At 37.7% G+C, this 61,194-nt stretch overlaps 3 protein-coding genes across 5 annotated transcripts; all 3 read left to right on the top strand.

Moving 5' to 3' along the window:
- Window positions 1-4,115: 4,115 nt before the first annotated feature.
- On the top strand, window positions 4,116-5,846 carry snapin (SNAP associated protein). The gene is made up of 4 exons (XM_026240928.1): window positions 4,116-4,277; window positions 4,569-4,615; window positions 5,333-5,451; window positions 5,533-5,846. The coding sequence occupies exons 1-4, from the start codon at window positions 4,162-4,164 to the stop codon at window positions 5,638-5,640; spliced, it is 390 nt and encodes a 129-aa protein (XP_026096713.1). The 5' UTR covers window positions 4,116-4,161; the 3' UTR covers window positions 5,641-5,846.
- Window positions 5,847-7,351: 1,505 nt separating this feature from the next.
- On the top strand, window positions 7,352-31,051 carry smad10a (SMAD family member 10a). 3 transcript variants are annotated; one of them, XM_026240927.1, is made up of 12 exons: window positions 7,352-7,779; window positions 9,892-10,137; window positions 14,306-14,480; window positions 14,647-14,670; window positions 15,772-15,990; window positions 16,874-17,080; window positions 18,623-18,715; window positions 18,813-18,866; window positions 19,099-19,282; window positions 20,688-20,856; window positions 21,872-22,010; window positions 23,985-31,051. In XM_026240927.1, exons 2-12 carry the CDS (start codon window positions 9,901-9,903, stop codon window positions 24,194-24,196), a joined length of 1,713 nt encoding a protein of 570 aa, XP_026096712.1. In that variant the 5' UTR covers window positions 7,352-7,779; window positions 9,892-9,900; the 3' UTR covers window positions 24,197-31,051. The 3 variants fall into 3 exon arrangements, with proteins under 3 accessions (XP_026096712.1, XP_026096711.1, XP_026096710.1); XM_026240926.1 differs by having other exon boundaries at window positions 7,353-7,779; window positions 9,897-10,137; window positions 18,620-18,715; XM_026240925.1 differs by having other exon boundaries at window positions 7,354-7,779; window positions 18,620-18,715.
- Window positions 31,052-32,731: 1,680 nt separating this feature from the next.
- On the top strand, window positions 32,732-59,695 carry syt11a (synaptotagmin XIa). Its single transcript, XM_026240924.1, has 4 exons — window positions 32,732-32,983; window positions 48,472-49,361; window positions 56,120-56,240; window positions 56,348-59,695. The coding sequence occupies exons 1-4, from the start codon at window positions 32,950-32,952 to the stop codon at window positions 56,656-56,658; spliced, it is 1,356 nt and encodes a 451-aa protein (XP_026096709.1). The 5' UTR covers window positions 32,732-32,949; the 3' UTR covers window positions 56,659-59,695.
- The last annotated feature ends 1,499 nt before the right edge of the window (window positions 59,696-61,194 follow it).

Raw genomic sequence — 61,194 nt, 5'->3', positions numbered from 1 at the left:
CTTTCGGTTTGAACATTTTAAATAGTCCTTGTTTATGAAAATTGGTCATTCAAGTTTTATTAAACTGTATTTCACTACAACATTCATAAGTGGGATGTAGAGTGTTTGCCCATTTCTGTAAGATCAGTTGCAGTCTATTTTTTAAATAAATTCTTCAATTTGAACTTTATTTTGTTGTAAATAAAAAATAAAAATAAAAACCTTCAAAGTTGTGACATCTATCTTTAAATACAACTTTTAAGAAGTCATCTATCCATTCTATTATCCGAACCTCTTTATTCTTGTAAGGGTCATGGGGAGCGTCTTGAGTATGAAGGTATTTTTGATTCAAATTAACTGAGCACCTGTGGCAGTGCGATTTGTAGTTGTAGAGAAAAGCCACACATGTGTATCAGTAAATTTGAAGTCACAGAGTGAAATGTTTTAAGAGTTGCAAACCTGTAGCCTTTTTTTCTCTCCCACAAACACAACACAACAGTTACACCTTCTCAAATTCTTCATTGCAGGTGCACAAATCCTATTCTACAAATCACACATTTAGAAACTCGTACGCTCACATTTTTGAAACAATTGCTGCAGTGAATGTGGTGCAAAACGCATTTACACACCCGCATCAAGAAATGTGCAGTCGTGGAGAAATGTTGAACATCCGCAAATCAGTACTTGAATTTATCAAATGAGAGTTGCACACTTGTAGAATATTTTCTCAGAATGTCTTGTATATTTTTCTAACACAAACACAAAGTACATAACTACAGCTTCTTGAATCTGCTGCGATGAAGCTCAAACACTGTTTTTTCGCTTTCAAGCGACAAGTTTCGCGCTCTCCCTTTTGCACCGAGATATTTGGTTCAAAAGTGATTTGTGCATCTGTAGAGTTAGTGGGCGGGACTGTTTAGAGATTACAGAATTTCAGCCAATCAGAAGAGCTACTGAGCCGGTAGATATACGCCCCACGCAGTTTTACGCCCCTGTTGTTCCTCATGCGTCCAGTAGGGGGAGGCTGCAGACCTATGACCTACTGTAAAATGTATTATTTATATATATTTATAAACTGTTTTTATATACAGAGATTGACTGATATATGATGTTGTGAATTTATATTAAGTTATATTTAGATATTAACCATATTCAGGCCATTAGACATACAGTACTGTGTAATCATATGGATCCTAAATGAAATATTTGCTTTACAATTCACAATTGCTCGTTATACAGCAACAGAACATGTTCTACATAGCATTTTATGAAGACCAACAAAATTTAACAATTTTCTAAAGTTCCAAGGGTCATTTAAAAGAAAGACAATATTGTTGTTCACAAAAAAAAATTTATTAACACCATGACTTGGTTATTTCTTAACAGCATGACTCCTGTAGATGACTCTCCAATGGTTTGCCACTCTTCTTTAATTGTTTCTTTATCCTGCGGTCAAAGTGATCCCACTCACTGATAAAAATAAATAAAAAAGCAAAAGTTGCATAGTGGTAGAAAACAATGGTTATTTATAAATAATGGCAGGATGTCATGTTTCAATTTTTTTTGTCCTTTATAGGATCCTTACAGTACCTTGCGTCAATGACAGGTCCTCGAAGGAATTTCTCCTCAGCCTCCAAGATGGACACATCTTTCACAACAGCAAGAGCACAGATGATGGACTACCAGAAAAAGATTTATCACAGCCCAAATAAGCCAAGCATCATTTTGCTTTTTTTTTTTTTTTTTACAACAAAATCCAAAGTTCCTTTTCTATATTAAGCACAAAACTATTATTTTATAGAAATTATCTAACATTATGGATAAACTATTTGACATTAAAAACAATGTGAATATGACACCATGCAGAGCACAACTAACACACAAGACCATACCTCTGGAAAAGGGACATCCATAATGAATCTGATCTGGTCACTGTGGGTGTGTGTAGGTGTGCCATCCAAAATTGAAGTCATCTGAGTGTAGATAACATCAATTCGCTCCTGATCTTCAATGAACAATATTGATGGAACACTTGGAAAAAGTGTCAAGTCACTTTGATTGTTTTTTTTTTTTTTTTTTTTTTTTTTGTCCATTGATGATAGACTGTGGTTAGTTAAGTTTGAGTCAGACAGAACATCTGACTCAATCAAGTACTTTTGCCTCTCGAAATAAACTGATCCATCTTTTGAATTGATATCGCTATTCTTTCTTATTTAATTGATCAATCTTTTATAAATAATAAATGTTGCATCATTACACAATACAATCAACAACAAGTACTTTAGCAGATTATTTAACATACCTCATCCGTATCGCTTCAAGAAGGTCTGCTGCTATCATACATATAGATATGGTCTGCTGTTCTTATAAATGACTGGGCTCATATACTAATATACTGCCTCCCCCTACTGGACGCATGAGGAACAACAGGGGCGTAAAACTGCTTGGGGCGTGTATCTACTGGCTCAGTAAGCTCTTCTGATTGGCTGAAATTCTGTAATCTCTAAACAGGCCCGCCCACTACCTCTACAGATGCACAAATCACTTTTGAACCAAATATCTCGGTGCAAAAGGGAGAGCGCGAAACTTGTCGCTTGAAAGCGAAAAAACAGTGTTTGAGCTTCATCGCAGCAGATTCAAGAAGCTGTAGTTATGTACTTTGTGTTTGTGTTAGAAAAATATACAAGACATTCTGAGAAAATATTCTACAAGTGTGCAACTCTCATTTGATAAATTCAAGTACTGATTTGCGGATGTTCAACATTTCTCCACGACTGCACATTTCTTGATGCGGGTGTGTAAATGCGTTTTGCACCACATTCACTGCAGCAATTGTTTCAAAAATGTGAGCGTACGAGTTTCTAAATGTGTGATTTGTAGAATAGGATTTGTGCACCTGCAATGAAGAATTTGAGAAGGTGTAACTGTTGTGTTGTGTTTGTGGGAGAGAAAAAAAGGCTACAGGTTTGCAACTCTTAAAACATTTCACTCTGTGACTTCAAATTTACTGATACACATGTGTGGCTTTTCTCTACAACTACAAATCGCACTGCCACAGGTGCTCAGTTAATTTGAATCAAAAATACCTTCATACCTTGAGTCACAAGTAGAGAAAAACACAGGACTCGCACATAGATTTTAAGAGGTCATTTTTATTGAATTTCTCTTCTTTTGAGGTGTTAATTTGTTTTAATTCAGCATAATCAGTGGCACAGTTTAATTCCATGTGGCTCAACTTACCCTCTCCCTAGGCTCAATTTACCACTCAGTGGGGGCAAGTTGAGCCAAGAGACAACTTTTTTCTTTCTTTCTTTTTTTTTCTTTTCAGAAAGCCATATTTTGAAGGCAGTTTATCCAAAGTGATTATTCCCAAGAATGCACCACAATTTATGTACGTATTTAAGTTGGACCCATTACTGTCATGTGCTCACTTTAAACATGGCATGAATAAAAACAGGCTCAACTCAGCCTATATTATATTATATTATATTATATTATATTATATTATATTATATTATATTATATTATATTATATTATATTATATTATATTATATTATATTATATTTTTAAATTAAAATGGTAATATGCCATGGACCATCAAATATGATCATCCTCATTTGAGGATCCTTTGAATTTAAAAAGACAGCCACTCTATCTATTTTCATGCATAAATCACAAATTTATACTGCGAAAAATGTATATTATAATAATGTTGAAAATATTTAGTTTCTATTACAGTAAATTACACATTTTTACTCGCAAATATACTTGATGCATTGTTTGTTTCTTTTAATCTTTTATTATTTATTTTAATTAATTTCTTCAACCCTTTTTAAATTGATTTATTTTAATTTAACATTATTACATTGGTTTTATTTAATTTTATTTTTACATTTTTTTCTACACTTAGTGTAAGCACTCACTATTTCTACGGTCTGCATTATGCATACTGTACACAGTAAAAATTAGATATTTTCACACGCTAGTTTCACATTCAATGTATACTGCATCGGAGACGGTATGCAGTACGCTAGCATTGCTCGAACACAGCCGTATGTGTGACGCAGAACATGCGCGCGTTTGGAGATTCGCTGATGTATAAATCATCGCACATCGCTCGTCCTAATATCTGCAGCGCGCAGTGACTAACGCTAGTGTTGTTAAATCAGCGCTCAGTGAAGATGGCCGCGCTAGCAGTGGTGGAAACCCCATCAGGGAAAGATGCTCTCGCCGAGGGTTTGCTGGACCTCCTGAGACCCGCTGTACAGCAGCTCGACGTACATGTGCACTCAGTCAGGTAGTGCATTTTGAGAAACGTTTTCTCTCTTCTTTTTTTTTACCCGAGAAACGTGCAAAACGAGCAGTTCTGTTTGCTAAAATGCTAATGATTGTCAACATGACAGGTCTCGTGACTCCGAGATGCGGCGTCATGTCAAACGATAACTATTTATCTATTTATTTATTTTCTTACCATTTTGCAGTGTTGCACGACTCTTGCGTTTGAGATATGATAAACTGTCATGGATTTTAAAGCGTGCATGAATACGGACTGCTACATAGTTTATAAACCGCATATTTGTCTTCACAGAGAAAGCCAAGTGGAACTTCGGGAGCACATTGATAATTTGGCGTCTGGTAAGTTGGTCTGACGTGATTAACTTATTCATTTATAGTTTTTTAAAGTCGCAAATAGCTTAATTCGGAAGATTTGTGATGTTTACTAAATTGGCAAATGACATGCCATAGTAATAAAATAGGAATCACAATTATACCAATCAACAAAGCATATATATGGATATATGGACTTTTGTGGTGGAACCCGAAAAATTTTGATCAGTACAGCTCACGCAATGAGAAAAACATTATTTAGGTGGCACTGGCCAAATTACTGACACAACTAGGATTTGAGGCACAGATTGCATGTTTTGGATGATGCAATAGTCTCAGATCATTACAACTCTTTAAAAAACAAGACCATACATCCTCTTTCTACAAGATTTGTCCTGGCTGGGATTTATAAATTGCCAATTGTTTTAATACTTGCAGAAGATAATATCTGAAAAGAAGCTTGACCAATAGTGTGCATGCATTGTACATAATCAACCAATCACTGCATGCAAAGGCAAATTAGAAAACCCAGCCAATAGAAAAATAGAACATATTGTCATCCTAGATTGAAAAAAGTAACATGTTATGACTGTAACTTCTTTTGGTATAGAATATAAAAGGTGACTGTATGTCTGTTTGCAGTGTTAGTAAGTATTTAGTAATCTGTCGACATTGCAAACTATATATAATGCAACTCTCAGAATTCATGAATACTGTTATCTCACGTGAGCACTTTTTCTGCAGAGCTGAGTAGGATCAACGAACACCAGAAGGTGGCACAAGACTTGGACCCATATGTTAAAAAACTGCTTAATGCCAGGCGAAGAGTGGTGCTTGTCAACAACATACTCCAGAACGCACAGGTAAGAGAATATTAAGCATCAGTCAATGTGCACTGTACTGCTTGGTGTTTTCCTCTTCATCTTCTACAATCTTTGTGTCAGGAGCGTTTGCGAAGGCTGAACCATAATGTTGCTAAGGAGACGGCACGCAGGAAGACCATGCTTGAGGCATCTGGAGCATTTCCCCCACGCTCCCCCAGCAAACCATGATGTCTGAAATCTCACATGGAATGGGGATGCACCATTACACCGTGCTCGATGCCAAGGACCAGACTCTTCCTCACATCGTTAAAGCACTGCTAGCAGAACACTGCAGCGTTCATGTCTGTTCACAGGGGGACAGAAGTCTAAATACACACTCATTTCTTTTCTGAACATGTGACTTTTTAATAAAATATTTGTCTGTATGAATTTAACTGTTGCTGAAAAATGCAACGCTGTGGATTTGCTAATTGATTGGAAATGGATATGTATTATTATTATTATTTATCAGAACTGTCAAAGAAAATATCTAGTCTAATGTACCTGGCCAATAATAATCAGCTTTCAGTCTTGATCTAATTAGTGAAAGATTATTGTTGTAATTGTTTTTGTTTTTTGCTGAGCTGTGGAAATTAACCACTTAACAGTACAGACAGAGTATTATTTTCTTACCAGATTTAAGGCTTAGGCTCTATAGACATTTTTGTCTAATTATTTTCTTTTACAAATATACTTATAAAGTATTTAAACGAATCATTCACCAAAAAATTTACATTTCCTCGCCCAAGATGCAGACAAGTTTGTTTCTTTGTGGGAACAAATCTGGAGAAATGTAGCATTACATCATTTGCTCAGCAGAGGATCCTCTGCAGTGAATGGGTGCCGTCAGAATGAGAGTCCAAATATCTGATTAAAAATCCACACCACTCCAGTCCTTCAGTTAATTTCTTCACAAGGTATTAACTGATGGTATGGAGTGATGTAGATTACTTGAAGATTATTGTGATGATTTTATCAGCTGTTTGGACTCTCATTCTGACGGCACCCATTCACTGCAGAGGACAACTGGTGAACAAGTGATGTCGCAAGGTCTTTTCTGCTTAAAATGCCATACAGAGGGTAGCTAGACAGAATTTTCATTTTTTTGTGTGCACTATCCATTTAAAGACATACATTTTACTTTTCACATATAGATATTTAGCCTTGAAAGACAGAATACTATTCATTAACAAAACTTTTCATTAACATTGTTAATTTAAGAGTGAAAGAATTATATATAAAAGTCACAGATCAAGCCAATACAGGTTTGTGGACATAAATGACAATTTTAGGGGGGAGGTGAAGTTCCCCTGGCATCTGCGGCATGGCTTTGCATTATAATTGAATCAGCAGTAAAATCTTAGGTATGCACATGTCTTATGTAAATAATGGATGCTTTGTAAGAGGATAGGAGAAAGGGCAGATGAAGGTGACCTCTGGTTTCAGCTGAAAGGGAGAGGGTTAGAAAACGTTTTCAGGACCGGTGAAAGGTCAAGGGAGGGAATCTATCAAGGAGGAAGTTGGAATCATATGACCGGCCTCTTAAAAGTCCATCCATTGATGATTAAAGACTGCTTTTGGAGTCTGTTCATATTTGATGCTCACTACATATGCAAACTTGGCTGAAATATGCATGCTACTGTATGTTGTTCCTGTCAAATATATCTATCTTGTGTCCAAAAATGCTAGAACCTCTGATCTTTTTTTTAAATTCACTTCTATGTTTTTATAACCGTACACCTTTTGTTTATTTCAAGGTTCAAATGAACGAAACCATAGATTTTCAACCTGCTTTTCAGACTTTTGGGCACCATTTGAGTCCTCTATTAATAAGAGCATGATGCATGTTTCTCCTGTGCGAGTCTAAAAGTAGCCATCACTGGCTGTTGTAGATTTCAATCATCGATGGAAACTGAGGAGGGATGAACGGGGCGGGGTGAGCCGATACGAGGCGGAGCAATCTCAGCGGCGCCACCTTAAAAAAACAGTCGCGCCGATATGTCAGTCCAGACGCGACCCAGACAGACCTCGGCCCGGGGGCCCAGCCGTGAGAGCCGCGTCCTGATTGGCTGAGCGCCGCCGTTCTTTTGAGACTCGCTCTCCTATTGGCTGGAGCCGGGCGAGACGCTCAGCGCACAATGTCTCCCCGCTTTTGTTATTGTAGCGAGCGGTCAGGATGCGCGGACGGAGACGAAGAGCCTGATAGTCCGCTATCGACTCCCATACACTCAGATTAGATGTTGGAGGGGGAAGGGGGCGCGGATTCCTACCTCTCCGTCCTTGTCCAGAAGACAGCTTTTCGCTATTCTGCAACAATACGACCGATGTGTGAGTATTTTTTTTGTGTGTGTTTTTTTCTTATAAAATTTTAAATGCAACGGTGCACCATTCGTGTAAGAAACCGAGCGGATTCAGCGATACATTTCGCTCGCCAAAAAGCATGTTACGCCGAAGGTGTGCCTGGCCGTGTCGTAATAGCTCATCTTTACCCTTGTCTGAGCTTTGAAATATTCCGTAACTGTATAGCGAGCCTCGAAAACCTGGCATGTCCCCCCTCTTGTGTTCATTCATCACTTCGCCTTGATTTAGTCGGAATGCGTGCTCGGTTTGCATCTCTCGTGTCCAGCGGGAGCTCGTGAAGTCTTTAGACGACGGACTCGATGACGTCATGTGACCGATTATGCGTTTGTTTGCCTGCAGAGCAGTCAACAGTTTGTCTGTAACTTTGCATGGCATTATATGAGCTGCAGTATTATCCTATTGGGTAAGGTATTAGGGCTTTCTTCTAAATTAGGCCTAATATCATTGTTATTTCATGCAATAGTGCGTGTTAAACCTGTTAATGACCTTAAAGCTTGTGGCTTCGTCGTACTGTGAGATGTCTAAAGCTGGGGTTGGATCTGAATGTCCTTTTGAATCAGGCTGCCATGCTTTAGTCAAATACACTGTACTATATATGATGAAATAACCGAGTAATACACCCCAGATAACAAGGGAGGAATAATGCATGAGTGTGTCACTGAGAAAAAAACCAAAAAGAACCCTCTTTCTCAAATATTATCAGATACTCCTTCTGATGGCATTGCATATGTATATTGTCTTAATGTACAGTTGTTTCTCTGGTGCTCTGCCTCAAGGGCCACTTGTGCACACATGGAGGGCATCGCTGAGTCTCAGAGACGCTCCTCACAGATTAGAGCTGATGATGCTCAGAGATCTGAAGTGTCAGGATCCGTCGCCAGCTCTCAGTTACCACTGCGCTCTAGAAATCCTGCTCTTTCGCACCTGCAGCATCTCATGCAAAGATCACAGGGGTTTTCATCACAGCAGCGAGAAGTTCTGCTTCTTCTAGAACACAAATACTAATTCATCACAGCTGTTCAAACCAACTCAGTCACTTACAGCTTATGAAGTTAAATTTTTTTTCTCCCTATATCAGTTCATTGTGCATGGAAAACTGTGAGTATGTGGCCTTCAGGTTAAGTCAGAAATGTTCATCATCGTAAGCCATATTTATGAGGGCAGAAAATCGAATTCTGCAGTGACTACTGAAAAATGTAGCAAGTCTCTTAAATTTGACATGCTGTATTTTAATTGTGTTATCATTGTGAATTCGGATGTACTTATTGGACCTTATGTTGTTCACATCTGTTTTGTTTTGTTCAGGCTTTGTGACATAAATGCAAATTCATAATAACGTGTCCCTGACTTGGGAGCACGAGACGAGTTTCCCAGGTGCACTTGAAGGCAGAATAAAGCCATTTGTTTGCCGTCCTTTTCCTGTCTGTTTTATTGCTTTTTGGCTTTTTTTAAAAACAATTTGCAATTGCATACCAATCTACAACCATTTACTATTTCTGCAGTATTAGTGCTGTGCAAACAAGCAGTTTTTCTGTATACATGAAGAAGATGGTCTATTACAATGTCCTGTAATTTTACAAAAGCACACGCCAATGCACTCCACTTCCATTCCCATTTTTTTCCTCATTATTTGATCGAACGACGAAAGACTTACATTTTTTTTAAATAACCAAACAGTCTATTTGCAATCTAAAAACTGGATGCCATCAGGTTTGCCTACTGTTTGTGAAATCCATATTAAGCAAACAGTAGGCAGTGTAAATTGTATAGCTACTGCTCCATATTCAACTGGTCTACCATCTAAATGTATCTGCTCCAAAATAACACCCTCGCCTTAATCAATGAAACCTGTTTGACCAAACCATGTCCGACAGAGCTGGTGAGTGCTTGGGAAACCAGTTTGGAAATATGAATTATTTGTAGCACACATCTCCTTTAATGCCAGTAAATATACACTATTAGGAAACTACCACTGATGTCCATGAAGCATTACTACAGCCCTGACAGTGTGTTGGCACACTAGATGCAGCGTGTAAGAGTCGTGTGTTGATGCTGCTGTTCTGTTTTCCCATCTGTCAGAGCAGCAGGATGTCCGTGAACCCTCCCAACAGTAATGACGCCTGCCTCAGCATCGTGCACAGCCTCATGTGCCACAGGCAGGGTGGCGAAAACGAGGGCTTCGCCAAGCGTGCCATCGAGAGCCTGGTCAAGAAACTGAAGGAGAAGAAGGACGAGCTGGACTCCCTCATCACCGCCATCACCACCAACGGAGTCCATCCCAGCAAGTGCGTGACCATCCAGAGGACGCTGGACGGACGCCTGCAGGTGAACCACGCTTACAGTAACTCACGTTCATTTGCTTTAATGCAGTGAATTACAGGAATCCCTCCAATTTTTTTAATGCTGAATGGATGAGTCATTTCTGGTTGGCTTTTTTCTTGTCTGCTTTACTTTGTGTTAGATGGCTTCTTCAGACAGGCACCGGATTGCTGTTTTAGGGTGTCATTCTGTCAATGTGAAGGTTTGATTGGACATGACGCAACGGTAAATGTGTTTAAAGGGTTTCATGGGACCTGTTCGGTGAGGATGTCGACTGATAGATTGGTCAAAGTCGATTATTTGGTTTTGGGATTATTGTGCAGTAACCATGTCCAGTATTGTACGAGAGAGAATAGGTAGTGTCAGATCTACCAAGAGTGCTCTCAATGCATAATGCACGATTGTTTTTGTTTTCAGAGATTTGAGTAAATATAGCATTAATATAAACAAACCCTTGGATTGTTTCAGACTTTAAAGAAATCCAATATTTTGTGGCGATAGCAACATTTAGGTCGTGATTCCTTTTCGAAAGATGTTACATGAATGAAACTTTCATGCAAACAAATAAATACGATTTAGAATTTGTTGCAAGCTGTGGCAGATTGATTCTGTTTTCTGAGTAAACAATGTGTAAAATAAACCCTTTAATTCCCATCTAATTTAGTGTTAAGAAATTGCATTATATATACAGTACATTAATATCTTCAAAAGGTTGGGGTTGGTAGAATATTTGTATATTTTTGAAAGACGTTTCTCAACAAGGCTGCATTTATTTGAGCAAAAGACAACATAAAGAGTAATATTCTGAAATATTATTACCGTTTAAAATAATAATGTTCTATTTGAACTATGGACCAATAGTTTGTTTCATTAACAGTATTTTATTTTGATAATGCACAGGTGCAAGATGTCACTCATTTGATGCGTCAACATCACATTTGAATTCATGATTGGTTGATTGCAAAATTAACAAAACGATTAACTAGTTAATGGCCGTTTCAAATAACCGTCTCTGTTCGGAAATATTCATTTTGATTTCGTTTCTGTTTCTGGTTATGTTCCTGTCAAAATGTTGTTTTCGTTCCTTGAACTGACTTCAAAGCCTTGTTTTTAGTTTTCTTTGATGAATAGAAGGTTGAAAAGAACAGCGTTTATTTGAAATATAAATCAGTATTTTATATTCTATTAATTTCTTTCAAAAACGTCTTACTGACCCCAAACGTTTTAAACGATAGTGTATTTTATTATATTGTTCATCAGCAGCACACCGACCTCCATAAAACCACTCAAATAACTTATATCGATGGCTAATGCAAGTTATAATTAATAGATTAAGTAGTAACCACATCTACCATGTTTTAATCCAAACCACAGATTTTCCCCAAGCCTAGAAAATACAAAAAAGATTGTAGAAATTCACCGTCTGTCCTGCTCTCTAGATATCGGCTTTGGCATCTCCCTTTTAAAAACTCATATCGGTCAGCCACTCTATAAACTCCCTTTCCCCAGTCTAAAATAACCTTGGAAAGTGTGTTTTCCTGCATTGTTCACACAATTGTGTTTCCTCTAATCTATTTGGGAATCCTGCGATAAATAAAGCTAGACAATGTAAATAATCAAGGCATTGTCCGTTGAATAAACGTAGTGATTGGGTGTTTCTTTGAGGCCCGGCGCTCATCGCATCCACACCACACACATCTGAACCTACGGCTTTCAGATGGAGACCAATCTAGCCGCAGCTTCAGCCAATCCTGACAGCTTCCCTCCTGGAGCATCGGTCTGCATGGACACGAGATGATTGACAGCCAAGGCCTTTGACTGTAAACCTCAACAACCTCAAAGTAAAAGTGGTGGTTTATATGGAGAAGGACGGCGTCTGCACAGTTTCTCCACCCTCTGGTACAAGCAGATTTAGAGGGAGGGGTGGAGGACAGGCTGGGAAGGTTGTTTTGTCTAAAACACAGGAAAGGGGCCGGGTTAACTTAAGGCCGTCTATTTTTTCCTCTGTGTAGATGGGCTGCTGGTAGATGGTACATGCTATTCTTTACACACGAGATGTGATGATATCCAGGCAACACAAGTGAAAAAAGCCATGAATGTGCAGTAACAGAGGATCTGGTGCAGTAAAGCTGAAATACTGAGTGAAGACATGATGTGTCACCTTTACTGAGCTTATCATAGACAGAGAGAGCATGGAGAAACAGAGACATGACGTTACTATTGTAAAATACACCTGGCACCAAGTATGTATCTTTACTATCTTTAAGTGTACTTCAAATATTAAGGATATTAAAAAAATGTAGATGCAGATGATATAAAACGCCTGTTGTGATGTGTTGACTAACATACTAAAGCACACGGAAAGTACTTGATTATAATTTTAACTGTGGCATGTTATTCAATTTTTAACAGTATTTCAAAGCCAATAGAAGTAATTATGAAATTTCATATAAAGATCCTAATTAACTAATATTCAGCTAATTGCATTTAATGTAAAGTAAAACTATGTTTTCATTTAATTGCAATTAACATGCAACAAAGTATCTGAAAATGTTACATTATTCAATATTTTACAAATACTATATTATATGATACTGTATTTTATTTTACAGTGTACTACTTTTTTACACTGCACTAAATTTTAAGGGCATGTTTTACACAGATTTTCCCACATTAAGGCCTTTTTCTGGGCTCTTTCTGGTTTTGATTTTAATATTTATTAAGATGTTTCATACTATTAATGGATAAGGAATACTGTGGATTTTCCCTCCCGATACATATCTCTAAGTTAAGCCGCTCTGTAAAGCAACAACATCCCAAAACCACAGTAAAATCACTAGTTCATGGTTTTTGAGTTAGATGTTTGATATATTATTCATCCAGCGTTTGTCAGATGTGTTTTAATATGTAGGTTTTATAAAGACAAAGAAAAGCTCAAAGACAACAACTTCAGCGTTATTTTCTGCAGTTGTATAATGTAAAGGAGATGTCCACCTGATTTGAGTGGGTTTGAACCCTGGGACTTTAGGTTAGCAGCCCCAGCACATTAGTGTCTGTGTGTGCATAAATGACACTGACAGCTGGATGTATCCCTGTGCCTCTAGTGTTAATCTACAGAGGATTATCATATCACACACACGTCCTGCAGCTGTGATGCCCTCTCAAACTCAACGCAAGACCTTGTGCTCCGCGTGCGTTCAGGATCATGTGACGCTCTTTTGTCATACTACTGCAGTCCTGTCACTACCTGCTGTGTTCAAACGTTTGGGTCATTTTGTGCGTCTTTAGCAGGACTTTGATCTCAGTTCCCATCCGTTAATAGACATACAGGCCAAAAGTTACATTTAAAACTACGCCTTTGCTGAGGAGTGTGAGGAATCGATGGACAACCAGAATGGCATTATATAAAACTGTTTTTTATTTTTTATTTGTGATTTTTAAAATGCATATACAAAGTTTAAATATTCTAATATGATTAAAATATCTAAATGCATAATTACAATACATTAAATGGAATATTATTGTTAACTAAAACTAGCTTTGAAATTTAGCTTTGTAAGTTATTGAAAGAAGGCTGAAATAAAATATAAATATTTGATGGGAAATGTAAGAAAAGTAGAAATAAATGTAATAATAGCTGAAATTCATTCATATAAATATATACAACAATAAAATATATAAACGGAAAAAAAAAATAATAATAAGACATAAGCCCAAAAATATAAATATAAAATACTATAATTTATTATAGTTTATTATTAATTTAATAAACTATAATTAGTAGTATATAAATAATAGTAAAATAACACTGTTGTGATCTAATAATTTAGTAATAGATTATAATTATATATATATATATATATATATATATATATGTGTATATATATGTATATATATATATATATATATATATATATATATATATATATATATATATATATATATATATAATGTACCAAAATAATCAAATCAAACCAAATTATGACCCACTATCAAGGTGTAGGGCTGCATCGTTTTGTCAGTAATTTAGAAAATTACCTGAATTGAACTGTGTTTAGCTGTGAGAAATATTTAAACCACTAATAAAGTTTTAATATTAATGCTTGGCACATGATTATTTTTCCTTCAGTATGAGTCATCCTCTTTCTTCTCTTGTCATGTGTTCTTCCCGCAGGTTGCCGGTCGGAAAGGTTTTCCTCATGTAATCTATGCGCGGTTGTGGCGCTGGCCCGACCTTCACAAGAACGAGCTCAAGCATGTGAAGTTCTGCCAGTACGCATTTGACCTCAAATACGATAATGTCTGTGTGAACCCTTACCATTATGAGAGAGTGGTGTCACCAGGCATCGGTGAGTCTGCTGTCCTTTCATTCAACAGCATGAACCGAGACATTACTGAGCTGTGTGCAGCACTTCCTGTGTCTGGAAGAATAGTGTCTCTTGCTTTCTTATCAGTGCAGCAAAACATATTGTGAAATGTTTTTCTATTTGTCTTTTTTTCCCCTCTCATCTCAAGTTGGTCTCAGTCTTCAAAACACAGGTAAGAAAAGAATCATATATATATATATATATATATAAATATATATATATATATATATATATATATATATATACACACACACACACACACACACACACACACACACACACACTCTACGGTTCAAATGTTTGGAATAATATGATTTTAGTTTTAATTAAGTCTCTTATGCTCACCAAGGCTGCATTTATTTAATCATAAACACAGTAAAACAGTAATTTTTTTAAATATTATCACAATTTTAAAGGAGCACTCCGTAGGTTCTGAAATTTTTAACCGTTACTGACACCATTGGCCGTTAGAGGAACTTCAGCCAGTCTCATGCTCGTTCTCAGTGCACAGAGGAGCATGCTCTTTTTTTTACTTCGAGGAGTGTCCATGGGTGTCTGAATTGTGCTGGAGGCTGGTCGCTTCTTTCCATCCGCAGAGTCCATCTGAAAACACTATTGCCGCTGCTTAATATAATGGCTGGCGTGCCGTACGGTTGTAAGCCCAAGTAGATGAGAACGCGCATGACGTCACATTTTGTGAATTTTCGCGCCAATTCGGGCCCGACTCCTCCACACACAATTGAGCCTACAGACTGATAGAGGCAAGTTTTTTTACATCATGGTTGGCTCATACATGTACATTTTTTAAGTAAACACCTCCACATAGCTCCTTTAAATAACTGTTACTGTTAAATAAATATTTTAAAATGAAATTCATTTCTGTGATACAAAGCTGGATGAAATACTTCAGAAATCATTTTAATATGCTGATCTCGTTTCCTGCTTTTCAAGAAATATGATGATTAAAAATGTAATTATTTCAAACTCTTTTTTGCATTAATTTTTTCATACGTTCTCTCATCTACATCTCATTTATTGAAATCTTTATTAATGAACAGATAAAGTTACGAAATTGTGATTAAATGAAGATAAACAGTGTTATTTTAAGTTTTTTTATACAAAAGACTGCCATTCCTCCCAGGTTCAAAAATGATTCTCTGATTCGACTTTTTTTTTTTTGTATAATATTTTTACGATGTATTTTTTATTTATCTATTTTTAAATGAACGGATTCAGTAAAATGATTAAAGTTGGTCTTCTGGCTGGTATCTAGGTCCCACTGGCAGACTGATAAAGGAAGAGTACAGCCACGACTGCATCCAGATGGACGTCCCCCCGGGACTGCCTCCTCAGCAGGACCACCAGGGGGCGATGAAACTCCCTCCTCCGGACCACTACGGCCAGCCACTGCCTCCTCTACAGCTGCCTTCAGAGCCCAGCCGAGCGCCCCCAGCGGTCACCCTTTACTCCAACATACCCCTCTCCCCCACCGGTAAGAGCTGACCGCTGGACACACACCACTCATAGCTGATGTAATTAATTGTAATCGAGTAATCAGTCGATTATTCTTTCCTGGTAATCGGATAATTATACTAACATTTTTTGTGGTATAAAAAAGACCTAAGCGAAAAATACGTTCAAAATTACTTTAAATACATATAGCATTAAGATCTTATTCTTGTTTAATATTGACTATACAAAATTTCTTTCAATTTTCCACTTAATATTTAATATTTTTCCATTACTTTTAGGAAGAAATGCTACAACCACTGTAATTACTTGAATATGTGGACATCAAAACGTGAGGGTTTTATTTTAGAAATTGCGATGAACAGTTAACATTTTGATTAAGATATTGATGTGTTCTCCTGTTTGCGTAGGTTTATAAATGATTAACCATACTAATCTGATGAAATGGTGCACATTGTTTTTCAGATAAACTTTATAATAACTCACACTCTCAGATATATGTAGAGATGGAGTTTGAGATGCTCTACGCATGTAAATTAATAATTAGAAGTTTGTGTGGAGTAGCATTTACTGTGAACGGAGCCGCTCTGAGACACACGTATATAATCTACGCGCATGTAAATGATTAAAGCGCATATATCGAACCCGGCCTCACATGTTTATTTAATTGAATCGCAGCGTTTGTGAATTGATGTGTGATTTTAAAATGGGTTTAATATAACATGGAGCCCTGGAATAATAATGATTTCCATGGATTCTCGTCTGTGAAATGCGCTACTTCAGGTTATTTGCAGATTACGCGACGCGATGCAAAATGCAATCGAGGATTTTTTTTTTAATCGAGCACTTGAATTTAATCAAGCAGTTGTGACAGGCTTAGTTGTAATTCCAATGTCGTCTTTCAGCTTCTGGCTCTATGATGCCGATGCAGGGAGGTCATGGTGAAGGCTTACTTCAGATTGCGTCTCCTCAGGGTCAAGTCATGACCCCTACACCTCCCCCCTCCACCCCCACACATGGACCCCCACAGACCCCCGGCCCACCCCAGCCTCCACCCAACCAGAACGGCTACAACAGCTCCAAACACTCCCAGACGCAAGGCTCCTTTCACAGTGAGTATTCACCATCACCTAAACAATCACAACACGATTAGTGATAAATCCTGTGACTAAATCAATGTCTACGGCAGTTATCGCCCTGATCAGACATATGCTGTGGCACTATCATGCAGTCTGTAATGATATGACGTTAGCAAATATAAGCGAGTAACATGACCGTTAATATGAACACACAATTGAATGTAACATAAAACAAATGATTACTTTACGTTCAAATCTTTATTTATGCCAAAAAAGCTTACATTTATGTGTCTTTTTGTTTGCTGTAGCAGCCATGTTTCCATTCATACCCCTTCGTTTGAAGTGTGGTCCCGAACAATCATTTGAAGAGCTATCAGGCCCTTCCCCTTTCCCCTACCCCTCCAACCAAAAGAGAATCGAGACACCCCTACCCCTTCACGTGAATGCGCGAAACGGAGGGGTAGGGGAAAGTAATGCCCTGCACCCCTAAAAAGAACACACTTCAATGGCCCTGCCCTTCAAAGGGAGGAGGGCACTGGGATGCTCACAAATTCAGCTGCTGTGCTGCTGCTGTATTTCTGTGGTTCAGAAAGAATGTGCATTTTTAATAAGCCCTTCTGCTGTTTTTGTTCAGACCAATGTGAAAATCAAAACACTCGAACTGGTGGATCGACAATAAGCTAATCCTAAATCATTATACAAATCTAAATAATTAAGACACTAAGATATTTTTATGTTTTTTAATAAAATAATTAATTAATTTATAATTGTTTTTATATTAATATTATAAATGATAATTTTGACTCATCTCTTTTCTTAAAATTTTTTCAATGTGAAGTTTATCATTTAATAAAACTTTTGTATTTTGCAAAAAACTGTAGTAGTAACCCTGAAGTAATCAGTTATTTAAGAGTTTTTTTTTATGCTATTGTATTATTTGATAAATAAAACCTGTTTCTGTCAGTTATTATTATTGTTGTTATCATGATTATTTTATTTTAATGTATCATTAAAGTATATTTTTATAACTTTGATTTTTTTTAAATGTAGGCTACAGTTTTCATATTTAAATTTAGTTTACATTTTAGTAATTTTGTTTTGTGTTTTTGAAAAAATTGTTATTTTATTATTACTTAATATTTTTCTTTAGCTCGATTTTTTTGTTTTTTTTTGTTCTAGTGTTAGTAATTTTAGTACGTCAGCATTTATTTAGTTTCAGTTAGTTGCCAAGGATAGTTTCATCGACATTTATGATTTTACTTCAGCTTTATTTAAATTAATGAAAACTTTTAATAATACTAAATAATTTTAGTATTAGTTAATAATAACATCTTGGTTTCTGTTTCTGTAGCCCCGCCCACAGTGAAATCTCATTGACTGCACTCCTCAAAGCTGTATATCTAACATGACATTTATTGGCCATGGTTTGGGCATGTTTGGCATGCATTTCCTCTTTCAGTGTTGAAAGATAAAATACTTGTCACTGGAAACCTGTCATGTCATGCCTGTTTAGCTGTTATGATACTTTCATTGCTTCATACACTAAACATTTCTAATCTTAAATTGCTGCAGCAGCCTGGACAGGCAGCAGCACAGCCTCCTACACTCCTGTAGGACCCCAGCAAAACGGACGCGGTCACCAGCCTCCTCTCCATCACCCACACTTCTGTATGTTCGCCTTAAACATTGCTACAAACATGTATGCAAATATACCATTATTCTTAATAGAACTGAATTAATCCATTATTATTTCTTTCTCTGTCAGGGTCTCAACATCACAGTTCAGCGTCTTTCCCCCCTCCAGTCTCCAACCATCCAGGTCTATAAAAAATTCAACTTTACACTGCAGGAATAAATTGCATTTTAAAATAGATAACAATCGAAAACAGCTACTTTAAATTGTGATAAAATGTCACAATAGTACTGTTTTTAAATAAACGCAGCTTTTGTGAAGATGAGAGACTTCCAACAAAAAAATGAAATAGTCACATAATATGGTAAATATGTATTTTAGTGTCTGCTCATGCTCTCAGTGTGCGCTGCATCCACAGGTCCCGAGTTTTGGTGCTCCATCTCATACTTCGAGATGGATGTGCAGGTGGGGGAGATGTTTAAAGTGCTGTCCAGCTGTCCGGTGGTGACGATTGACGGGTATGTGGACCCCTCAGGAGGCGACCGCTTCTGCCTGGGTCAGCTCAGTAACGTGCACCGCACAGACGCCAGCGAGCGCGCCAGGTATGTGTGTGTGTGTGTGCCGCAGTCACACAACTGTTCCTGCCAAATACACCTCTGTGTGCTTATCAGAGCCATCCACCATTTACTCAGTAGATGTAAAACCAACATTGTGTGTATGACAATGATTGTAATCTTGTTTTTATTCAGCTGTTAAGTTTTAAATACCAATGCCAGTAGACTTGTTTCATATTTCTTCTTTTATCACAGCTTGAATGAAGGCGCTAAAATGAGAGTTTTAAGGGCATCAGACAAAAATGATTCTTGGTGCAGATGTAGAAAGTTTCAAACTGTTGAAGAAAGACATTTTTAGAGCAAGGAGGAGAAATAAGTGTTATTTCAGTGTTATTTTATACACAATTATAGTATTTTATTAATTTAATGATGTTTTGAATCAGCTTATATTTTTACATTTTTGACGTTTTTCTAGTTTACGTTTTAGTAATTTTAAGTACTTTTGTCATTTGTATTAATTTTCGTTATTTTGGTTATTTAACATTTCAGTTACATCCAAAGCAACATTTCTTATTTTCATTCAATGTTTTAAGCTTTATTTTTTTCATTTAATATTGAGATTTTATTTCAGCTTTATTGAAATCAATTAAATAAATAGTTTTAGTTTTACCTGACAATAACAACACTGGATAATTTAGAATATGTTAAATTACTAACAGTTTTTTTTTATACAGCTAAAATAAAATAAAATATGAATATAAGATTTAAAACCTAAAAATTAGAATTGTTACATTCGCAACTAATTGAAAATAATAACGTTATTGAAGCTAATAGAAATGACTTCACAAAATCACAAAATGACTAGAACCTAAATTGTTTTTAAATTACATAAAAAAAAGCTGAAGCAAAAGCTCATTCAAAATATTAATAAGTGAATCATGCTAAAATGATACTGACTACTAAAATCTGTAAAGATTAAAAAGTATATATATATATATATATATATATATATATATATATATATATATATATATATATATATACTTTTTACCATTAAATATTGCGATGATGAAAATCATCAAAAGGCTGAAATATATCAAGCTATATTTTCCAGGCCCTATAGAGGCGTTATATTTGTTATATTTGTTTATTTGTGTTTAAATGAATTTCACAGGTTTTATGTTTGCTTTAACACACGTTACTGTGCCAGATTGACACTGTGATGAACAATAATAAACAACAGATTATGTGAGAATAACAGCCAGGAAAAGCTGGCTTTAACAAACTGATGAAGTGGACTGTAAGACATTAAAGGCACATCTGGCTTTGGTTATGACACTTGGTGGCATGTGTTTATTTGTGTTACATTACTATCTGACGGAAGGAGAAATGTTGTAAAGGCAGTGCAGATTCAGTCACTGATTCTCCAGTTGTGTTGTGTCTCTGTCTGCAGGTTGCACATTGGTAAAGGAGTGCAGCTGGAGTGTCGAGGAGAGGGGGACGTATGGATGCGCTGCATGAGCGATCATGCCGTCTTTGTGCAGAGTTATTACCTGGACAGAGAAGCAGGACGAGCGCCAGGTGATGCGGTGCATAAAATCTACCCAGGGGCCTACATAAAGGTAAAAGATACCAGCTTTGCTTTAAACCCATGCAGATTGTAGACTTCAGAAATAATGCATTTAAGGGGTTCATCATATTTAAAAAAATTATTTATGGGAGGAAATTATGCAACGTTTATAGTGCCAGTCAAATAGCATCGACTTCTGTAGAAAACTAGGCTAGGAATTAGATGAAGGCTATATTTTTGAAAAAGTCTTTTATCTTTGATAAAAGTTAAAATGTGCGTATTTTATTGTATTTTATCTACATTTTACTTGTTATAAAAAAAACTTATTGTTAATAAATCACAAAAAAAAAGTATATAAAAAAAATTAAATACACACATTTAAAAACGCTTGTTTAAATCACTTTCCAAATGAAGAATAAATAAATATATTTAATTTATGGTTAATAGTAATTTATAGAAATGCACCGATAGATCGGCCAATAATCATCACAAACCCAAGAAGTAACTTGTTGTAGTCCCTACCAGCCGTTTTTGTACAAGACGATATCTCCGTTTGCACTGAACTTCCAGCTTCGTAACTTTGCAGATACTGTTTATGCTCAAAAAGCAACAGCACACACTAGCTAATGTTAAAAAAGTGAAATCGCAATCAACCACCCCTTTAAAACTTTTAATAAATCATAGATATATTTAAACTAAATTCCTTATTTTCCTTTTGAAATGCCGCTTTGTGCTGCAGTGTTTAATGAATTCACCCTAGTATGTTTTCATAGTACATGATAGTGCAGTCATGCTATTATAATTACTTATATCTAAAAAAAAAAAAAAATCAAGGAAAAGTTATCCTATTATGACCCTTATAATATCAACCTCGATGAGCAGTGAAGACCTTTACGCACTTGAAAGCTCTGTGTGTATTTTTGCTTCCTGTCACATTAGATTTGCTTGATCCAGAGCTTGACTTGTTTTTAAGCCTGTCCAAATGACTTCTTGTCAGCCGTTGTTTTAGGACACGGCAGCGAGGTCTGTGTTTGTCATTGTCTGTGAGTGTTGTTTGGTTTCTGCAGGTCTTTGACCTCAGGCAGTGCCACAGGCAGATGCAGCAGCAGGCGGCCACGGCGCAGGCGGCAGCGGCAGCACAGGCCGCAGCGGTGGCTGGGAATATCCCAGGACCAGGAAGTGTTGGTGGAATCGCTCCTGCAGTCAGTGAGTGTCTGCTGTATTCACTGTGAAGTCAGAACGAGGGTTTTGGGACTCACACATACACATTGCAGTTAAATTTGGTTGTAATTTCACCTTTAAGTGCTTAATTCTGTTCAGTACACACATAATACTGTTCTGTACTGGTTCAGTAATTTATAAGAGTGACAACTGCATTCTACAACTGATATTACTTCTGAAAACTGAACCAAACTGGACAACTAGGTGTTCATGATGTATTTAAACACATATCTGTGTTGTGTTGTTCGTTCCGTGCCGTGGTACATTTCAGCTTATTAGTGTTTGCAGATCTCCGTCGAACCAAACGAGCAAATAAGAACAAGCTCATGATAAACTTGAATCCAAATCTTGGAAATACGCCACATACCAAAATATCTCAACCTGCACATCTGTTAACTCGATAAACTGGGTCGCTTTATACTTGAGCCCAAACAACAATCCCGAAGATGTTAAATAATCATTGCTTATAATAAGTAAACATCCTTCAAGAACGTGCTCTGTGAAGAAGTTTGCCAAACATACAATCAATGCATTAGCAAGAAAATGGTTGTCTCTTTTGAAATAATTATTTAAAGAACAATTAGCATATTATTATTGAAGTGAAAGCATTAAAACAAAAATTTAAGTGTAAATAAGTTTACTGTAAAGAAAATATACTGTACATATATAAAATATATATTTCACAAAATATTTTAGAATCTAAAATGGCTATAAAATCAAAGCCATGTGTCTAAATAAATTATGTTCCAAATTTGAAGTTGACATTAAAACAATTGATGTTCCTGTGAGATTTTGTTCAGACATTTTACCAAAAATAGCCACCGGGTGACACCCAAAATCTATTAAACTTTTTAATGCTTTTTCCTGGCACAAATTAATACATTTCTGTCACAATATTAAAATCTGTTACAAAATAACTACCAAATATGGAACCTGGAGACGTTTCTAACCATGCGTTTTTTCAAGATTAGAAAAAGTTTTGATCAAAACATGTAGCATATTTTGTAAAATGAACAGATTTCAAAGCGTTTTTCTCAGGATGAATGTTTAAGCTTTCATATTTAATTTTGCTGATTACTAAAATGTGTGATAAGGAAACGAGGCAATAAAGAGTCCAAGGTAACTGATAGTTTTTTTTCTGAAACTTTATAGTGTACATGGCCTTTGTTTGTTAGCTTTGAGGTCATCAAATCCATCTGACTTCCTGTTTCAACAGGAAATAAGTCAATACTGGAAAGTAGTGTTGTCCTAAGACCCGGTACTTCGGTAACAAGTCGGTACTAAAAAAAGTTACGAGCGTGACGCTTGCAGTAATTTCAGCATCTGCCATCTGAACGAGGACATAAATACATAAACAACATCACCAGAACTGTTCTGAGTCACTTCACAAGCATTTTACCATTTCATTTGAGTAAAACCAGTGTCAATTTAAAGGTATTCAAGGCAACCCGTCAAAATAAAAGTTCGTTTTTACATAAAGGCATTATGCTAGAAATACTATTATTTACTAGAATGTATGTGATACTGCTACTACTGTTGAAAAAAATTCATAAAACTTTATTTTTTAAAGAAATAAATCACACAATATTTCTTCCATGTTTAAATTTTAATAGCAAATCCCCTTTATATACCAAAAAATAAAATGTTTAAATTTCATTAATTAAAAGACTTGTTTACTGTTTTTCATAATTATATTACTTGTAGAAAAACTTTAAAAACAATTGTTAAGAAAAATAAAGAATGGCATTGGTTTTATTTTTATTATTAATTATTTTTAATTAGCATATTTTTGTGTTTTGCTTGGATTTTCACTGGTATCAGTACCGAATACCGAAATTTTGGTACCGTGACAACACTACTGGAAAGAATACTACTTTTGTCAAGTTTTATAAGATTTACTTAGTTCTTTAATAGACTTTTTCAGTCCTGTATGCTGACTTTGGGAGTGTTTGATTCCAGGCCTCTCGGCAGCAGCAGGGATTGGTGTGGATGATCTCCGGAGGCTGTGCATCCTGCGCCTGAGCTTCGTGAAGGGCTGGGGTCCTGACTACCCCCGGCAGAGCATCAAGCACACCCCCTGCTGGGTGGAGGTGCATTTGCACCGGGCGCTGCAGCTGCTGGACGAGGTGCTGCACACTATGCCACTGGCAGATCCTGGACCAGCTAACTGAGAGCCAACAATACACAGCCAACACTCACCACACAGATACTGGACTCACGACAGTAAGCGTGCGAGGCGCATTACCTGCTACAGTGTGCAGTCATTAGAATCCCAGTGAAAACACCACAGAAAACACTACTCTAAAATTCATGTTTCTGAAAGATATTCAGTGCTTTTTATTGTTCTGTAGTGAAATGTTGCATTTCTTTTTGGGTGAATCTCGCAAAAACATGTCTAGGTCATATCTTGCTCTAAAAAAAAAAAAAAAGGCTTAAAGAGAATGGAAAAAACAACATCTTTTTAAAAGTATTTTTTGCATTATGACTAGGGTTGCAAAGCGGCCAAAATTTCACAAAATGTCTGGAAAGTTTCTCGAAATTTAATTAACATTTTCTGTTCGTTTGCAGCCCTAATTATGACTTTTTTTTTAATTAATGAAGCATATTTTCCTGCAAAATTCAGAATAATTCCAGCCACAATAACTGAATTGTTTCCAGATGTTTTGAGTTTGTTTATGCAAAGGTGATTCTTATCAGATTACTACAGAAGTGGATCAAGCAAAAATACAAAAAAATTAAACCATCTTTTGATGAAAGTCATTGTAATGCATAATTAAACTCGTAAATGTATTTTTTAAAGGTTGAGAATACAATCATTAGATTTTGAGAATAAAGTGTTTGTGTTTGAGAAAAAAACTTTGAGAAAATTCTTTTGAAATAAAATATTGAGAATAAACAGTAGATTTTGAGAAGTTAAGGGATTAGTTTCTGAGTTTGAGTCCGTGTTTGTGAAGTAAAAAGCTTTTACTTTAGGATCTTTGCAATAAGTGTAAATAGTAATTAGATGATATTTATACTTAGTGACGGATACTTCTGCACCTTAGTATTGTTGTACATTAACAGGGTGCAAAAATAACACTGTCCAACGAGATCAAATGAACATTACACAAGTGTGTTTATTCTCAACATTTTATTTGGACTCTTTTTCCTTGAAATGTTTAATTTCAGTGTTTTCTTTTTTGTTAGTTTTTTTTTCTTCAGGAAACAATGACTTTATTCTCAACATTTTATTTAGGCTTTTTTCCCTATTTTTCTATATCTTTAATATTGCATAATAATGAATTTAATCTCAAGATGGTTTTGTTTTTTTATGATTAGCCCTAATCATCTTTCATAGATTACTGTATATTTTTATTAAAAAAAAAAATATATTTGTTTTGATAAATTGAGCATAAATGAAAGGAGGTCCAACATATATCATAATTATTAATAAGAATTAATAAGAATAATAAAAAAAAACTTAAGGTTAGATATATTATGTACAATTTAAAAAAGCTTTTTTGTTTATACGGAATTTCATTTTCTATTTCTTTCTTTTCTTGTTTTTATGGTGAAATATGACCTGGAAATGTTGCTGATGGGATTTGTGAGATTCATCCGTTCAGATTAGATGTAAATACCTTAGCGCTACAGGTCTACTAATGAATGCAAGTTTACAACAGGGTTGATTGCAGATTAAGTTCAGGGAAATAGCTTTATCGTTCATATGCCTTTCTAGCTTTGCACATCATGCAGTTATACTAAGAATATTAGGGCCTAATAGTTTTGCAATACTGGTAGAAAAAGCTTAAAATTTGTCCTTGCAAGAATTTATGGGTCAATGTCTGAACATAACACAAAAGGCAACAATAACTAATGGTTCCAGAAGTATTTTTCCATTCATTCAAGAGTTCTGAGCTACAAGATCGGCATTAGAAAAAATATGCATTTTGAATTAAATGAGTTTGTATACTCTATATTTGAAGTTTATTGCAAAAGATTTGTTCAAATACTGGGTAGAGAGACTGACTCAAATCTCTGTGGAGAAAATTAATGTTATTTTTACTCCTGGAACCATATGGTTGTGCTCTATTACGCTCTGGTGTTACACATACACACAACACGCTCAAGTGAGGAAGAGACTGTTCAATCTCCAACCAAGTTTTTTTTGGTAGCACTAAATGCCTCGGAGCAAATGTACATCTCTATTTTGCCGCTGGTCACTTCAGGAAGCGTTGGAAAGAAGCAACTGATGTAGATGCAAATCTGACTCTGAGAGACATACTGAACCGTACAGATAACATGACACACTGTCAAAACAAAACGCTCATCATCTCTGTGCTTGTGCTGTGTTCCTCGACATGTGGACCTCAACTCAGCTATGATGCAGCTTACTATCCAGGCATCTTATTAGTTAGACTTGCAATAGCCTTCCAGCTCTTTTATTTTCATACCAAAAAAAAGAAGAAAAAAAATTGTTCAGCTTTAAAATGGTGGTATTAGTATTGTGAAGCAGTTCGGTGTTTGTAACCAAATCATTTGCCATGTGGTGTAACTCACCGAAGCCAGATTACCTCATGATAATCAAGCATGAACCCAGTGGATTTTTCTTTATGCCAAAATGTGTCTGGAATCTTCTACTTTCTGGACGTCATGCTCACCTCATACTTTAACCAAATCAAAACAGGGCCTGTCTTGAACCGAATGTAGACTCTTGATGCACCGACTGACCGATTTCAAACAACGGGTTTTTGCCAACACCACTAACTCAGCTTTAGCTTTTATCTCATCCAGAAACTCATGTCTGGATTGTGACCAAAATTCAGCCCCATACCACTATGACCTTTTGCAAACGGGTAGAACATCTAAACATCAGGCTTCGAACAATGAACATTAATGTTTTGCTGGCTTCCCAAATTGAAATGTCTATATTTTACTGTAGACTTACAGGAAATTATGCATTATTGAAAGACCCTTCATTTTTTTTTCATATGTACATCCAGTACAAATGCAAATATTTAGTAAATCTAATAGTAAAAGTGGAACCTCATTATAGAATGTTAAAGTCAACATGAAATCAAGAATTATCCTGTTTACTTTCTTAACACGTCTTGCTGATCTTATTGTGCATGAAGACTGAAAATTCAGCTTTGACACCACAGGAATAATTTACATTTTCAAATATATTTTAATGGAAAACAGTTATTTTAAATTGTAAAAATATTTAATTTTTATTTTTGTTTTATGGAGCCACAGGGCATATGGAAGAAAATATGAAGATGGGAGGAAAAATTATATTTTTGCAAAAGAATTGCGTTCCATCAAGAAACCATGCATTCTTTCACAAAACATTTGCAATCTCTAATAAAACTATTTTGATCTTGTAAAAAAATAGCAATTTCTTGCACAAAATTTGCCTTTTAAAAACAACAACAGCCTTTCGCAAAAATGTGCAACCTTGAAAAAACATTTGTGGTCAACATTTGTGTTCTCTCGTAAAACTCGTAAAATGTGCAACCTCACAAAATATTTGTGATCTTGTAAAACATTTGCAATCTCTCGTAAAACAATTGTAATTTCTTGCAAAGATTTGCAATGTCACAATATTTGCCATCTCTTGTAAAATGTGCAATCCCTTGCAAAATATTTGTGATGACACCCAAAATTTGCCATCTCTCGTAACACATGCAATCTCTTGCACAACATTTTCAATCTCGTAAAACATTTGTGATCTCTTAAAAAGTTTGCAATCTGTCACACAACATTTGCAGTCTCTTGCACAATATTTGCCATTTATTGTAAAATATTTGCAATCTCATAGAGCAATTGCAATGTCTCATTAAACATTGCATTCCCCTGAGAAACTTTGCTTTTGCGCGCAACACATTTGCTTTATATCCCCAAACTATTGTGTTCCCCTGAAAAACTTTGCTTTCACTCAGAAACATTTGCATTATATTCCCAAACTATTGCGTTCCCCTGAGAAACCTTGCTTTCGCTCGCAAAACATTTGCGTTATATCCCCGAACTATTGCGTTCCCCTGAGAAACCTTGCTTTCGCTCACAAAACATTGGGTTATATCCCCGAACTATTGCACTCCCCTGAGAAACCTTGCATTCGCTCGCAAAACATTTGCGTTATATCCCCGAACTATTGCGTTCCCCTGAGAAACTTTGCTTTCGCTCGCAAAACATTTGCGTTACATCCCCGAACTATTGCGTTCCCCTGAGAAACCTTGCTTACGCTCGCAAAACATTGGGTTATATCCCCGAACTATTGCGCTCCCCTGAGAAACTTTGCTTTCGCTCGCAAAACATTTGCGTTACATCCCCGAACTATTGCGTTCCCCTGAGAAACCTTGCTTACGCTCGCAAAACATTGGGTTATATCCCCGAACTATTGCGCTCCCCTGAGAAACCTTGCATTCGCTCGCAAAACATTTGCGTTATATCCCCGAACTATTGCGTTCCCCTGAGAAACCTTGCTTTCGCTCGCAAACCATTGGGTTATATCCCCGAACTATTGCGTTCCCCTGAGAAACCTTGCTTTCGCTCGCGAAACATTTTGTTATATCACCAAACTATTGAGTTCCCCTGAAAAACTTTGCTTTCGCTCGCGAAACATTTTGTTATATCACCAAACTATTGAGTTCCCCTGAAAAACTTTGCTTTCACTCAGAAACATTTGCATTATATTCCCGAACTATTGCGTTCCCCTGAGAAACCTTGCTTTCGCTCGCAAACCATTGGGTTATATCCCCGAACTATTGCGTTCCCCTGAGAAACCTTGCTTTCGCTCGCGAAACATTTTGTTATATCACCAAACTATTGAGTTCCCCTGAAAAACTTTGCTTTCGCTCGCGAAACATTTTGTTATATCACCAAACTATTGAGTTCCCCTGAAAAACTTTGCTTTCACTCAGAAACATTTGCATTATATTCCCGAACTATTGCGTTTCCCTGATAAACTTTGCTTTTGCTCTCAAAACATTTGCGTTATATCCCCAAACTATTGCGTTCCCCTGAAAAACTTCGCTTTCGCTGGCAAAACATTTGCGTTATATCCCCGAACTATTGCGTTCCCCTGAGAAACCTTGCTTTCGCTCACAAAACATTTGCGTTATATCCCTGAACTATTGCGTTCCCCTGAGAAACCTTGCTTTCGCTCGCAAAACATTTGCGATATATCTCCGAACTATTGCGTTCCCCTGAGAAACTTTGCTTTCGCTCGCAAAACATATGCGTTACATCCCCGAACTATTGCGTTCCCCTGAGAAACTTTGCTTTCGCCCCGCAAAACATTTGCATTGTACCGCCAAACTATTATGTTCCCCTGATAAATTTAGCTTTTGCTCGCAAAACATTTGCAGAAATTTAGCAAGAGAAATTTAAAAAAGCATTGAAATCTTTTTTTTCCTCCCATCAGCAATTCAGCATGTCTCTATAGGGGCTCCGTAGTTTTACGGAAATTTTTTTAAAGAAATGCAGACTTATTTTAAATACATTACAAAATATTACCATCCCCCAAACTTCTGAACACACACTTACTACAGCATTTGGCTGTGAAATATGTTATGTTGAAATATGACGGGAGTAAATGCTTTGCAAATGCCATTTCATGTTGACTTTAATCACATCCTCTCTATTTTCAGTGTTTGAGTGTTATCTGTGATTAGTCACAACTTAAGTTCATTTATTTAGTAGAGGCTTGTATGATGTTCTGCGTCCCAAATAGTGTTTCCATGGTAATAATCTTTGTGCCTTTCCTTTGTGCTCCTTTGTTCATAGATAGATTCTGCAATTACTAAAAAGCCCTTCCCAGTGATTCTCACGTTGATTATGAACATTGCAAACCTTCTATTGGTCTGAAATGTTCCTGTAGTTTTAAGCAATGAAGTATGTCAGGGATGTTTCAGTCGTCTTACAGTCATAGAGTGTTTTCAGGCTTCGTTTTGACCCCACATGATGTTTGTAAATTGGGAGATGCAAAAGATGCAAACTCTTCATCTGCAGGGTTGTTCATATCGGCTCAGGTCACGTTGAGATTTATGAGCCTTTCGGGTAAAGAATAATGCCTTGTTTTCTTTAGTTTTCTTGACTGACGGTTGCTATAAAACATTCAGTTGAGATGTCAGGTTTACTCATTGTTTCGATGAGTGCCTTTGTGCTGTATTTCATCGGATACATGCTACATATACATACATAATGCTAATTAAAGTAAAGCTGTAGTTTTAATACAGATTTCAAAGGCACTTTGCAATGTACGCAATCAGTGTTGAGTTATCGTTAAACCTGTATGCTATCATGAGGTTATTTTGGGTGAAATGGATTTAAGCTCTCGCATTACACATCCCATACACACCTTAGTGGTGTTAAAACATATTTGTTGTATTTAAAGATAGAAACATTCATAACATAGATATATAGGCAGGTGACTAATTGTCATTAGCAACTTCAGTGGATAGACTTACAGGTATGATTCAAAACATTTTACTGGTTTAAACCGATCACCAATTATATAACATGGTTCTCTGTCATTTTGCAGCTTATTTTGCTTTAAAAATGAAAATATATTACAATGAAGCCCATGTGTCATCGTGACAGACGTACAGTTACTATTTCCATTGTAGAGTAACTTTATTTCTCTGTATTCTGCACTGTAATTTAGATTTTCATTTAGAAAATACTTTTTGTTCAACTCCAAAGGATGACTTCATTTCTCAAAAATACGTGGCCTAGAATGTGTTTTTTTTTTCACTGATGGGCGCATACTGTATTGTGTGAGGATAATGTGTGTCAGTCACATGACAATCACCCAACTGGAATTCAGATCAACAGCATTCCATATATGAAAACTATTTCTTACAAGTATTTATCAGTATGTTATCCAGTGTGAATATATTTGAATTGACTATTTTATTGATATTGTCACTTCAATTCTTGTTGTTATTATAATTATTCTATTGTTAAAGGACGTTCTGCTCCTGTATGTTGACTGTACACCAAAGTAAAAAAAAGAAAAGAAGAAAAAATCATTTTGATACAGATATGTTTTGTGATGTATTTCTTTGTGTCAAATTATGCTTTTACATGGTATTTATTCATGTAAATAAAAACAGGGTTATGCAGTCACGGAAAACCTAGAAATATCAAAACAGTGCTTTAGATGCCTTGAATTAATAGAATATTAAATCAAGGAATTCTAAGCAAATGCAGTCTCTATAAAACGAGTTTTAAAAAAAATCTTATCCAGTAATCATGAACACCTGGAAACGCTGGAAATTTATTAATTTATAAAATGTTCATATTCATATAAATAAAACATGATATATAAAAACAAAACAATAATTATGTAGCCTTGTTTTTTTATAATAACAATAATTCACTTAATCAAACAGTTGGAGAAGACATGGAAATTAATAATTTCATATTTATATAAAAATATGATTTATAAAGAAATGAAAACAATTAGTAAATTATTAAATTTTTCAATTTAATTATTAAAAATTTACTTATAAATAAAAATAATCTAAAACAGCTGTAAAAGACATGGAAATGCATTAATTAGTAAAAAAAAAAAATATTTATATAAATAAAACATGATATATAAAAATAAAACTATCATATCATTTTCTTTTTCAGTCTTAATAATAAAAATAAATTCACTTGTAAATAAAAGTCATCAAAAAGCTGGAAAAGACATGGAAATTAATTAATATTTTATTAAGTATATAAAAATAAAACAATTAGAATATATATATTTTTTATAGTAATAATAATAATAATAATAATAATTCACTTTTAAATAAGAGTAATCAAACTGCTGGAGAAGATATGGAAATGCATTAATTAGTAAATATTTATATATGAAAATAAAACAATATAGTATATCATTTATTTTTCAATTTTAATAATAATAATAATATTGATTCACTTATAATTAAAAGCAATCAAACAGCTGGAGAAGACATGTAAATTAATTAAAAAAGTGATTTACATAAATGAAATATTATATATATATTATATATATATATATATATATATATATATATATATATATAATATTATATATATATTATATATTATGTATATATATATATATATATATATATATATATATATATATATATATATATATATAATATTTCATTTATGTAAATCACTTTTTTAATTAATTTACATGTCTTCTCCAGCTGTTTGATTGCTTTTAATTATAAGTGAATCAATATTATTATTATTATTAAAATTGGAAAATAAATGATATTTAATATTTCAATATATATATATATATATATATTATATATATATATATATATATATTAAATATTTTAATATTTCAATTTAATTACGAATCATTTACTTATAAATAAAAGTCATCAAAAGCAGCTGGAAAAGACCTGGAAATTTATTCATTAGTGAAAGTTCGCATTTATATAAATTTATATTCGTGGAAAAAATTATATAAATATCCAAGTAATATTTAGTTTTATACAATGAAAAAACTAGTATGGTATATTTTAAACGTGCTTATTATTCTAAAATAAATAATTAAATTATTCACAAAAATATTATCCATTTTAAATAATGTACATTTAAATATGACATAATGTTAGGCTATAATGTAAGAATAGAGTAGGACTGTAGGTGGAGCTGAAGGGTTTGTATATGATTTTAGGTTGAGTAGGCGCTGCATCCGCCCTGAGCATCTTCATCATCACACGCGCATCTGGAGCGGAGGAGGAGGAGGAGGAGGCGGGAGCGCGGGCGCGTCACCGAGCGCATCCTTAAGGAGCGCGCAGGCACAGAAGAAAACATCCACAGCTCGGCCACCCATTTCAGCTGGAGGATCGCTCTGGAGAAATTCATGGAAATAAAATAGAAATTCATTCCCTTGGCTTTTTAATTTTTTTGTTTTCTGATCACAGCCAAGCCACCGGACTTCAAAATGGCTGAGATGACTAATATAAAACCAAGCTATGGTGAGTGAACATCTTTGATCCTACATTAAGCGAGATCACTAGCATACATGATTCGATACTTGTTTATTTGGACTTTATTAATATTGGAATCATATTTTAGATTAATGGGATTATTATTTATTTTCACTTAATGTTCCGAGCAATATTTTATTCGCATTATGTTTACAGTATTAACTATTTAAATCAGTTTATGATATATTCTATTATAGTTAGGAATAGGACATGGGAAATGGAAATGGCTTAGTATAAAATAGATAAGCAGAACATCTTAATATTCACCAGTGAAGTGTAAAAAGCGCAGATGAAGCCTCCACGATTGACCTGACAGACCATGAAGTGTGTTCATCTACACACGAGCAGTGTCAGCTGGTGACTGGTCTCATCTAAAATAGATTCCCAAAGCAGGAATAAATGCATTTGTTATAGAAAAGGCATGTTTAGATCAACTAAACTCTAGCTCTGCTGTGGCACCGCGTGCATGACGTCATGTCTGTTGAGTGCACGAGCACCAGCTGCTGCTTTATTCAGTGTATTCCTCACCATTGGCACATAGATAACACTTTACGTGAAACATCAAAATATCATGCATTATAATAAGCATTGCATTCTAATGCCATATAACATGCATTATTGTTATTAGTGCGATATCTTTTTAAAAATAAAGTCAAACTAGGCTATTCAGTTGTAAATAGCATAATGAACACGTTTTGATCATATATTAGCTACTATATTCCGTATATTACTATATAAGTAGCCTGTTACATGCTAATATATAATAAGTGTGGTGATAATAGGGTGTATTATAAGACATTATCTATGCATAATACACTTTATATGAATTTATGACAATCTCATATCACTGTTTTATTATTGGTCCTATTTTTTTACACCACAGAGCATAGATGATTTTTACAGAAATGAATGGGTATGATGTGATAGATCAAATACACCACTCATTTTTGGATAGCAAAAATTGTCAATGATTATTACTGAGTAGCCAACTCAATATAATATAGGAATTATATATATCTATATAAATACTGTAAATAGTGGACTGGCTATTTGGGCTATCTCATCAAGTTCCTAATTATAACCAATATAAGTTGTTCATCAACGGTCGGATATATTCACTGTTTTCTGTTCGTCTTTATGGGGATTATGTCATGCGCAGGGGGAGGTGTGCGGTTTTGACGCGTTTCCTGGTGAATGCGTGTGATGTAGTTTGGGTCAGGTATTTTAGGAACACGTCTGAGGCATCTTGGATCACAATTCAGTGCGTAGGAGCAGAATCAGCAGCAAGATGTGCGCTCGAGAGGAAAATAACCAGGACCAGTCAGCCAGATAAACACAGATTTGGGATTTCAGAAGCCGTGAGGGAAGATTAAACCCTTTGCTTCTTCAGTATTACAAGTGATTTGTTTGTCTACTCTTCAAGCGAAAATGCAGTTTGATGTGACAGAACAATAGAAAACCAGGACGATGTTGGATGTATGTGCATCATGTACAGTTATGTGAAGTGGGGTTTTGGCCAATGAGATTTAACTGTGGGCGGAGCTATCCAGCACAGAAATAGAATGGAATGCAACCAAAATGTAGTGCACTTAATTGTATTAAATGTGCACTTGTAGTGTACTTCAAATCCTTAAAATATATATAAAACTCTAGTTGCAGATAATATAATATTAATCGATTAAAAGACAATTCAAGTCTGTTTCTTGAGTACACACTTGAGTACACTTTTAAAAAGTATGTCAAATGATCAAAATAATAGTTTCACTTTAAAGTACATTTTAAAACCATTACGTTTTAATGATCTTTTGTCATGCTTCAAAGAAGTGCCCTTATTTTGATGTGTTGACTGACATAATACAGCACAAGTAAAGATTATCATTTTAACTGTCGTTTGTTTTTCAATATTACATTTAAATGTAATATATTTTTAAATACACTGAATTGAACCATATTTCAAAGTAATTATGAAATTGCATGTACTTCCTGTTACATGGGTCTAAAATCACTGTAAACTTCAACTAAATGCATTTAATTTAAATGTACATTTTCATTTAACTGCAGTTGATACGCAACACTGTGTTAAAAACATATTGAGTAAGTAGTTCAGTTAAGTATATTATTTCCATAATACGTAATCTTTATTAAGAAATTGACATTTTCTTCACAAGTATCGCTGATATTTCGATTAACATGAAGAGGTTTCATTAATAACGACTTGGTTATGACACTTCAAATTGTTTACCAGAATGTTATTATATAACATAAAACAAGTTTGCATATCACTGTACCTTAACCAGGTGCCATATGATAAAAAAAGAAGGAAAAAAAGACAGATATTACTGCCACACACTGCCTGATATGTTTCTATTTACACTGTATAGCCACACCCACGCTGTAATATCACTGTATGATACTGTATGTTACACAGCTATTATGCTCAGATTTTGTAGCATTTTAGCTTTCAGTGTGCAAAGACAATTTACAGTTGGTTAAGGGTGTCAGTTATTGCAAATAGTGAACCTAGAAGCTGGTTTCTGAGTCTGTATCAATATTAATCCAATGCCAAGTCCTCTCAGATAACAGTGACGTCATTGATTGAGCAAAGAGTCGGCTGGGCTTGCAGGACATCATTTTCATGAGCAAAATAGGACCAAGAAAATGCTTTCAGGAAGTGAGGTGACCAGGTCAAGTCTCAAATGTCGATAGCAGCTCTCTTGTGCTTGTTTAATGGAGAATCTAATGTTGGCAGCAGAAGAAGATAGGGTGATGTCATGCTTCTTGAATGAGTCCGATTAAAAATGACCTCATTTTATTGGTAAAATTTGGTAATTATTATCTTAGAATTTCATTATACACTGTAACGTACTGTAAAAAAAAAAAAAAAAAAAAGTAAATAAAACAACGAATATTGGAGCTTTTTTACACGAAAATAGCTTAGCATTTCTACTTAAAAATGTCATCTTTAATTCAATGTGATTCACCAAAAACAGATTTGGTAAAAAAAGATTTTCACTCAGAAACTGCTAGTTAATTTCACAATTACAAATGAATGTTAAATGTGAAAGTTTGAAGTATAGAAAAACTGAAATAGCATTTTATGCAGTGTAGTGTTTTCTCTGGTTTCCTGCGGTTTTTATCTTAAAGAGATTATTGATATATTGCTTTGTTTTATTTGTGTAAGTAAATTCTTTAGTTTGATTCTGTGTTGTTTTTCCCTAAATGTATAAAAACTTATTTACACAAGAAACACATTTTAATATTAACATGTTTAGATGGAGGTTTCATCGATTCATTGATCACAACTTGATGTCTTCTGGACAGATTTAGTTGTGTGTGTGTGTTTGTGTGTGTGTTTGTGTAAGGAAGAGCTTGTCCCTTTTATTTTATCTTATTTGATTACATGACTGTTAGAAAGTGATTAAAACTGATCCTTCTCCAACTCTTTTTACTGCAGAGTTAAAAACTATTAATAATTCAGTTCAAGAGTTGGTTTTGAAACCGAAGAGTCTTTGAAGTGAATTTCTAGCCTTGACTATATTTGATCTCAGTTTATCACACATATCAGCAACATGTATACATCTCGTTCTCTCTTTCTCTCTCTCTCTCGTGTGTGTGTGTGTGTGTGTGTGAAGCTGCAGTGACTGAACAATGGCCTGATTTATGCATGTGACTGGTGTCAGAGTGACACGTCTTCCCTGTCCCCGCTGAAATCCAGCACACAGTGTCTCTCTACAACACGACTGCTGCTGATCCTCATTCTCACTCAGCTGAAGCTGTCATATCGTCCTCACATGGCAGCTAACTAAACCTCTTTGTGATCCTGAACAGAGAACAAAACTGCGGGCGGCATATTAGCAAAATCAAAAGAACCAGTGAAAGCCGAGAGCATCGCAGTGCTGAGCGTCATTATTCACACCTGTCCGCTCCGTGATCATCTTTTCTTAACTTCATGATTTCTCATTCTGCTTTCTCTTCATTTGTAGTCACCACGAGCTCCACCCTGCTGTCCAGCTCAGCGGTGACTACAGACAATGGGATCGTTTCTCATTTGTGGGCCATTTAGTCCTGCTTATTGTTAATCATGTGTGCCCACATGCATACACACTCCTATTGGGCTCCCGGTTGTGTGTCTGGAGCACATTATGTGGTGTGTCATAATCAGAGGCGTGTGTTTGGCGTAGATAATTATTGGTATTTTGAGGAATGAGCTGTGCTGATGTACATTAATATGTGTCGAGAGGACCATTGCACATTCGTGAGCATTAAAAGACGGCTCATTTAAAATAGAAGATTTGCTCTCACTATGCTGTGCTGGTTGCTAAGAGTTATTTTAGTCTGTTGCTAAGTGGAATTTTTGACCAATCAGAGGCCAGATATTCTGGATTGTAGACCTTTGTGAAATAAAAGTACACTTAAGTGTATTTTTTTTAAAAAGAGTATTTATTATAATAATAATAATAATAATTCCTTACATTTATATAGCGCTTTTCTAGACACTCAAAGCGCTTATTATGGAAATAATATACCTTTAAAGAAATATACTTAAGTGCAAACTAAATGAAACAATCTGTGACACAAAGTTAATTGCAATTAAATGAAAATGTGTTGTTATTTTCTTTCTTTTTTTATATATATATATATATACAATTAGTGGAAATTAAGAGCCATCTTTCACCTACTTAAGTAGGACTTAAGTAGCAATTTCTTCTATTGTCTTTGAAAAATGGTGTACTGCTGAATGTACTGGCAAGAATGTATATTTTAACTAAAATCTACTTTAATGGAATTTCTATTGAAACTTGTGTGTTATGTATTTGTAATTACACATTTATAAAGATGAAGTTACAACTTAGTTCATTTCAAATGTTAACTTGAAATGTAATAATAAATAACGCACTACAGTTAAAATTATAATCAAATCCTTTAAGTGCTTTAGTTAGTATATTAGCCAACACATCAATATAAATGCACTTCTTTAACAATGACAAACTATTAAAATATAATGATTTAAAATGGCATTTAAAGTAAAACATTTAATCTGACATTATGCACATTTTAAAAGTCCACTTAAGTGTGTTAAGAAACTGTCTCTATTCAAGTGTTCTTGATTAGCTTTTTATTGAATTAACTTTATATATGGGGATTATATATAATATACTTTTATATACACTATATAAACTATTTACACATAAAATATACACTAAAAGTGCACGTTCAATGCAATTAAGTGCACTTATGTTTCACATAAGGTTATGGTTTTTATGCAAGTCTATAGGATTTTTGTACCAGTTTCCTTTTTAATCCACACGACAAAAGTTGAATGACTTTACTGTAACTGAAAAGTAACAGCACACTTGATTTGAGGCCTCATTCATGTTTGTAGCAGAAACATGTAATGCTTATTGTCAAATGTTTGTTCAATCCATAATAATAAATATAAGCAATAGTAAAAGCCCTAGCATCGACTGCTAATAGTTACAGTATTCAGAGTTGTTTCCTTGTAACTTCCATGTCAGATTTCAGTTTGAATACTGACACTAATTTATCTTTTTTTAAAACAATTACCAGAGCGAGAGCTGGGTGTATCGGCTGGACCAAATGATTTTTCCCTGCTCTTCGTCTCTCAGTGGGGTCGTTCCTAAGCAACCGAAGCAGCCGGCTTTTAAACATGTAGCCAAAAGAGACGTCATGTGATTGTGAGTCCCTCAGGGGGTCGAGAGTGTCCAGTCGGGGACGCTCTGGCCTTTGTGTGGACTGAAGCAGGGTGGAGTCGTCCGAGGCTGGGGGGAAAATAGATAAAAGAGGGAAAAACAGAAAGCCAGAATAATTTAGGTTAAATGACAGGAAATATAAAGCCAATGGGGTTGAACTTTCAAGTGTAGTATTAAACAGCTGTGCTCGCAGATGTCAGAGAAATGCATTACTGAAAAATGATGGATTTATTTTGAGTTCTGTATCAGAGATGCTGCTTTCAAACCGGAGTTTCAAACGTCTTATGTCTCTCTGTTCTTTTTAACCTAGCATTACTTCTTGCTCTTTTTTCTGTGTCATACGGTATCTTTATATGATATATTCTTAAACCTTACATCATTCCTTCTTTTTTCATCTCTTTGTCTTAAAATGGCTGTATATTTCTTACTACTCTCAGTGCAGAGCAGGTTTATGCTACCAGAAATGATAACGTTAATGTTTAATGCAAGCATCAATATCACTATTGCTCTTTCTTTAGGGATTTTAACTATACTGAAGATACAAAATTCTGTGACTTATTGAGAAGAGATGGGAAATTGTTTTGTGCCACTAATTTCCTATCCAATTTTTGATAAAATGCATTAAAAAACCAATACTTGTGACTTGTGAAAAGTAATACTGTCACGATTGGTATTGGGGAAAAACACAAAGAGAGGGTAGATCCAAATGCAGGTAAGGGTTTTATTTAAACAGAGGGGTAAATACAAAATAAACAGTCATGAGAGACAAATCAAACAAAAAGGGAACCGGATGAAACGGGGAACTCGGAAGAACGGGAAGGTAGAGGAAGTCTGGTGGAACGAGAGAATGAGACACATAGGGTAAGACAAAGCAAGACTGATGGACCTGAAACACAATGACATCAAACAAGGACTCCGTAACATAGACTAAGACAGACTGGGTATTTATACACAGAAGGATAATTGGGAAACAGGAGACAGGTGGGGTGAACAATCAATCACGTAACAAGGAGGAAGGTGACCATATAAGGGAACAGGAAGTGATCTGGGACAGACACCGTGAGAAGGAGGACATCTAGTGGAACCCCGGGGAACAACAACCCAGACACTGTGACAGTACCCCCCCTCTACGGAGCGGCTACCAGACGCTTAAAGACAAAACATGACACAGAGACCAGGAGGGAGGCGGACAGGTGGAGGCTCAGGGGGAGGGACGGAGGGCCAGAAAAGGAACACAAGGGGAACAAACACCAGAAATGATACATAAAACCGGGAGACCAGGAGGGAGGAGGACCGGAGGAGGTACAGGGGGAGGGACGGAGGGCCAGACTAAACTAAAAGGAACAGACAGAAACAGAACTCAAAAAACACAAAACATAAGTCCATGAAGGACATGTTGAGGCGTCCACTAGGACGGAGCAGATGACCACCACCGCCGTGTGGTCAAGGCCAGAGCCCTCCAGGGCGGAGCGGAAGACCACCATGGCCTTGTGGTCAAAGTCAAAACCCTCCAGGGCGGAGCGGAAGACCACCACGTCTCTGTGGTCGAGGCCGGAGTCCACCAGGGCGGAGCAGAAGACCACCATGTCCTCATGGTCATCACCAGAGTCCCCCAGGGTGGAGCGGACGACCACCACGTCCTCGTGGTCACCGCCAGAGTCCCCCAGGGCGGAACGGATGACCACCACGTCCTCGTGGTCACCGCCAGAGTCTCCCAGGGCGGAGCCGAAGACCACCACGGCCTTGTGGTCACCGCCTCGGGAACTGTAACGGACACCGCCTCGGGAACAACATCGGGCACCGCCTCGGGAACAACCTCGGGCACCGCCTCGGGAACAGCATCGGGCACCGCCTCGGGAACAGCATCGGGCACCGCCTCGGGAACTGCATCGGGCTCCGCCTCGGGAACAGCATCGGGCACCGCCTCGGGAACGACCTCGGCCTCGGGAACAGCATCGGGCACCGCCTCGGGAACTGCATCGGGCTCCGCCTCGGGAACAGCATCGGGCTCCGCCTCGGGAACAGCATCGGGCTCCGCCTCGGGAACAGCATCGGGCACCGCCTCGGGAACTGCATCGGGCACCGCCTCGGGCACCGCCTCGGGAACTGCATCGGGCACCGCCTCGGAAACAGCATCGGGCTCCGCCTCGGGAACTGCATCGGGCTCCGCCTCGGGAACTGCATCGGGCTCCGCCTCGGGAACTGCATCGGGCTCCGCCTCGGGAACTGCATCGGGCACCGCCTCGGGAACTGCATCGGGCTCCGCCTCGGGAACTGCATCGGGCACCGCCTCGGGAACGACCTCGGCCTCGGGAACAGCATCGGGCACCGCCTCGGGAACTGCATCGGGCTCCGCCTCGGGAACAGCATCGGGCTCCGCCTCGGGAACAGCATCGGGCTCCGCCTCGGGAACAGCATCGGGAACTGCATCGGGCACCGCATCGGGAACTGCATCGGGCACCGCCTCGGGAACTGCATCGGGCACCGCCTCGGGAACTGCATCGGGCTCCGCCTCGGGAACTGCATAGGGCACCGCCTCGGACACAGCATCGGGCACCGCCTCGGGAACTGCATCGGGAACTGCATCGGGCTCCGCCTCGGGAACAGCATCGGGCACCGCCTCGGGAACGACCTCGGCCTCGGGAACAGCATCGGGCACCGCCTCGGGAACGACCTCGGCCTCGGGAACAGCATCGGGCACCGCCTCGGGAACTGCATCGGGCTCCGCCTCGGGAACAGCATCGGGCTCCGCCTCGGGAACAGCATCGGGCTCCGCCTCGGGAACTGCATCGGGCACCGCCTCGGGAACTGCATCGGGCACCGCCTCGGGAACTGCATCGAGCACCGCCTCGGGAACTGCATCGGGCTCCGCCTCGGAAACAGCATCGGGCACCGCCTCGGGAACTGCATCGGGAACTGCATCGGGCTTCGCCTCGGGAACTGCATCGGGCACCGCCTCGGGAACTGCATCGGGCACCGCCTCGGGAACTGCATCGGGCTCCGCCTCGGGAACTGCATCGGGCACCGCCTCGGGAACTGCATCGGGCACCGCCTCGGGAACTGCATCGGGCTCCGCCTCGGGAACTGCATCGGGCACCGCCTCGGGAACGACCTCGGCCTCGGGAACAGCATCGGGCACCGCCTCGGGAACGACCTCGGCCTCGGGAACAGCATCGGGCTCCGCCTCGGGAACAGCATCGGGAACTGCATCGGGCACCGCCTCGGGAACTGCATCGGGCACCGCCTCGGGAACTGCATCGAGCACCGCCTCGGGAACTGCATCGAGCACCGCCTCGGGAACTGCATCGGGCACCGCCTCGGACACAGCATCGGGCACCGCCTCGGACACAGCATCGGGCACCGCCTCGGAACTGCATCGGGCCGCCTCGGGAACTGCATCGGGCACCGCCTCGGGAACTGCATCGGGCACCGCCTCGGGAACTGCATCGGGCACCGCCTCGGGAACTGCATCGGGCACCGCCTCGGGAACTGCATCGGGCTCCGCCTCGGGAACTGCATCGGGCACCGCCTCGGAAACAGCATCGGGCACCGCCTCGGGAACTGCATCGGGAACTGCATCGGGCTTCGCCTCGGGAACTGCATCGGGCTCCGCCTCGGGAACTGCCTCGGCCTCGGGAACAGCATCGGGCACCGCCTCGGGAACTGCATCGGGCTCCGCCTCGGGAACAGCATCGGGCACCGCCTCGGGAACTGCATCGGGCACCGCCTCGGGAACTGCATCGGGCACCGCCTCGGGAACTGCATAGGGCACCGCCTCGGGAACTGCATCGGGCACCGCCTCGGGAACTGCATCGGGCACCGCCTCGGGAACTGCATCGGGCACCGCCTCGGGAACTGCATCGGGCACCGCCTCGGGAACTGCATCGGGCACCGCCTCGGGAACTGCATCGTGCACCGCCTCGGGAACTGCATCGGGCTCCGCCTCGGGAACTGCATCGGGCACCGCCTCGGAAACAGCATCGGGCACCGCCTCGGGAACTGCATCGGGAACTGCATCGGGCTTCGCCTCGGGAACTGCATCGGGCTCCGCCTCGGGAACTGCCTCGGCCTCGGCCTCGGGAACAGCATCGGGCACCGCCTCGGCCTCGGGAACAGCATCGGGCACCGCCTCGGCCTCGGGAACAGCATCGGGAACTGCATCGGGCTCCGCCTCGGGAACAGCATCGGGCACCGCCCCGAGAACGACCTCGGCCTCGGGAACAGCATCGGGCACCGCCTCGGCCTCGGGAACAGCAGCTGCCTGTCTCCTCCTCCGCCCTCTACGATGGGGAGTCGGTGGCGTTGAGTCGGCCATCTTGAGCTGTGGTGCTGGGCTGGCGGCCATCTTGGGCTGTGACGCTAGGTTGGCGGCCATCTTGGGCTGTGGGGCTGGGCTGGTGGCCATCTTGGGTTGTGGGGCTGGGTTGGCGGCCATCCTGTGCTGTGGGGTTGGGCTGGCGCCCATCTTGTGCTGTGGGGCTGAGCTGGCAGCCTTGTCTGGACACTCTGGTGTGGTTGTTGCATCCCACTGGGCACGATGGTGCAGGTAATTGGTAAACCCCCAAAAGTCCAGTATCTCTAACCCCTTCATTTCCCATGGAGGTAAAGGATCATCCAGGCAATTATTAAATAAATCCTTTAGTGCTGCATCATTGTAACCTAGCCCGACTGCCATAGTCCAAAACAATTGCGCCAGGCCACCCACCTCACTTCCCTCTTGATGAAGGGTGATTAAGTTCTGGAATCTCCCCCTCCGTTCCTCCATGGTGGCTGGGGAACCGATTCGAAATCCCACACCGCTGGATCTAGGCATGACGGAGTCCTTCTGTCACGATTGGTATTGGGGAAAAACACAAAGAGAGGGTAGATCCAAATGCAGGTAAGGGTTTTATTTAAACAGAGGGGTAAATACAAAATAAACAGTCATGAGAGACAAATCAAACAAAAAGGGAACCGGATGAAACGGGGAACTCGGAAGAACGGGAAGGTAGAGGAAGTCTGGTGGAACGAGAGAATGAGACACATAGGGTAAGACAAAGCAAGACTGATGGACCTGAAACACAATGACATCAAACAAGGACTCCGTAACATAGACTAAGACAGACTGGGTATTTATACACAGAAGGATAATTGGGAAACAGGAGACAGGTGGGGTGAACAATCAATCACGTAACAAGGAGGAAGGTGACCATATAAGGGAACAGGAAGTGATCTGGGACAGACACCGTGAGAAGGAGGACATCTAGTGGAACCCCGGGGAACAACAACCCAGACACTGTGACAAATACACTTGTGAAAAATAAGTGCATCTAATTTTATTAAATGTGCACTTTTAGTGTACTTAAAATATTAAAAATACATGTATAATAAATAGAACTTGCAGATGATATATTAACGAAATAAAAGGCTACTTAAGTCCACTTCCATGACTATGTTTCTTAACACACTTAAATACACTTTTAGATTAAATGTCAGATTAAAAGTGTTTCATGAACAACCCTCACTCATGAACTAACAACCTAGATTACTAGATTTAATCGAGGTCTCAGTAAACCCGTAGGGTCACTCTTGAGTGTTTGATGAGCTGCAGTAATAGACAGCAGAGCATTACTGATGTTTTACACTAAAGCAGCTAAATTTGCTGTCGGAAATGTGGCTAATGCTGTGTGTCTCTGTGTGTACATGTTTTTCTATCCCGGTGGGGACTCAAGGGAACTCGTGGGATCTAAATTAAGGTCACCAGGTGAAAAACACGCTTATAAATCATACAGAATGTGTTTTTGAGAATGTAAAAATGTATACATTTTTGTGTCGGGGTAGGTTTAGATGTACAGTAGGGTTGGTGTAGGGTCAATAGAATATATGGTTTGTACAATATAAAACCATTAAACCTATAGAGAGTCCCCACAAGGACAGTAAACCAAATATTTCAAAGACAACAGACGTAATGAAGCGATTACAGAAAATTATGATCTGAAGTCCTACTTAAGTGGGTCAAAAAAACTATTAACATGCATAAAACATGAATTTAAACTGAAATATATTTCAGTTTAAATATATTAAATACAGTATATTGTCAGAGAACACATTTGGCTGTAATTTTGTGGCATACTGTTTCATTAAGTTTACACTTTCAGCTGGAAGTGTTTTTGGTGGCTTGTCTCCCAAGACGTTATTGTTGTATGTTGTTACTCGGGCATGTGGTTGGTTTCTGCGTTCCCATTGGCTGGCGTTTCTTAAGGAGGCTGTTGTGCGGGGCAGGAGAGCACATCCTGTTCTCATCAGCTCACTGAAGCTGGGCCCGACTCATTATTCCAGTCAGCTCTGGCTGCCGTGAGCAAAGAGAGGGACCTGTTGTTGCCACCGCGACCCGAGGACTTCACCACCCGGGCCCTGGAGTTTGGCGAGAGAAAAGAGGCGATGAGAGAAGTAGAGGGGAGGAGAGAGGGGGCGAAGAAAGAAGGGTGTGAAATGAATTTAACAAAGAGAGAATAGGGAAGAGTGTCAGTAAATGGAGAAATGAAAGAGGATGAGACAGAAAGGGAATGACAAAGAAAATGGAGCCAGTGGAAAGGACTGACTGTGCTCCACACAGAACCAATGAGAAGTTTCTTAAAGTCAACATGAAATGCTTCATCTTTAAAACAACTTCCATTTTCTGATGATGTCATCCAGGCCGTGCGAGCTAATTGGTTGATCAGTTCCCACATTGCTGTTTGTTTTAGGCTAATGTTTTCATATTTTCAATATTCTGTTCAATAGTTATTGAGGTCACTATTAGCTGCTACTATCACATGTATTCTGTTATGTTCTGGTTTGGTTTTAGTGTTCTGTGTTCTGTTCCTGTCGTTTCTTAGTTTCCTTGGTTCCTAATTAGTTGACACTTGTTCTGTTTCAGTTAATAACTATCTGTTTATTTATAATGTCGTGTCTTTCCTGAGAAGCGCGTTACAGATACTTGGAATTGTTTAATTATCATAGCAGCTGTTTACATTTGTATGAGTTTTTGTTTCGGAAGAGGGACTTTTATTTTGACAGACATCTTCTAGTGGGCATCTATATTACAGATTTTAATCAAATTAAAATATTTGTTTTCACATTGATTCACCTGCAGATATTTAAATTATTATTTTAGTAAATATAGAAATATGTAAAAAGAAAATATATAAAATATATAAATAAATATATAAATAAATATGAATTTCATTGCAGAGATTGATATATATTAATTAAAATCTTTAAACATTGTGATATTGTATATATTTGCTTTTGCCATCATAAAACTGATTACTACAATAAATGCATATTAATAAATACGTGGCCGGGAAATATCTATAATTTTATAGTGTTTTCTGTATATAAGCTTAAAACGTGTTATTTTAAATGAAAAACTACAACAACAACAACTGACCTATAAATATGATAAATACTGCAACAATCCTCCAGTAATGGCTGAAGGTCATTTACTACGATTTCCTCTTGGGAAGTTTATAATTATACGTTTGACACATTCAGATCACTTTGATTAGAGCAAGATCGCAATTTACCTTTTCTACCTGAAATCCGACCATTTTTAAACTCTACAGTACATTTACAAAATGATTAATAAAGAATGTGCATTGGGTGAGATTTTGCTTGTTTTTATTCTAATGATGAAGATGCTGTAAATCAAATTGTTCTATATTCTACTGCACAAAAATTGAATTTACCATTAAAACACACACCGAGTCTATTGAGTCTGACATGTTTTATCACTGACATGCCCCCAACTCAGAAACTCTTGAGTTATGAGACTCCCACTCATTTCCATTCAACTTTGGAGTGATGTTCATGGGCGTTCAACTCATACAAATACAATCTTTCTGCCATAACTTGATCTCACCATGAGATTCAAGATGAAGGCAGTTATGAAAGAAGCACTGGTTTCAGTTAACTGGATGAGTGGACTGATATATAGCATTATGACGTACAACAGTGAAATATTTGACCACTGAATGCCACGACTGACCTGTCAGAACCAGGGTTGGCATTCGCCCCCCCCCCCCCCCCCCACCATACAAGTTATTTTGAACATCCATTTTTCATGTTCTAACCAATTACAAATTAATAAAATATCCGCTGAATATTTCCGGTTTCACTCACCAATGCATGAAATTATTAAAGTACGATGGGTTAGTTGTGAATGTTTCAAGTTGTCCTTTTTGCCTTCGTCTGAACTGACCTGAGGTTTTTTTCTGCTCTCTCTTATGTTTCTCTCTCTTCTGTTTCTAACTGGGTCAGTCTCTTACCTCAGTTTGATCCCATCGCTGGCCGTGTTTGTTCTGTTAAATTCACTTTGAAACCAGATGTTTTTCTCTAGAAACATCATCCATCTCTTTATCACCCACAGCTCTGTGAATGTGGGTGGCCATCCAAATGAAACTGATTTATGAAGAAAATGACTTGTGCGCAGTATTAGGTATTTGTTATGCAACAAAATAGACATTTTTAAATGTAAAAATACTTTCTTTTTGATATGCAATGATTGTTGAAGATTCTGCATGAAATTAGTTTCTGTGGTTATTCATTCATGTTAAAATTTTTGATGTTCCCTGCATGTTTATTTTGTATATAAAAATGCATATATAGACGAAAAGGCAAGACAACTTGAAAATCCGTAATAAATTCAAATAATTTCTATAATTGCATGTCCAAAATACATTTTAAAAGTACAAACCACACACTACTGTATGCAAACACAAAAATTAAGATGATGGCTTTAAACTGTTCCCAAGTTTATTTACTTTGCAACTCAATCGCTTGCTGTGTGAATGATCCCTTTGCTCCATTTCTGTAATATTCTGGCAACTCAAACCTGAAGCCCGAGGGCAGAAACTGACGTTTTATTTGAGTGGGTGCATGCAAAATCTTTCTGTGCTTTGCTGTGAGATCTAGTTTTATGTATTTGTTCAAGGTCACACAAAGCAGTTTGCTGTGGTATGTTGTATAAAGATGTTTCGTTACCTTGAATGAGGCTGTGTGCTTATTGTGTGCTATGGTCTTCCATGCTAAAGAATATGGCATCACGTGATCATAACAAAGAGTGTCGAGAGACTTTGCAATATTGGCAAAATCGTTTGTCATTCTTTTAAGCACACACTGCACATAATGTGACCTATTAAATGCAATTATAAGAAATAAAATAATTAATAATAATAATAACAGTTATATTAGTATTATTGCACATTTATATTTAGCATTTTTCCTTTAAATAAAATAATAACAAAGGTGTTATAATACTACTATTTTTTTATATATAAAAAATTAGTATTAAGTAAAAATACAATTATTTTATAGCACACTTAAAAATTACAATGCAAATATTTACATATTCATTCTTTTTTTTTTTTTAAGAATTTTTAACATGTTCAAACCTAAAATCAGAAAGCTTTAATTTTGGCGTGTTGCCGATATAGGTTATAGTAGAGCATATCATAAACAATATGTCTCGGTTTTGCATTTTGCTCTGAAACTGGCAGCGCATAGCCTAGATTTATGCTTTCGATTGGAATGGAAATCTTATTCAGTATTACAGCTGGTTGATCTAAAACAGTGATTGTGCAATAAACCATGTCGCTACACAAACTTGTTTACTCAGTGCATTTTTTTATATACAGTGCATCCCTGTATATACTTGACATACAAGTTCCAGTATAATGACATTATGACATTAGCAAAAATGCTGATTAGTAAAGTGTACTAATGCTCTGCCTCTGTCTCTTTCAGATGTGTCCCCAGTACTTGCAGGTTTTCTGGGTGCAGGGGTCTTGGTTGTCTCTGTGACGGTGACTGTTTTTCTGTGGACGTGCTGTCAGCGGCGATATCGTCAAATGACAGGTGCGTACAAGCTGACCAGCGGCCCCTACGACCCACCCGTTGACCCTCCCTACAAGTTCATCCACATGCTCAAAGGCATCAGCATCTACCCCGAGAGCCTCAGCAACAGCAAGAAGATCGTACGGGTGGGCCGGCGCTCAGGATCGGGCTCCCTGTTTAGAGAATGGGGTCGTGGGTCCCCAAACGGTGACGTGCTTCTTGTGGATGCGGATCCTGAAGGTGGTACCTCACACCTAGAGATGAACCACCTGGTAGCGCCTGTGGGACCTCCCAGACTGGAGAGGGCACTGCCCATCCGGGCTGACTACTGCTGTATGGAGAGCAGCTCAGGAAGCAGCAGCGAGGCTCCCAGTAAGACGCCGTCGCCCCACAGTCTCGACTCCCCCTCTCTGGGAACGCTCAGTTTGGTCATCGACTACAACTTCCCCAAGAAGGCCCTCGTTGTGACCATCGTAGGAGCACAGGGTCTCCTTGCAGTGGACGAGCAGGCGGGCAGCTCTGACCCCTATGTGAAGATGACCATCCTGCCCGAGAAGAAGCACCGGGTGAAGACGCGTGTCCTGAGGAAGACTCTGGAGCCCGTGTTCGATGAGACGTTCACCTTCTACGGCATCCCTTACAGCTCGCTGCCCGAGCTCTCGCTGCACTTCCTGGTGCTCAGCTTCGATCGCTTCGCGCGGGATGATGTGATCGGGGAGGCGGTGGTGCCGTTGGTGGGTGTGGACCCCAGTACGGGACGTGCGCACATCACCCAGCAAATCAGCAAGAGGAACACGCAGGTGAGTGTTGTTTGACCTTACATAGGATCTTAGAGGTTTCTTATCATTAGTGATGCAGCGAAAGGAAAATTCTTGACCGAAACCAGAAATTCAGTATGCACCTGGCTGAAATCCGAAATGACAATTAAATTGTGTGTAATAATCAATCAATTAAATGTATTTAAGGGTCAGTAAATATTTGTACACATATTTAATTTGCACATAAGGCAGTTTTTATGTCTTTTTTTTCAATTATTTTGTTTTTGTTGTATAGAATTGTTTCCGCCACGAAATAAAAAATAAAACAAGGTAATTGCGACTTTTTATCTCACAATTCAGACTTTTTTCTCAGAATTGCAAGTTAATATCGCAATTCTGACTTAGTTTTTTTCTAACAATTGCAAGTCAGAATTGTGTTATAAACAGAATTGTGATATGAAAAGTCGCAATTACCTTATTTTTTAGTCAGTAGCGGAAATGGGCTTCCATAGCTACGACACATTACAGGGAGAGTCCAAAAATTGCTGCTCAAGGCAATCCAAGATGTAGGAGAAACAGTAAAGAAGATTTTTATCTGAAACCGCGGTCCTTGATTAATAAAATGCACATCAACAGCTACCATCACTTTGAGAGTCAAAAAAGCATATCAGCAACACAAAATTAATATTTGTATCTCCTGATGATATGTTAAGTCTCAAAACAAAATAAAAAAATAAACACTTTTATTGTCACATCACTACAGCACATGTGTCTTGATGAGTAAAATTCTTAGGAGAAAAATAGTCACCTACATATAGAAATGCCTGAGGGGTAAGTAAATTAACAGCAAATTTTCTTTTTTGGGCTATCCCTAATTTTTTTATTGCCAGAATATGAAAGCTGAGACTTCGCTACAAATGTTTTCTTGATCTTTTAAGTTTTATTCATGCTTCAGCTCAAAACAGATTAATCTTGAGATTTATCGAGATTAAAAATCAGAAATCAATATTGTTAATCAATATCGTTTATCCACATTGCGTGCACCAAGTAAACCTTTGCGTGCACCTTTGAAAAAAATACTTACACGTCACAGTTTCGGTCAATGATTTCAGCCATGCAAAACTATTCCTACCAAATATTTCCAGTTGCTAAAATTTCAATGCCTCACTACAATCTTTATAAAACCAGCTTACATCATTCGTTAATGTTGAAAACATGGGCCTGCGAACAGCATCATATTTCTTCAGCTGTTATTCACCACAGTGATCATTAAATATAATCATTCCCATGAGATGCTGCTCGAACCTTTATGGGTCTCCCAAGATTTTTTATGGTTAGCAGCAGCCGTTGTGGGCGAAAGGCTTCCTACGGCTTCTCTAGACACAAACCTGATCTAGGAAATGAGGTAAAAGAAAAGATTTTGAGCTCTTTTGCCCCAGGTTAAGCGTTCCTGTGATTGATACGAGCAGTTTCAGAGCAGCGGCGCTGGCATCACTTCCAGCTCAGTGAAGCTATTATCCCACAGCTTTTCTCCAGACCGAGGCACATTACTGTTGACATTTTTAACCTTTTTTGGCATTTAAGATGATATATTAGCTCTCGACTTGTGATTTTTAAGGCTTTAACTGTGAGATTACAAATATATGTTTTTAGAGGAAACTGTTTTATGTGGCATTCAAGTTCAGACAAGCAACACCCTTACCCTAAAACCCTAAGTTACTAAATAATGGCATGTTCTACAATGTTATAACATGATACCTCAAACATATCAATCATATTTTTCTGAAATCATTCTTTCTAATTATATAGATGTTATATTATGTAGCCGTGTACCATATTGTTCCACATTTATTTGCACGTCTGGGCTGTAAGAGCGTCTATTGATCCACGAGCCATTAAAGTGGCATTATTGCAGACAGAGAGTGCAGCCATAAAGGCCACTGTCTGCAGACGGGACATCCATCAGTACATCCATCTGGAAACTAGTGCTTATTCTCACATCATTAGCAGTGACACACACAAACCAAACAAGAAACATCTCTTCAGTTATTTAATCAATCAAAATGATTGATATTTGCTATGCTTCTGTAGTTTCTTACGCCTGTTTACACGTGATATTGAGGAATTGTGTTGATACAACTATTTGAAAACCTGGAATCTGAGGGTGCAAAAAAAATCTAAATACTGAGAAAATCGCCTTTGAAGTTGTCCAAGTGAAATTCTTAGCAATGAATATTACTAATCAAAAATAAAGTTTTGATGTATTTACATTAGGAAATTTACTAAATATCTTCATGGAACATGATCTTTACTTAATATCCTAATTATTTGTGGCATAAAAAGAAAAATGTATCATTTTGACCCATACAAAGTTTTTTTGGCTATTGCTAAAATATATCCCAACAATTAAAAAAACCTTTAAAGCATAAACATGTTAGACTGCACTCCATAAACACAATAAAGCCTAGAAAACAATATATGGTGAACTACAACTTTAACACCTTTAAAAACTGTTCAAAATATTTATGGTTACTAAGATTTTTTTATGTTTTTTAAAGTTTAAAATGTTAAATTTCTTTAAAGAAATATTTCCCTGAAATAACTCTAATATGCTGATTTTCTGCTCAATAAATAATTCTAATTATTATCAATATTGAAAATAGTTCTGCTTAATTACATTTTTGTGGAAATTTAGATTTTTTTTGGAACCTTTTTTCAGGATTCTTGATAAATAGAATGTTTAAAAAGAACTTTTTTTTTTCAAGTAGAAACATTTGTTATATTATAAATATTTACTTTCACTTTTAACCAGTTTAATGTGTCCTTACAAAATAAAAAGTATTATAAACTTACTCACCCCAAACTTTTGAATGACAATGTACATTACTTAAAAAAAAGCTAAATACATACTTTGATACATACATGCATACATCAACAATTTGGCAGACTTCTGCTGTTATTTTAGTTATTAGTTATATTTTAGCTATATTAGCAGCTGTGTTAATTGAAGTTCACTTAATGTAGCTCTGCCACTTTTTATTGCAGTGTTTGTTGTCTTCTGTTTTCCGTTTGTGTTACCACAGCGTGAAGGTAAGGTCTCTCTGATCGTAAGGTCTATAAAGTAAATTTAAAACCTCTTGTTTTAGGTGACCAGGCAGTTCTTTTATATTGTCCCAGAAACATCAAAACATCAGTATTTGCACTGTAATGTGATCATGTGCGTTTCCCACCACCTCAAAATTTACTAAAGTTTGCGATTACAAAATGTCTTTGACTTTTTGTATTTTTTTGTATCAGTATTTAGTGGATTGTATTGTTTACTTGTGATAGCACAAAACAGATATCATGTGTAAAACAGTCCTCAGTAAACAACACCCAATGAAATAGAGAGTGTTATAAGGAAGGCATCCATTTGCTCTCAAACACAAGCTGAACACTGTTAAAAGTGGTTGCATAACAAGTAATCATAGCCTAATACGCTGCTATATTTCCATATAGTTTGTTTTCCCTCTCGTGTATGGCTTTATAAATCAGTATAGAAAATATGCAGAGTAAGCTTGTTCAAATCAAAGAACTTCCTGTCTGCTTTATACTCTTCTACAGAGAGAGCATCTTAAATCGAATCAGTGCCTATGGCTCCACAAGACAGGAGCATTAGGGTGTTGGCTGGGAGTGGTGGACAATTGATTCAGCTAAGAGAAAGACAGACAGAGAAAGAGAGAGAGAGAGAGAGAGAGAGAGAGGATTATGGGAGAGAAGGAAACAGATGGGGTGCAGTCTGTGTGTCGAGAGAGATTGGGAGAGAGAGAAGGGTGATTATGAAGAGTGAGTGACATACTGCGGCAGCACCATACTCGTTACGCTTTCTTATAGCTCTTCTTCAAGAACATTGTCATGGAAGATGAAGAAAATGAGTGTATGTGGTATAAGAGTAGCCTTGTTAATGCAGAGGCGAAAACAGAATGATCTCATTCATATAAAGGTATCTGTATTAAAGTGTTCATGTGCATTTTTATACTTTTGAAAAGACTCTTAAATGTAAAAGCTTGGCTGTATCTAAAGCACAATCCCTCGTGCATCTTTAGAGATGCACAACAAATCCTCAAATTTACTCAAGCATTACCTCCAAATCTCATATATTATGGATAAATATTGTTTAAAAAGATAATTTATTTACACATTACATTCAGCCATGGGTAAATTGGATGATTACAAGTATGACATACAAGTGAAGCATGGTGTAACAATAACATTTGTATCTTTATAAATCTATATAAAGATGCGCGTGTGTTCAGTATGTGGTCACACTTTAGTTTGGGGAGGAATTCCCACTATTAACTATGCCTAAATAACTCTTAAGTTGCTGCTTATTAATAGTTAGGAAGGTAGTTGTTAAGTGTAGGAATGGGGTAGGATTAAGGGATCGCAAATATAGTCATGCACAACAAGGCTTTAAAGCTGCAGTAGGGAACCTTTGTAAAAATATATTTTTTAGATATTTGTTAAACCTGTCATTATGTCCTGACAGTAGAATATGAGACAGATAATCTGTGAAAAAAATCAAGCTCCTCTGGCTCCTCCCAGTGGTCATATTGCCTTTAGAGAAAGTCATGCGCTCCCGGTAAAAAACAACCAATCAGAGCTGCGGTCCGTTACTTTGTTTGTGTTCAAAATGTAGAAAAATGTATATAATAAGCGAGTAAACCATGAATCCATTTTCCAAACCGTGTTTTTAGCTTGTCCTGAATCACTAGGGTGCACCTATAATAAGTGTTTATATTCGGACTATTTCAGATTGCTTCGGGGGTATTGAGGCAGAGTAACCCAGTACCTTTGTGATTCTTCATAGACATAAACAGAGAGAAGTAGTTCCGGCTACGATGTTTTTCCGCAAGACGCAAGCAGTTCTGTTTATTAACCGCTAGAGCGTCAAAAGTTCCCTACCGCAGCTTTAAACATGTGCTTTATTTGTACTAATAATCAGCCAATAAGCTATTAATATCTGAAAGTAATATAAAATCTGTCCCTAAACAGAAGAGTTACACAATATTTGATTAACTTGGTCCAATGTATCTATGGTCAAATTCCACAAGTCAACAGGCATATGAGAAGCACAGTTACCTGCAGAGACTGTACCTCCATGTACAGCTAAAAAGAAAACCACAAACCCTCACAGACATTAAAAAACTGTGAAGAGTCAGGTTAAATGTCACCTTATGTTGTATTAAGTAGTGGTTGTTGAAGGTTTCAGTGCCCATGTGTGTCAGGATACAAGAGACGGTTAGAAAACACTGTTCTTTGGGAGCTGAACCATAACTTGCAGAGATGCCAACGCTCCTTTTGTCCTCTTCTCTTGTGACAGTGGACAGGTGCCTTTGATTATTCCCCCCTGCTTACCCTCATGACCATATGATCACTATTGAACAGGGAGAACTGACAGGTGCACAGATGGCTCACCATTGCAGTTCTCCTTCAAACTTGACCATCTGGGGAATAAGTGGCGATTTAATGTCCCATGTGAGCAGGACAGGTTGTGGTGTAAATGGAGTGAATGCTCTCTCCTCCTCTATGGTCAATTTCACTGTCCAGGAGATAAAGTAGATGTTCCTCCAGTGCCCCGAGTGGATAATGACTTCATCCAGGTAGTCTGAGTTACATCAAATGGGACAAGGAAAGTTCTCCATGCGTACCGAAAGGAAAGGCCCTGCACTGCCAGTGCTTCTGGATTGTTAAAGGACCTTGACTTTGCTAATGCCAGAAGGTGCCTTGACAATATTTCGGACACCAGCAGTGTATCCCGCAGTCATTCTGTTGTTCCTCTTGGCCAGGGGTGTTCAATACAGGTCCTGGAGGGCCAGGAGGTGTTGCAGAGTTTAGCTGCAATTTATCCCAACATACAGTACCTGCCAGGACGTTTACCTTGGTTCAGGTGTGTTTCATTTAGTTGGAGCTAAACTCCAACCAGGAATTGGACCAGGGCATTGGCTCTCCACAAGAAGAATTGGACACCCCTGTTCTTGGCCAAAGGACAATCCAGAGATAATTTCCAAAAACGAGGTATACAACACACCACTATCTTACTTTTGGTCAGGCTTTGTCCCAGCAACCAGGAGCGCCAGGAGAACAGAGTTGTGTTGTAAGACTTGCTCAGCTCTTAATCTTATAATTTGCAAACCCCACCTTCCCAGAATCAGGGATACCATTAGGTCCCTCAACATTTTTAAACAGAGTTGGCTATAATGGCAACTGCAGACCCTTGGACAAGAGTGATAGCAGTACTCAGTAGTACTCATGACAAGATAATCTTGATCTTTAAATAACCTTGGGAGCATTTGGACAGACCAGTCTTGATTACTACAAGAGTGTGGGTACTTTGTGGACTCATATGATCCCCCGCTGTGTGTGTGCTGCAGAGGTTTGTGTGAAATTGAAGCAAAACCATACTTCATTCACCCTAAAAGGAAAGCTTTTTTACACTTTGTGAATTGCTCACATGCTCTTCAGGTCTTTGACTTGACTCGGACCCTCTTGACCTTTTCTGGTCTAAATTATTACTCTGACTCTACTCAGGTCTCGACTCTAAATAGCTGGTCTTAACTAAGACATTATGGGTATTGTTTCCCTTGCCACCACTACTCTTGGAAGTGATGCATGGACTTTCTTTACTTCTGAAGAGAGTCTGAAAGAGGATCACAGGGTGGCTCATCATCATGTCCTTAGTCGTTTGCATGATAGACATTTGTTCATGCTTATAAACATCTCTGTGCCATTTCTTAAAATTCTGTTCTGTTTCTCCATAGTGTGAAAGTCGTGGGGAGTTGCTGGTCTCTCTGTCTTACCAGCCTGTTACTCACAGGCTTAATGCAGTAGTCCTTAAGGCCAAACACCTGCCAACCATGGACATCACAGGCCTGTCCGGCAGTAAGTACACAGCACACCTACAAATATATACATATTCAAATTATCCCATTTATGATGCCAACAACTTGTCACTAACCAAATTCTCATGTCTTTATTTCCCTCTACAGACCCTTATGTTAAAGTGAACGTCTTCTACGGCCGCAAGCGCATAGCCAAGAAGAAGACGCACGTGAAGAAGTGCACACTCAATCCCGTTTTCAATGAATCATTTATCTATGATGTTCCCGCTGAGCTTATGGCAGACATTTCTGTGGAGTTTCTGGTCATCGATTTTGACCGCACCACGAAGAATGAGGTCGTGGGTCGCCTGGTTCTGGGTGGTCAAAGCCCAATTCCATCAGGGGTGACTCACTGGAGGGAAGTCTGTGACAACCCAAGGCGGCAGATCGCCAAGTGGCATAACCTTATAGAGTACTAGTGTCTGGCTAACACATCGGGAAAGCAAAATCTATTATACCACTTCCTTCCTGTCAGCCCCTTTATAGAAAGAAGCCCATTTAACAATCTCTCCTTTTCCCAGTACAGATAAGTGAATGAGAGGATGTGTGTGTGTCAGGACGTAGGACCAGGAGCAGTCTAATAGAAAAGAAACTTAGAAAGTTCTCTAACAAACTCATAGCAAAAAAGACTTATACATCATAGCAAAAAGAAATAAATGATAGTCAGTGTGGTTTTTGGCTCTGACAAAAGTCGATTATAAGCGAATTATACCTGGATGAGAGTTATACCACAGTATCCTCAGAGCCTTTCATCAGTATATCGCCATATTCACAATATACATACACTACATTAAATTAGCCGCATGCTAGAAATTGAGAGACTTTTATTTTTAGGATGAAGGAAGGTTGTAAGAAAAAGTGAGTTTTAAATTCATTTGTAAAAAAAGAAATAATGTTTTGATAGTGTAGGATAAAAATGGATGAAAGGGGACACCATCATGAGCATTTTTGCTAATATGCTAATACTTACCACAGAAGACGAGGTTGAAATATGGCTATTTTTCATATCCAGCTGAAACTGAGATTAGAATTCTGTTAAAAATGTCAGTTAAACAAAACCTGGCGTCAAGGCCAAGTTTTCAGCCAACCACCAACTGAACATTAAAGTTAAAGGATTAAAAATGAATTTGATTTATGAAAACGCTCTGGTGTTCTACATAATAAAGCCAGTCTACACTTTCCCCATCTATATGCTGTAGCTGTTTATTTATTTGTAGCTCTACTTATACATTATTGTTCATTTCTCCGTGTTGTTGGCGCATCTCAACATATCTATTATTCATAGACTCAAATTCAATTTGGTTTTTCCTTTTTTTTATGCATATCTATGCACATTTCCATTGAACCACAAAGGATGTTTTGACCCAGTTGCTGTGCTACCATAGCATATAGATCAGGGAAGGTTTGGTCAAAAAAGTTGGAGGGAAACATCATTTAAATAACAGTCAAAGCCAAATGTGACATATATTAGCATATTTAGAATTGTCAAATTTGTACATTTTTAGTGTACTTTACCTAACATCACAGTTTCTATTACCATCAAATGTGTTTTTAAGGCCACACTTAATTCCTAAGGCCATAAAACTCATTCTTAACTTCTTTGGTCAATATGTACTGTACATAATGTATCATAAGGCGTAACACTAGTACTCTTCTAGTTTCTTTTTTCGTAGTACAATTGAATATCGTCAGATATACATTTGAACTTTTGACACAAATGGTGTCATGGAAATAACTTAATTTAGCCACCCCAATTTAGAAATCATAGTTACTTCAATAACCTGTTTGGCTTTAAGCATGTCTGTTCTTGGACTTATAGCTGAGACATATGCAGATTCAGACCAGTTTTTGCACTTTCTTAGAGTACTGTATTTATTTTTATGATTTGTGTTCAAAAGAAAAAAAATATATATACATATATGTATCAAAAACCTAATATCTATGATAGGACTAATAACTGACCAAATCAAAGTTAGGATTTTGGCATGCGCCAGTAACCATCAATCAGTGGCAGCTGTCGAAAACTAACCAAAGTAGATGGACCAACGTTTATTGTTGTTGTTGATATCTCACCCCTGAGTGAAATGAGTTTTGGTGACCATGATGAAGCTGCTCACACTGCATCTTCAGACAGGCCTCTGAGTCCATGTTTGAAGGCATGCAAAATGCGTGTGGATGTGATCCCACTGATGTTATTTGGTGCCCACAGCCCGAGACAGATAACATGCATTATTCACAGTGTGAATGGGCGCATATTTAGTTAGTAAGGCAGAAAGTGGGAAGGGGAGAGGAGAAAAAGGTACGACTGGCTCATTAGAGATATTTCATATTTAACATGAAATTAATATAGCAGCAAATGGTTATCCTTCTCTCCACGATATCTGCAGTCAAGCTCATTTTGAGTCATTAAGTGCACATAATGAGATTTACTATTGTTCATTAGCAAAAAAAATAATCCCAATCACGTTTTTAAGAAAATTAAGAAACCATGTGGCCATCATCTTGCTATTTCACTTCCAAGCTATACATTTCCAACGGTGAACTCTTCCACCCTCTGTAATGTTTTTTACCCTGCATGCATTCACTATTCAAATTTCTGCTTCAAAACTGGTGTATATATTACAGATTTAGTGGTTTATATGACAGCAAAACCCAATTTTGTAAAAACGACAAACTTCAAAATGTAACCTAAGTGAAATGATACACTTGTGTTTTTTTCTTTTATTTTAACCCTCAGCTCCTTGTGTTACTTGGAACTTTTTTGATCTTTTGGGCATAAAAAGCTTGTCTTATATCAATAACAAAAGACATGAAGATGGATATAACCAATTGTAAATGAGTGTTTGTTCCACAATGCACTGGTGGGCAGTAGCACTTTCTGCTCTTCTTGTATCTAACTGTTTAACTTGGAATGGAAATGGTTTCTTTTTGTGTAAACCTCCTCTTTTGGAGCGCTATCTGCCCTGCCACTTGTCCCTAACAATCCCTCAGTTTTTTTATGTGCTGTTGTATGTTGTACAGAAACACTGAATGCTAAAAAAGACCAAAATGAGATGAGAAGAAAATCATTGCAATGAATATATTAGTCCATTTGGATACCACAGTGTTGATATGGTTAAAGTGCAGTGTTTCAGCTTTATTTTAGGTGTCCCTAAAACCACTGTACCTAGATGACCTGGCCTTTTCAATATTTGTAAGTACATGCAAGTTATGTATAATGTAAGTACAGTGAATGACATTTACTTTATATGCCCAGGTTAATACTGCTCATTTCACTAGGTGAACTTCAGGGACATCTAACATAGAGTGTGAGATGTAATGCTTTTGAGGGCAAGATATCTGCATACTGCTGTGAGTTTACGCTAAATACAGTATGTTACACTAATGCTGACTTGTACTGTATGTTGAAACTGTTAACACAATGGACGTGCTAATAAAATAATAACTGATACACTAGATCAGACCTTCCCCTCTTTCTCTCCTCAGAAGATTAATTAAAACCAAGTTGTAACTTGAGCTTTAAGCTGTTGCCTACCCCCCCCCCCCCCCCTGCTCAATTTTCCATCTGCAAATTTTCCATGATAATGTGACAGATCCAAAAATAGGACTAGTTTGCCAAGCAGAACTGTGGCTGGTTCCATAAACTGTTAAAACTAGTCTTGCAAGTTAGTCATTTAAGGTCATAACTTTTTTGAGCCAGATACATAAAATAGTACCCCTTGGTACTGTTTTCCCCTTAGCAGTTGGTAAGACAAGTTCTTTTGACACAGCTTTTTTTTGGATAAGCACTATGATATTGCATAGTATTTATTATGAAGTACATTTGAGCACCACTACAGCAACTACATTTTTACCTTGAATCATTCTGATGGTACACTGACTGTAATAAGGCGAATGGCTTCTGTTCCTTTTCCACGCTCCCCTCCAAACTTCTGCTTGTTAGCTTCACTTCTGAGATGCCTTCATCTGATTGGTGTCTGAAGGCAGCATAGATGTATCCTTCACTGCCTTTGATATCCCACAATACTGTCTGTTCAATTCCATGTGTTAAAAATAAAAATGGCATCTGAAAGTTGTGGTTGCTGGTCAGTTTGTGTCCAAATATAGGTTTTTGACCAACTTTTTCTGGTAAGAAATTTGTATTGTAGTAACTAAATAGTCGCTTTACCACCAACGCTCTGTCTGTTTTCATTCAATTTACACAAAAAATATAAATATAAAATAAAATCATGGACTTGATTTGAGAAAGCTAAAAGAAATAACCACATTTGTGTTGTTCGCTGTCAGAAATGCCACGATCGGAAATGAATACGCAAATGTAAAATATAAAAATACGCAAAAATACAGATAATTTTTTATTTTTTTGTGTGTGTGTACAATCTACAAAACGTTCAAGATGCAAAAAAAAAGTGTACAGCAAAGACATGGTGACACTAGAATATCAAGAGAGCAAAATATAAGTTGGTACGTGAACTCTGTAGTTAATTATATTATCCATGGTACCCACACAGTATTTTAGCCATTAAATCAAATTATACAACATAAAAAAGATTCAGAAAACTTCTTACTATGGATATCCTACAATATTCATGTATTTCTCAATATATTTATTTTTTGCATTCTTACACATGCACTTTATTATAATTTTACAGTAATAACAATAACTGTGCTAACTATATAAGTGAATTATGTAAATGTATTTATTATATTAATATTTGTATTTAATTCTATAGCTTACGTTACTCTGGTAATATATCGTAAGTGTAATTGTTCTTCAATGGACTCTTTTCACAAGACTGTGATGACGTGTTTTATAGTCATCATCATCGTAAATCCTCGAAAGGATTTAAAAAAAATGTTTGCACCTTTAATCAGATTCTTTCACTTTTGCATAAAATCACACACACACACACACCCACACACACACACACACACACACACACACACACACACAA

Source organism: Carassius auratus, linkage group LG44F, assembly GCF_003368295.1.
Source record: "Carassius auratus strain Wakin linkage group LG44F, ASM336829v1, whole genome shotgun sequence".
Lineage (NCBI taxonomy): Eukaryota > Metazoa > Chordata > Actinopteri > Cypriniformes > Cyprinidae > Carassius > Carassius auratus.
The sequence above is the reverse complement of the archived record's forward strand: the minus strand, read 5'-3'. Positions and strand labels throughout refer to the sequence as shown.

Coding starts and splice junctions, on each gene's coding strand:
- smad10a (XM_026240926.1), top strand. CDS start 9,901: ATGTCCGTGAACCCTCCCAACAGTAATGACGCCTGCCTCAGCATCGTG. Junction 14,671..15,771: donor TCTCAGTCTTCAAAACACAG/GTAAGAAAAGAA, acceptor GCTGGTATCTAG/GTCCCACTGGCAGACTGATA. Junction 22,011..23,984: donor TGGAATCGCTCCTGCAGTCA/GTGAGTGTCTGC, acceptor GTTTGATTCCAG/GCCTCTCGGCAGCAGCAGGG.
- snapin (XM_026240928.1), top strand. CDS start 4,162: ATGGCCGCGCTAGCAGTGGTGGAAACCCCATCAGGGAAAGATGCTCTC. Junction 4,278..4,568: donor GTACATGTGCACTCAGTCAG/GTAGTGCATTTT, acceptor TTGTCTTCACAG/AGAAAGCCAAGTGGAACTTC. Junction 4,616..5,332: donor CATTGATAATTTGGCGTCTG/GTAAGTTGGTCT, acceptor CTTTTTCTGCAG/AGCTGAGTAGGATCAACGAA.
- syt11a (XM_026240924.1), top strand. CDS start 32,950: ATGGCTGAGATGACTAATATAAAACCAAGCTATG. Junction 32,984..48,471: donor TAATATAAAACCAAGCTATG/GTGAGTGAACAT, acceptor TGTCTCTTTCAG/ATGTGTCCCCAGTACTTGCA. Junction 56,241..56,347: donor CATCACAGGCCTGTCCGGCA/GTAAGTACACAG, acceptor TTCCCTCTACAG/ACCCTTATGTTAAAGTGAAC.